At 38.3% G+C, this 72,089-nt stretch overlaps 2 protein-coding genes across 4 annotated transcripts in view; both read left to right on the forward strand.

The window, feature by feature from the left end:
• Window positions 1-2,851: 2,851 nt before the first annotated feature.
• Window positions 2,852-27,830, forward strand: tacr3a (tachykinin receptor 3a). The gene is made up of 5 exons (XM_006787168.2): window positions 2,852-3,408; window positions 6,474-6,671; window positions 7,442-7,592; window positions 22,783-22,979; window positions 25,206-27,830. The coding sequence occupies exons 1-5, from the start codon at window positions 3,041-3,043 to the stop codon at window positions 25,537-25,539; spliced, it is 1,248 nt and encodes a 415-aa protein (XP_006787231.2). The 5' UTR covers window positions 2,852-3,040; the 3' UTR covers window positions 25,540-27,830.
• Window positions 27,831-68,862: 41,032 nt separating this feature from the next.
• The window catches only part of bdh2 (3-hydroxybutyrate dehydrogenase 2), an 8,920-nt gene continuing 5,693 nt past the window's right edge, over window positions 68,863-72,089 (forward strand). The window contains exon 1 of one of the 3 annotated variants that reach the window (XM_006787169.3): window positions 68,863-69,028. The gene's annotated coding sequence lies outside the window, so the exon portion shown is untranslated. Of the gene's footprint in view, window positions 69,029-71,631 lie in introns of those variants that run through there. The other 2 variants (XM_035906246.2, XM_087841754.1) reach the window with 2 other exon arrangements.

The raw sequence follows: 72,089 nt of genomic DNA on the forward strand, positions 1-72,089 counted from the left end.
TTCATTAGCAAATAAATTGCTGTCCATGGTTACATTTTGAACTGATCAAACCAAATAGCCCCGAGCTCTAACCCCAGTTTGAAACACCACAGCACCAGCAGTGAAAAGAGCTACACATCAGCTGTCCTGGCATGTTTGTAAAAGGTACTGTTATCTAAATAGCTAAACAAATGACACGTTAAGTCAGAAAATGGAGCTTCCCAATGACAATCAAGCCTATCAAGCTTTACAACAACAACACAGCAAAGAAGCAGTGGCCAAACAATAAGTCCATGGTGGCTCATTACACAGCTGTTCTCAACGCGATCCAAGGGGAAAACAGACAGGAGTCAACTTCAAGTTGGTATGCGTCACATACAAAAGAAGTTGTTGTTTTTTTCCAACATTGATGTTGCTGTTAAGAAACTATGTTTGCTGACAGATATGAATGGAAATCTTATCCTGCTTTAATAATATGTATACACACAGTATACATTATGCTGATATAATATACAATAAGGGTTCTGATATTCATTTTAACCGACATTAATATGCAGGATTGCAAAGCAGAACAAAATACTTATGTAAATCCTTCCATATACATAACATTTCTTGTCTTATCGACTACATCATCAATCATTTGAACACTTTGCAAATGTATTGACTTTTTTTTAAAATTACTGGTAATTTAGGTTTTGTTCCTGCACCACAAAACCATTTATTTACTTCTGCACAGTTTCTTACTCTATAGCCATTACAATGTATTATGCTAACAGTGAGAATAAAACCATTATGCTTCAGATTGCAGGGTAACAATAGGTGACAGGTGTAGTGCTTGTTTGTAACTATTTGCATCTTTTTATGCACCTGCATCTCTTGGTAAACAGTATAATTAAGATGAATTTCAGAAGCTGCAAACAATGTCTTTGTGTCAGGAAACATTGTCTTAGTTTGATATGACACAGCCCAGGAGATGCAGGCTGCAGTCACTGCAGTGTAATTGTGCCTAGCAGTGTGAAAATGTCTAATAAACGTCCTCTCACATTTAAATGCAGCATTAAATGTTCTGCTGAGTCAGAATTCAAAACAAAGCTTTTTTTTTTCTTTTGTTTGAATGCACATATTGAACTGAGTTAAAAGTTTTAGTTTGAGGAAGACCTACTAGACTGTGGAACCATACCTGGGGATGTATTGTTTCAATGAGGAAAAATGACACTGAGCAGCTGTCACAGTACAGTGGGATACACTCACCAGCTACTTTATTCATCAACTGCTCACTGATGCAAATATCTAGTCAGCAAATCACATGGCAGTAACTCACATATACTTAGGCATGGTCAAGACAACCTACCAATGTTCGAATCAGAATTAAGAAAAAAGGTGATTTAAGAGACTTTGAAAGTGGCGTGAGCGTTGGTGCCAGTGCAGTGTGTCTGAGTATCTCAGAAACTACAGATCTGCTGGGATTTTCTCACACAGCTATCTCTAGGGTTTGCAGGGAATAGTCTGAAAAACAGAAAACACCCGGTGAGTGGCAGTTGCCTGGGAGAAAATACCTTGTTGATGGCTGATGTCAGAGGAGAATAGCAAGACTGCTTTAAGCTTAGAGGAAGGCAACACTAACTCAAATCATCACTTTGTACAGCCAAGGTATGGAGAAGAGCATCTTTCAATGTGTTAAACATTGAAAACGATGGACTGCAGCAGCAGAAGACCACACTGGGTGTCACTCCTGTCAGCTAAGAACAGGAAAATGAGGCTGCAATTATAACAGGCTCACCAAAACTGAACAATCAAACACTGGAAATATGTTTCCTGGTCTAAGGAGGGCTGTTTTCTGCTGCGAACTACAGATAGTATGGTCAAAATTTGGCATAAACATCCTGAGCGCATGGTTCCATCCTGCCTTCTATCACTGGTTCAAGCTGCTGGTGTAATAGTGTGGGGATATTTTCTTGGCACACTTTCACATCCAAGCATTGTTTAACACCACAATTGTTGTTGATGATTGTTGCTGTTGCCATTACATAAGGGATTTTTTTCAGACTGACACTGTGCCCATCTTCTGATGGCAGCTTCCAGCATGAAAACATGTCACAAAGCTCAAACCATGTCAAACAAGTTGTACTGGTGAGTGCATGTTATTGTCTGTCAGAAAGCTTCGCTGAACTCAATTGGATTTTATTAGCTGTATAAAACATGTAAATGCAGCCTTGATAGAGGTTTGTATAGCACTGTATGGGGAAAAAAGTGATGTGAGCTGTTGGATGTCTGGAGGGAACTTCAGCCTGTCAGTTGTAAATGCTGCATGGGTCTGACAGGAAAAGGAGAAATGAGAAAAATCACAGCTATACCAAAAGTAAAGGTGACACAGGACACTGCACACTTTCACTTTCTCTCCAGTACAACTTAATAATAATAATAATAATAATAATAATAATAAGCAGCAGCACAAAATTTAATATATCTGGAGAACCCAACAGCAGGAAATGGCACTGATGAATTCATTGACATAGTTGGAACAACAAGTGTTAGAGAGAAAGACTGAATGAATGAAATGTAATATCCTGTTTGTGGCTTCGTTGGAAATACTGCAAACAACATCATCTGACGGGTCAGTGTAGATAAAGGTGCTAAACACGGACTGATTCTACACCGCAGAGAGAGAGAGGGGGGGAGAGAGAGAGAGAGAGAGAGCGAGAGAGAGCATTATTCATGAAGTGTAAAACAGCCGCCACTAGAATCAATCAATCTTTTTTCACTTTGTGCCATTTGTGAGTCACTGAGCGCGCACGGCGTCCTGCTGCTGGAGGAGAGGCTGCGCATTCATAGGCACAATCAAACACTGGGATTTACTTGTTCCACACACAGTTTCACTGCGTATTAGTTGTGTGCAGAGACGTGCATGTCGGATCAAAGAAACGGGGATCTTTTTAGAGGTGTTTAAGTTGCGCGCTATGGCGCATGTAAGCAAATCCTTCTTGCCAATCCAGCTGTGCGCCTAGAACATATTGGCGAAACAACTGAAACCTTTACAACATCAGGGGAAAAGGAGAAGAGGATGGCGGCTTCATATAACGGATCCAACATAACGACGAACCACACCAACCAGTTCGTCCAGCCGCCATGGCGCATCGCTCTCTGGTCTGTTGCCTACAGCTTCGTGCTGGCGGTGGCGGTGTTTGGAAACCTAATTGTGATATGGATCATTCTTGCGCACAAGCGCATGAGGACAGTGACAAACTACTTTCTGCTAAACCTGGCGTTTTCGGATGCGTCAATGGCTGCTTTCAATACTTCAATAAACTTTATCTATGCCGCTCACGGGGAGTGGTACTTCGGCGAAGCCTACTGCAAATTCCACAATTTCTTTCCAGTCACATCTGTATTTGCAAGCATCTACTCAATGACGGCAATAGCTGTGGACAGGTGGGTTTTATAAAATGCAGTAAAAAAAAAAAAAGTTAAACAGATAATGTTCTGTTGCTCCACATGCACCTCATACACCAATTCGTTTTTTAGTGGTCACCAGGTAAATTGATTAAGGTCTTATTTTAGGTTTAACAACAGCCTTTAATCAGTTTATTTCATTTTTTTTTTCAATATTGGAATAAATAATCACTCAGTGTGAGGATGTTATACAAACACTAGAGATCAGACCCTTCATTCAGCAATGGGAATATATCCCACTTATGTGCACAGTCTTAAAGGCAACTAATAATCAGAAAAATAGAATATTAGAAGACACACCAGAGTACTTTCATAGATAACCTTGACATTTTAATCTGGATCATTTTATTTCAACCCTGGGTTCAAGCAGCACTTGTGGGAATGTGAATTAAAATCAGTGTAATATCTTGCTTCAAGTCAAACTGCGTTTGGCAAGACAAATTAATGTATTAACTTGTTCCCTTACAGAAACTCATTTGGAGTCCTCACCAGTTTAGTCTGATGCCTCTGTTATCAACTTCGTCTTTGTCCTTTTTTGTTCCCACTCTCTGTCCCTGCTGTTACATGTTTTTTTTTTGTTTGTTTTTTCCCCAATTCCCAATGGAGTAGTCAGGTCGTGATTTGCATAATTGTATTGGAAAGGCAGTTCCTCAGGAGGGTGACTGCCATCTCATACACCTTGGGCCTGTTTCATAGATTTAGTTTTACATTTCAATGCAAGTGAATCAGACTAAAACAGTTGTTTTGGACAGAGTCTGTGCTGCAGTGAATGACGCTGTGTATGCCAACACCCTAGAAAAGATCGCCCTTTCCTCCTACACGCTCTGGCTCTCTTGCTTTCTGTCACATGCACATCTTTTCCTTTTTTTCCTTTTTTTTTCTCCGTTGCTTCGTTTTCAGTCTTTCTCTTTGACAACCCTTGTGCTTTCCATTAATGTGAGGATGCAGTCAACACTATCACCAGGGCTTTGAAACGGATCAGTGGACCATCATACATCATAATGTTTGAATAAAGGGATTAAACTGATGAAAGAAGTAGCCACAGGCTGAACATAATGAAAAGACAAAATCATGTGAAAGCTGCAAGCAAGTGCAGTGTGTGTCTACAGCCAGCGTTCACATGTCACAGTGCGTTGTGTTATTGTTTGAGGTGTTTTCTTCCTCCAGTGCTTCTTCTTGTCGCTCAAATGGAACAATGTAATTCCTCAGGCCGTGCTCATTTTGGCTTCTCTCTACAGCAACTTACATGCCTTTGTATTTTTGGTCCACAATGTCCATTCAATTTTTCATCTGTGTACAGAGAAAGAGAACATCGGCATGACCTAGATGATGTAGATGTAACCTCCGGTCATGCTTTTCGTAACCCCAGTATGGTGCTGTCTCCGCTCTGATGTCTTGAAATGGCATGAGGCCACAGTTCGTGATCATCTGTGAATTTGTCCTTCCTGCTGAGTCTCTCAGCTGCCAAGTGTGTTTCCTTAGCAGTGGAAAGAAAAAAAAAACAGGTTTCTGTGTGAAAGGTAACACCACTGAAGATTTTACAATGTCCCTGTGGTCATTTTTTTAAACAATTTTTTATACCTCATATAATTATTTAATTATATTTTGGAGGTCAATATTGTAACAGAAATTAATTTCTTAAAAGCTTATGTACAATTAAATTTTCTTTGCTTAAATAGCTTTAATTGGGAACACTTAACATAGCTTTTACTAAAGAAAATGCAATGCTGTTCAAATGATAACAATATAAAGAAAAGAATGAATAGAAAACCATGGCTAGTAAGCATTAAGTACAAATAACAATTAATGATTCCTTTATGATACTCTAAAGTGAGGTTTGCAGACTGATTAAACATTTTTCTTTCCCTTGAGGACTTTTGAGAGAGCACTTGCAATCTACCTTTGTACATTATTTTTGGTCTGGACGCTTCATCTGAGGTAATCTCTGCTAGTTAAGCACATGCTGGTGATTGAGTGAATGTTTACTTGGTAATAAAACACCGTTGTGACATAGCTTCAAAACAATATGCTTTCCAAAAGCTGTCCTGTGTAGCTTCAGGCATGACAGGCTTCCTAGTCACACCCAGTTCTGTTGTCTCCCTAAATGTTCTTCGATAGATATCAAAAAGGTGTACACTTGTGTTATTTTATTTAGGTTTTTCATGTTTGCTCAGTGCCTGCAAGTCCATTCCATCAGCTGACATTGTGCTCTGGCACATACCTGATTCCACATTTAACAAGGTCCAGTGAGAAGCAATAAGTTCCAAACAATTACTGGTGAATTTGCTGTTATCCCCGAGAGGGTTGTGGTCACTGGGGTGAAAGGACAAGGCCTATTTTTTATTTTTTTACCATCCTATGAAGATTGAACTAGCAGCTCTAAGCCCCTGTGATCGCCTATTGAAAATCATGTAACATCCTGAGTTCATGAAGATGGTAATCTCCTGTCAGTGTTTCACTGTGTCAGTCAAACAAAATCTCATCACAGCTTTTTAGGAATGAATCATCCATCAGCTTCCCCGAAATTCAAACGCCCCCATGTAATTGGACTTATACAAGACTGCCTTGTAGAAAATGAGGTATATTTTTAATGTTGAAAATGTCGTTGAATCATAAGTTGAATTAATGGGCGATTCAGTCAATTCCACTTGTGCATTAGTGACATTTTCCACTTTAAAATGACACTTTATATTCTAGCAGCCTGTTAATGTTAAATGCTTAGGTAAGATATTTTGTTTCTTTATTGCATACAGCAAATAGACTTGATGCTATCTTTTAAATTTCACACTTTCTCAAATAATTACTTTTGAACTGTGAAATATTGTTTCATGTTCGCCTCTTGAGTCCTCTTAAAATCCTTGACATGAAACAACTTCAGAGTGTATAACGACCACTGATTTGAAGACAATTTTTGAGATGTTACGATCTGTAAAAAGTAACTGCAATAAAGAAAAAATAATAACATTAAGGGTGTGTTAACTCTGACATGTACGTCAGCAATTGAATAGAAACACAGAATTCTCTTTTTAACCTCTTTGCTGTAGGTACATGGCCATCATCCATCCTCTTAAGCCTCGACTGTCAGCGAAGGTCACCACAGGGGTTATTGTTTGTATCTGGAGTCTAGCTATAGTTTTGGCTTTCCCCCTCTGCTACTTCTCAACCATCCAAACCATCCGAAGCACACCCCAAAGGACTGTCTGCTATGTGGCCTGGCCCAACAGGAAGGATGACTCCTTCATGTGAGAAAGATTTATCAGTTTTTTCTGCTATGTCTGATGTTTGAATGCGTTGGATGTACTTATACAAATAATACAAGCAAGATGAAATAAAGTAATAAATCCCATCCTTCATTTTAAACATCACTCAGTACATTTAAACAAAGTAGAGCAGAGCAGTATTGTTGGAAACACTACAGGGTAGTGTTCCCATTTGAGCATTATGTGTGCTAAGCTCAGCAAAAAATAGCGATTTTACAACATAATGATTGAATTTTTGTAAGTATATAGTTGCACAGTGGTAGTTTTGTTTAAAAGGTAAAGACATTGCAAGTATTTGGAAAACATAAACCCTATGACTACATCTGGTGAAAACTTGTGCTATTGTCATCAGAAAAATGGCAAAATATGAAATATTGCAGTGTTTACTGTCGTATTCATTAGCATTATGAGAGTAAAAAATAGCATTCCAGAGAAACTATGTTTTTTTTTTCAGAGGTAAATAAGAATAGAGAAACATTCAAAAAATATAAAATATAGTAAACACACCAAAACTATTTTAATAGTTAATTTATTGTCTTTTGTTAATTTTTCTGGAAGGTAGCACCAAATGCAGTCATTTGGAATTATAGTGCAAGTGTTCCCAGAATGTTACATTTATCAGTTGCAACAGGAACTAAGAGCACAGAGGTGGACATGTTTATACAACATGAAACATATAGTATGTGTGAGTTATATATGATTATTTTCGAAATGTTCCCACTTCTTTGACAATTTTTATACTTTCTTCTTAGGTATCATATCATAGTAACAGTCCTGGTGTACTTGCTGCCCTTAGTGGTGATGGGCATTACTTACACCATAGTGGGGCTGACACTATGGGGTGGGGAGATCCCTGGAGATTCGTCTGATAACTATCATGGACAGCTCCAGGCCAAAAGGAAGGTAAGCGGGCTTACAGGGGAAATAATACACCAGCATCTGAAAAATCAAGATATGACCTATGGGAACCCAATTTACAACTGTGAATGTGATAATTGTTGAATGCTTAAAGGCAGAGAAATGGGAATAAGTATTTTCTGCCACTGAGAATCCTGAAGCTTCAGAGTACTTTCATCTTGCTTCAGTTTTATAACCTAAAGTAAGCCAGGATAAGGACAGCAAACCATGCTGCATATATTTGTCTTTACTTTGCTCAAGCTAGAAACCATTTCAGCATGCACCAAGGCAGAGGAATTATGCAGCAGTGCACATACATTTAGGATTTGCATTTAAACTTTTGTTTTTTTAATGATATAGTCAATGTGGATGAAACGTTTATTGTTGAATGAGGGGAAGACTCTCAGACTGCCACCAAACTTAATTATTTTCTCTCTATATATATTTTTTTGTGTACTTCTGGACATGCCGTGGTTAGTGTAGCGTTGCCTTGGAATAAACATCCAGTGGAAGTGGATGACAAATAATTTTAACCTTGTAGTCTCCATTAGAAGATTTAAAGTTGTGACAATGCAGCTGTTGTTAAAACACACCATATTTCAAAGGTAGCTTGTTCTGCTGCCTGCTGTCAAAAATAATGGGTTACTGCTGTAAGGCTATTGATGTAGCACTTTTCTTCTAATGACTGTAGCTCCAGTGACTGTCCAACCAACCAGTGGGTATTAATTTTGAAAACATCATTCACTTCAAATGCCTAAAATACTGAAAAAAAAGCACACAAAATGAAAAGAGAGAGAGAGATAAAATAACACAAAGCAGATCTTCAAACTGCTGTAGAGGTGATTTTGATAAATTAGGTGTGTCATAATATTTTTAAAGTACAGATTACAGCCAGGTTAGAAGGACCCACATAGACCCATATTTGTATATCAAATGCGTGTATCCATATGGATATATTCAGTTATTTATAAAATAAATATTACTGGAAATTGTACCTTAATGTAATTTAAACTTGGACTACGTATACGTTTCATAGTTCTATGGCAGGGGTCGGCAACCTGCGGCTCTTTAGTCGTTATAGTGCGGCTCCTCGTGGTTTGGGAAAATAAATTAGAAGTATTTAGCTGAAGTGTATTTTATTTATGTTAGTTCTTTTTTTTTTTAAACTTGTACTTCTAAATTGGAAGATTATTGTGATATTGAAATATAAAAATAAAATTATATTTTATTATTTTTTCATCGCTCAAAATAAGCGTCACACTCGCGGAAGCCGGTGTACCCGCCGAAACGAAACGTCGTGCATTTATCGAGACTTTCAACCCCAGGTAGGCCAATTATGGATCTTCGGATCCACATTATGTCAGCAGCTATTCTCCTCCGTGAACTATGTTACAAACACCGCTCACGCCTCACAGATGACAGCTTACAGTCCTGCGTAAAGATGAAAGTGACTTTGTACAGCCCTGATTTGCAGACGCTGTGCGCAGAGGTTCAGGAGCAGAAGTCCCATTGTAAACATACCACAGCAGACCCGACGCATGTTGCATGTTGCATGTTGCATGTTTGCATGAACATGCTTTTCAGCATCTCTTTATTGACCACTTTTCACACACGGTTGCTGTATGCATACAGCCGGCTGTAGCTTTTCAGCTCACAGCCTGACACATACCAACAACAGCATACATAGCACAGACATAAAGGCGGCGAGGTGCGTCCGCCTCCCCTGCATTAACACTGCAGACCACGCCCCGCCACACACATTAACCTGGTAAAATACATATTTAGACAGAATTTTGCAAATATCTATTTTACTTCACTTTACTTTTTTTTTTTTTTTTTTAGCAGCACAGTGCTTTTTTTCCAATAATTTTTCAGGTCAAGGCTCCAAAAGCCCAAAGGCGATATATGGGTGGCGGCTCACAACAGTTTTTGTTTGCTACATGGATCATTTTAGTTCAGCTGGGTGTCTTTCCTTTTGTTATTTTTCTTTAAGAGTTCAAAATGTGTTAATTACATAAATAAAATGTAATTTTCTCTGTAGCACTTCATGGATTTCATAAGCAACACACCTTAGTTGTTTACACAAAGCATAAAGGTAAAAAACAATATATACAGTGTTATCTTGATTTTAGATGTCAAAAAGTATTTGCAGCTCCCAGTGTTTTCTTTTGCGTGAAACCAGGTCCAAATGGCTCTTTCGGTGTTAAAGGTTGCTGACCCCTGTTCTATGGGTTTTTTTGTTTTTTTTAAATATCTGCTAGTCTGCCCTAGTCCCACTTCAATAAGTTTGAATTGGCTGTACTTTGAGGGGGTGCAGCGGTGGCCCTGGAGCTGGGCCGGGGGACACACATGTGGCAATTCAGGACAGCGCAGCAGTCGTTGCTGTGAGGCCTGGCAACTCGGCAGGCAGCCGGCACGCAGGACCACACAAACATGCTGTTTGATCCGGCCTCTTCCATCAGAGGCCTGATCAAAAAGCATGCCAACCTTGGGCTTGGCAGGACTCCCGCACACTTTGACCTCGGTCTCCAGCTTGGCATGTCCTGCAGGCGCAACAGACTCCAGTGAGGACGCTGCTGTACTGGGTGGCACCGCTGTACCGGGTGGCACCGCTGTAACCGGTGGCACCGCTGTAACCGGTGGCACTGCTGTACACGGCCAGTCCCTTCGCCACCCGGACCTCTGGGCTCAGGCCGAGCTGGTCCCCCGTTCGCCTCATCCTCCACCTCCGGCTGGTGAGGTCGCTTGCGTGCCTCATCCTCCACCTCCAGCTCTGGCTGCACAGGTTGAGGACACAATGGTTCCTCTGCGGCACTCCTCCAGGGAGCTGGGGCGGGTGCAGGCACCCCCAAGGCTCCAGGTGCTCCCACCCGAGAAGTTGGTACGGGCGCAGAGGCAGGCTGCGTCCTGGCTGGCCCCACTCTGCTGGCCCCCTCTCCTACACTGTTGGGGAATGTCGGTGGGGGTGGCGGCAGTGTCGATGTCCAGGCGCCAGCCAAACACCAACAACAACAATTTAACGACAGGACCCAGTTTCCATTTTATGCGACAATTGGGGATGTCCCTCAGGTGCGTCCGCCTTCCCTGCAGCGGCACCGCAGACCACGCCCCACTACAAAGGCATTTTAAAAAAGCAACCATTGTTGGCTCACCCACAACTATTATCTAGCTAATGCTGCTGCACACTGATTATGCTTTGGTTTAGCTTTGGACCTTTTTCTAATTTCGTCAAAAATATTTAATTCTTCTTCAAATAAAATGTCTATTTGCTAACAGGCATGATCTGTTATCAATGCCTTTCACGGTGTCTTCATGGTGCCAGCAAAATTATATCTATGAAAGAACAAAATATATTTACCTTTCTCAGACAACACTAAGAAAGGTAAATATATTGGATAGATTGGAAATCACTGGAGGAGATGTAAGGTCCATATATATATATATATATATATGGAGAGAGAGAGAGAGAGAGAGAGATGTCATATATGTCTGTTTGGGGTTTTGTGCATAGACATATTCAGATTTGACCCAAGACATATATTTTGTTCACTTGTTTTAGAGCAGAATTGTTTAAATCTTAATTTTACCATTCAATTTTTTTAGTTTTTTGTAATTGATGAAGCACTGTTCTGTTCCCATTGCTGGCTTACATGGTACAGTGTGTTTATCTGAGCACATGAATGTCATGCAGGTTGAGAGTACAGTGCTCTGAGTCTCTGGTCAGAATAGGTTACACAAAGGAGAGAACAGCCCCAGGCTTACAAGCTAATGTTTTTATGGTACTCCAGGCAAAACATACTAAATAAATAAATATATATATTCAGCTCAGTGAGCCGAATCAATTTGAAAACTCATAAAAAAGAAATCAGCTTGGTGACTGGCACAGAAATGTAAATGAATCTGATGGAAATATTGTTGTGTCTACAGCAAAATAGACACTATAACTATAACTCATTTGAGTAAGTAAATGCAGATGGTGTCAGGGTTCCTGTTCCTAAAATGACTTCATGTTTTTTTCATGTTTTAAAGGATTGTGTCTCCTTTATGAAAGTGTTATAAACAATGTGCATAGAAGATGTCAAACTGTGCATTGTGAGCCCATTTGAAAGGAAACTAAACCCCAAGTTGACCTTAAATTGCTTTCAGCTCTTCATGGTATTAGTGAACAAAGCTATGGTTCATTAGCTGTGTCCCAGTTTAGTTTTACTTATTAATTCTGAGCAAATTAAATTTAATGGGTTCACAGTGGAAAGGCTTGTCAGTACGCATTGTCTATGAGTTTAACTTTTTTTAAGCATGCTGACCATGAGCTTTGCAGTCAGTTCACTGCACAATAAACATGATTAGCTCTGTAAATGTGCTAAAAAATTTAAGCAAATACAAAAACATCAGGTAGAATCAGTTCAATATTTTCTGGAATCACTTTCTTAACTTTCTTTTTCTGATTGATGCCCTCTGCGTCGTCTGCCACATGGCCGTCGTGCTGGACCAAAGCTAGTGTTAAAATAATCAACTGTGCCGTCACTGTGAGAAAGAAACTGGGATTGTTTTATGTGTAAGGAAACATCAAGCACAACTTAGCTCGACTTAAGCTTGTGTAATAAATATGTAATAAATAGAGACATCCAAGAATACAATTTTACTTAATTGTTGGAATTTAAAAATGAAATAATAAATGAAAACAGACCCAGGATGAATACAGTGTAAAAAATGAACTTATGTTATTTGCACTGCTCTTATTTCAGATCAAAGTCATTAGTCTGCAAACTGCTGTCTGTACAGTTACAGTTGTGTAAGTGGAGACTGAGGTTAAATAATATGTAACTGATTCGACATAACAAGTTATGTTATGATAAGTAAAATAAAATAAAAGCTTTTTTCTAAATGTTACACCAAATAAATGTCCCTTTAACTTCTTAGATGAACGAGCAAGTGAAAACATCCTGTTGTCAGAGCTTTTCAGTCATATCAGCTCACTTTGACCACAGTGAAACATGCAAATTGAAGCTGTTGATGTAGCAGTGTGACATACAGTAGTGTGAGAAATTGTTGATTTCTCTTTTTTTTTTTGCATATTTGTCACATTTAAGTGTGTCAGAATTCTAACTATAGTCAAAGATAACTAGAGTAAATATAAAATCGATTTTTAATAAATGATAATTTCATTTGTTAAAACCTTCCTGTATGAAAAAGTATTTGCCCCTTAAACCTTATAAATGACTGTGCAAAGCTTGGCAGCTTATTGCATTTAGCCTATTTCACTTTGTTAGACTGCATCTAATTAAGTGATTTCTTAAATCAACAGGTCTGGCCTGAGCCTGGCTAGTGAAAGTGAACTCAACTTTCCAAAATAATGTTGTTAATCACAGTTAATTCATGATTTAATAACAGAGGTCAATTAATTTCGTCACATACTTTTTTTTCTTACTTTTTTCCTTAGTAAGAAAAAATAAATCATCATTTACAAAGTACCTTTTGCATTTTCTTGGGTTAACTTAACGTCTGTAATACCAAATTTTATTTGGTGATCTGAAACATGTAGGTGTGACAAATATGAAAAAAAAGAAAAGAAAAAAAGAAATAAATCATGAAGGGGGAAATACAAATTTAAAACGTTATTTTCAGACAGGCCAGGGAAAAAATTCAAGCCAATTTACAGCCCTTAATATTTTTGTAATTTAGAGTGAAAAAAGTATGTGTCAGGGCTGGTCTACTGTGCGACTGGGAAGTTGCAAGCCTGTAACCACGTTTCTGTCATTTTGCTCATAAACCAACAACACAGATTGAATTTATTTAGTTTGTTTGTTATACAGTCTGCAGATTTAATGTAATCTTACAATTAATCAGGCTTAATCTGAGAGAATGTTTCAGTGCAAAAAGAAATTATAGTGACATCTTACTACAAAGATCATAACGTATGCATTTATGTCTTTTCCCTGTTTTGTCCGAGACGTTTCACTGAATCTGGATGAAACTGATTAAGTAAACTACCACAGGAACTATGTGTAGTAGCTTATCTCAGAAAATAAAAAAAAAACCACTTTATTTTCCTTGTTGTTATTGGTAACACTTTCCTCCTTACTCAGAAAAAAAAATCTTATTACTTACATATATTACTTGTAAATTTATATTCATTGACATAAAAAAGTGTGTTGGCCCTGCGACAGACTGGCGACCTGTCCAGGGTGTACCCCGCCTCTCGCCCTATGACAGCTGGGATAGGCTCCAGCGCCCCCCGCGACCCTGAAAAGGATAAGCGGAAGCGAATGGATGGATGGATGGATGACATAAAAACCCGGTAACGGTTCACATCCATGAACATAGATTCCCTTTTCATTATAATTTCACAAACAGCAGGGTGTTATAGCACCATACAGACAACAACGCAGCTGCTGCATCTTGCTCATTGCTGTCAACTCCTCAGCTTTTACAAGACTGCTCAAGTTCAAGAATAAGTTCAAGTTGGAGCAGCCTTTCAACGCCTCTCTCTGTCTCTCGCTAGCAAAGTTGACCCAGACAACAAAGTAAAGCTATTTTTACAAGTGTCTACAAGCCCGACACAGAACCCACTGTATTAGTCAGAGGTCCCTTTACTACGGTTCGGTAATAAATCACACAGCAATAGTACATTCATGTAGTTGTAAACAGCATGATAATATATTAAGTAATCCAAAGTATTCAGAATACGTTACTCTCATTGAGTAACGTAATGGAATACGTTACAAAATACATTTTGGGGCATGTATTCTGTAATCTGTAGTGGAATACATTTTAAAAGTAACCTTCCCAACACTGTCAGTACAGTAGTGTTAACCTGTATCATGTGCAAGTGTAACACTAACATCAGCAATAATGAAATGTTTTAATCCCATCTGGATTCATCCACGGCCTGAGAGAGACAGTCATACAAGCATCAGTCAGTGTGGAGGGTTATGCTACAAAAGCTTTATTAAAGGTCATTAATAATACCATATAACTTTGCTGCTTTGTTTTTTTATTTCTTTTTTGAGTGCATGCTGACCTTAAGGTGTGTCACACTCTTTCTTCTCGCCAGTGACTGATCAAAACAGCAATTAAATATCTGCCTCACACCTTGACAAGGACTCCAGCTGAAGCCCTCACTGCAGGCACAAATCATGGGTAGATTTCTACTTAGACCCTGTGGTATCTTGAGTCTCCCTTTCTTTTATCTATAATAATAATAATAATGATGGATTGCATTTATATAGCGCTTTTCGGGGTCCTCAAAGCGCTTTACAATTCCACTATTGGTGGTGGAGGCAAGCTACGGTTGTAGCCACAGCTGCCCTGGGGCAGACTGACAGAAGCAAGGCTGCCATATCGTGCCATCGGCCCCTCTGGCCATCACCAGTAGGCGGCAGGTGAAGTGTCTTGCCCAAGGACACAACAACCGAGACTGTCCGAGCCGGGGCTCGAACCGAGAAGTTTTCTCGTTCATTTTTTCATTTTATTGAATGAGTTTCTCTGTTGCTTAATCAGTTAATCAATATTGTGTTTTATTCAAACACAATATTTGGGGATATCTGTTCCACACGAAGCATAACTCATTTTAGTTTCATACTCAGTAATGTGTGGTTATTTACTAGCTTAATGAAGTCCAGTGTTAGGGCAAACCCCAAGACTGTTTTGGTGGTTTATGGTCTAACTCTAAATTATTCACATCTCACTAGCTTTATTACTTTTTGTTTTTTTCAAAAGGAACTAAGCATTAAATCAAAATGTCCCATTTTTGTTTTCACATTTCCCACTTTTCATTTTATTTAGATGTGAAATATCGTGGTGATGGAGATTTTTAAAGAAAGGTTCAGTTAGTGTGTTCACTTTGGCTTAATTTTGTTTTTGCAGTTAAATTATGTATATAACCTATATATGTGATATAAATATATATGAATTTAATGTTGATGCTGGACTATGTGCTACATTTGATTCCCACTCCTCAGGCTGATTTCCACATTGCAAGCAACATATTTTTGTGCTTTTCTTCCTCTACAAGCTTCACACCAACAGGGCACCAAGTACACCCCTGCAATACAGCATGTAATGTAATATACAGTGAGAAAGGACCACTTTCATTTAGTCCTCCTTTTTACATGTCTTGATATAAAATAGCTTAAAGGTTACACAGGCATGCTACTGTACGCCAATTTAGGCTTGACTAACACAATGTTTTTAAGATGTAATACTGAATACAAACACTTGAGATTCTACTCTTAGACAAACACATGTTTGGTCAGAAGGCTTTAGTGTCATATTTGAACACACTGGGTTCCTTTTACATCCATCCAGATATTCGTCTACTGCTGCTCATCTGCGTGTGCCTTGCAACAACCTACTCTGGTGTTCCTGGGAAATCTGAGATATTCCCAAACCAACCAACAGATATAACCACTCCATGCCCACTCATGTCTGCCCCAGGGCCTCCTTCAGTTAGACTAAAGCACATTGCCTAGGAGGCATCCGAGGTAAATGTTGAAACCACCTCAGTGGATTCATTTCAATATAGAGGAGTACTACTCTGCACTCTTAGTGTGCTTGGAAATAATCTAGAATAGCATTTTACTGAGGTTAGGTTAGGTTAAGTTGGGAAAATCACTGGACAAAAAGTTTTAACTATGATTAAAAAGAAATGTATTTTTGTCCAGCGGAGGCTAGCTCCTGTTAGCAATAATTGGCAGTTTTGGTTCGTTTTAGAAGAAAATGCTATTGAATCGCGTTAGTAAAAAAATCAAGATATGGGTTAAAATGCAGTCTTCCCGTTATCAAACGTGTGCAACATGCAGCTTGATTTTCTTCATTAGCACAGTGAGGGGGCTTTTGAAGCCAGCATCAAATAACCAATCATGGTTCTGATATGAGGATTTGATGACTTGAGTGTTGCACTGGCCTCTTCAGACAAAAGGGCCGTACAGGATAGTAACTGCAGGTGTCAGACAGTCTTTTGTAGCTGTCTCAAAAGTATTTAGTATCTTTTCTCAAGATAAACCAGAGAAAATATGTTGAATCCAAATTTTAGACACTGATTAAATTATATTATAATTTTCCTTAGATTTTTCTTGTGTTTTGTCATCTGCCTATATATATATATATATATATATATATATATATATATATATATATATATACATATATATATATATATAATACATATATATGCTGATGTCCAGAGGAGTTCAAGTATTTAGGAGCCTTGATCACAAGTGGGGAAAGTGTTGAGCAGGTCATGGACAACATGCACCTCAGTGACTTGTTTGTCACGGTGACCGAAGAGTAGAGCATGAAGGCAAAGCTGTCAATTTACTGGCTGATGTGCAGCCATAAGCTGTGGATAGTGATATAAAGAATGAAATCACAGATACAAGTGGCGGAAATGAGATTCCTTCCAAGAGTGTCTGTTCTCACCCTGAGAGATAAGGTGAGGCTCAGTCACTAAGGAGCAGAGAAGAGCAGCCGCTCTTCCGGATCAAAAGTAGTCATTTCAGGTGGTTTAGGCATCTGTATAGAATGACCCATTCAGGCATTTCCAAGACACCATCTGTGATAAATGTCAATGTGCAGAAGCTGATCTGCTTCACAGTTTTGTAATGTGTACCAAATTACAAAGTTTTTGGGCTTCAGTTTTTTCTTTTTTTTTCCAAACTTTTTGATGTGCACTGACCCCATTTTGATTCTTATTGGACTATCGGGACAATCTAAAAAACTTAAGAGCACACAGATTCCCCTCCTGTCCTATAGCCTGATGTGTGCAAAGAGACTGATTCTCCTCCTATGGAAGGGAAAAGAAGTGCCCTCCTTGAAAGCCTCGATTTCAGTATTGACAGATACTCTTCATCTGGAAAGGATCCGCTACATTATAAATGACAAACTGGAGGACTTCGATCAGATTTGGAGGCCGCTCATTGAGCACCTGGAAATTATGAACAAATGTTATTATGTAGACTTCACCATTGCTTAAAATAAGCTGATAGCACTCTGGGATAGTAGGGAGGAGGGGTTTTTTTCTTTGTTTGTTTGTTTTGTTGTTGTTCGCTTTGTTTCCCCCCCCCCCCCCCCCCCCCCTTTCTTTTATGTCAAAACTGTAAAAAGGAAGCAATGTTAGTCTATGGGACAATTTGTGATTGTTATTTGTGCTTCACAATAAAAATATTTAAAGAGAGATCATGTCTCTCAGGTGGCTTGGGCACGCCTCAGTGTTGAGCCAGGACAGCAAAAAGCAGAGGCTGGGGGGACAAAAATTTAAGGTTACTTATACTACTATTTAATGATCTGAGAGCGAGTAAAGAATAAATACAAAGACAGAATTCAAAGGCTTAGTCTACCTGCGATACACAGTCCACAAGTACAAATAGATGAATGTCACTGCTTGTACAGTAAAATAACAAAACTGTATTTTTTTCTTTCTTTCTTTTTTTTGTAGGGTTAAAAAATATCTTTAATCTGGAACTTAACCTGTTCCACGCATAAATTACATATCCATGTACATGGTGAGGAATCCCAAATCCCAAAGTCACCTGGATAAGATGAAATGCTGCTTCGTAGTGTAGGCCTCCAATGCAGATGGATTTGTGTCTCCTCCTGGGATCAAACCAGGCACGTAAAACACAATAATATGGAACTACTGCCTCTAATTTCTCATAATCCTAAGTGTGTTTGTTTGTTTTTTGTTGTTGTTTATGGTGTGTGTGTGTGTGTGTGTGTGTGTGTGTGTGTGTGTGTGTGTGTGTTTTAGATGACTTTTTTTTAATACTGGTATTAGACTGAAATCCTTTTTTCTTTAGGAAAATGTGTCTTGTCTTCCTCCCCTCACCCCAAATGCTCCTCCCTGATCCTGGTTCTGCCAGAAGTTCCTTTCAGTTAAAAGGGAGTTTTTCCTTCCCACTCTTGCCAAATCACTTGCTTGAATATTAGACTGAATACTTCCTCTTTACTCTTGCAGTTGCTGCCTTCATAAGTAGCCTGGTGCTAAACTACTGCCAATACTGTGAGCTCGGTTTTAAATAATTGTTGTTACATCTTACTTATTGTTTTCGCTGGGTTTCACTTAAATTTAACATGACTGTTACAAAGCATATGATTTTAGGTATGAGCCCCTGTTTGTCCTCAATTTTTCATTCTAATATTGTCTGATGTCACTTTGAATTCAAAGCTCATTTGAGTACACTGCTAGACAGAATAAGCCCTTTGTCCCCATATATTCTCTTTCCTTTCAATAACCTCCAAAACACCCAAGGTAGAGTATGTAGAAATAAACCTTTTGCACTCTAGCCATTATTTGTTTCAGTCTCTTGTGCATCACAGAATATCATTTTTAATATTGTTTATGGACCATAGTTGCATAAGGAAGGGACTGTGGGTTATTTTTACTGCACACAAAATGTTGACCACTGTGGACTACATTTTACTGTAAAAGCTTGAAAAACAAACTCTGTCCTATACTCATTTACCAAAAAGGTGCTTTTTTGTACTTTTGTTTGTTGCCCAATGTAAATACAGATACATAATCTTCAAAGAAATGCTTTATATTCTGTTCCCCCTTTAATATTATGTTTGTTAACATAATAGTTCATTATTATATGTAAAGCATACTTCTTAAAGTAAATATTTAAGTTCGTGTGATTATGTTTTCTGGCCGTCCAAATATGGACCATTTAAACAAAATCCTAAGAGAATTTAGCAAATGTGTCTGTCGTTCTGTTAAGTTATGAACATGTTTAGCCTGAAGAGGAAGTACCTGTTTGGCTTTGCCTTCCAAGGTATATTTGCAAGAAATCAAAAAGTGCAACAAGATTTTTAACAGCTGGTCCTGTAGTGTTCACTGAAAGCATTTCAATTCAGCTCAATTGAGTTCAAGTGAATTACTTCATATATATAATTAATGTTTTATATTGTAAAGTAAAGATCCTAAAATGATACAGGGAAAACCTCAACGATCACATGACCTCCTGTGAGCAAGAAGTTGGAGACAGTGACAAAACTTCCTTTTAACAGGAAGAAATCTCTGACAAAATCAGGCTCAGGAAGGGGCACCCATCTGCCAACTCAAACCAGTTCGAGATGAGGGGCAGAAGACATGCTGGTAAACACAGAGAGATTGACAATGATTCTAAAAGACTGTATGTTTTAAAGATCTTTAAAGGAAGAAAATAGGTTTGAAAACTGGCTCCATACGCAATGCGAGAAAGTCAAAAACAACTAAAAGATGGACAAGCACATGAATAATAAATAAATAACAGCATAGACCATAAGATATAAATGGCAGTAGTTACCATCAGTTAACACCTTCAAAATCAAAATGGATACAAGCAATGGTTGCCACTGTGTCTCACTCTTTTATCTTCTGTCATCCTTTCAAGGCTCTGTGGCACACAAACAAAATGTCCAGCCTTTTATAAATGTAGAGAGGTCCTACAAATAATCTAGTTTAAAATAAACTTTGGAGTCAAAACCTTCCCCCCAGCTTTTCCCCATAAATTACACCGCTGGAGGATTCTTTCGCTCCAGATCATTTTACATGAAATGGAAACATTTATATTTACACACATAAGGCGTTCCTTGACTTGTTTAAGTTGTATTATATCTTTTGGGTATCATCCTTCATTTAATGTAGACACTGTCATTAAACAAAACAGCAACTAAGTGTTTCAACCCTGTTCAGCAGCCATCTAGTGAAGTTTACCGCATAGCTTGTATTATGCCATAAACTTCTTTTTAAAACATATACTCAAAACAAAGGGTTCCAAGACTTTGTTTAGATTTCAGGGCGACGACTCAGGCATGTCTGTTTTGTATCTGCAAAGCTTTCTGCTCATGGTGCCTCTCTAACCTCTCTCTGAAAAAACATAAAGTATTGGAGATTTTGTTCCTGGTAACCACCCAGATACAATCCACTGCAGTTCAGAATTGCCTGAACTGCCATCAGTCAGGCAAAAAAGTAGGTTTTCTTCTGACGTGATTTTTATTAACCTTTATTTTTCAATAAATGTAGCGTGTTTAAAATTGGCATATTGATATGGTTTGATTCAATTCTTAAATTGTTCCAAATGCAGAATGTCGCAAAAGTGGAAAGGCATGCAGTTAACAAAGGGAATTTAATAAACTTACAAAAGATAAAACAGTGCATTCATATCCAAGCTGTAGGCAAAATGAAAAAACAAAACAAAAACAATAGCTCAATGATCTGAAGTTATCTGGAAAAAAGACAGGACAAACACACAAAGAAGCGCAATTACCAAAATAAAACAGGAAGCAGAAACAAGGAAGGCAAGGGAAGTAACACATCAACAAAACAGAGATGGATAAAAGAGAAAAGAAAAACTGGAATGCTGGGGGAAATATAAACATGGTAAAACACTTGACTGATACAGAATCCTAGATGCTCAGTGGTCCTGGGTATTCTTTCTCATTTGTTTAAATTTTTGTGATGCTCCAAATGTTTTCAGTTTGTGAAAGAACTGAACTGCAGGCAAGGCAGTTCAGCACCTGGACTGTTCTTCTATGAAGTTGTGCTGTTATAGATGTACTATATGGATTTGAAAGGTCTTTTTTGCCAATTTCTTCCCTAGAAAAAAGCACATGTTATTCTGAAACCTATAAATACCTCTCAGCAGAGATACGCGTTACTGTAATCCGATTACTTTTTTCAAGTAACGAGTAAAGTAAGGGATTACTATTGCAAAAACGGTAATTAGATTACCGTTACTTTCCCGTAGGAACGCTGCGTTACTGTGTTACTAAAACCGTGATTTTCTTGCGAGAATGTCTTATGACAGTGACGTAAGCGAGTGTGATGTTCGTGACAACAGCTGTGTGCAGATCAACAATGGATAATATATCGAGTGCGGAGAGAGTATGAGCGTGCAGCGTTTAAAGCGTGGAAGTACTGACCTTACTTTGAGTTTGATTCCGTAAAAAGTGACAAAAACATTAGTGTCCGCTGTGCGTGGGAAGAAAACTTCTTTTTACAGCGAAAAAAAACCCCTAAACTTCCAAGCAAGCACCGAGTAGCTACGACATAATGAGAAACTCACAGAGAAACTGCGGTATCCTTCCACTGACCGCTGCGGCACACCTGTACCAGGATAAACCTCCGCCTACTCTACTCCTGCTTTACAAGTGAAAATAGAGCAAAAGGACCGCTAGTCTTTGACTTTATTTATTTTCTGCTGTGTTTTATTTGCATCTGAAAGAGTGAGTGTAAACACAAATATATATATATATATATATATATATATATATATATATATATATATTATGTGCTGAATTGTGCAGAACATAGGTTTAAATGTTAAACTAATTTCTTCCAGTCAGAGAATGGTGCATGTAATTAAAATTTTGCTTCATGCATAAAGTTAAAAGATTAAAACTAACAAAACAAGTTTTAAAAAGAGACTTTTCCATTTTATTACATTTTGTATGGTGGATTATGTAGAAAAAGTAGAATTGGGCTGAAAGATCTATCGCTTTATCACCTATTCAGGTTGTAAATCATGTTTTTAAAAAGTAACTAAGTAACTAAGTAACTAAGTAATTAATTACTTTTTTGGGGAAGTAATCAGTAATTAATTACTGATTACTTTTTTCAAGTAACTTGACCAACACTGCCTCTCAGCATTGATGGTGCCTATTAAGCCGTCAATCCCATTACAACTTTTGAACTGAATGGTCATAACGAGTCTCTTGTTTTTAGTCTGGAGGATGCAGAGTCTATTTTCCAAAAAAGAAGAAGAAGAAAATTATGATTTCTTTGACCACAGAACAGTTTCTATTTTCCCTTAGTCCATTTTCAATGAGCTTTGGTCCAGAGAAGATGACAGCATTTCTGAATCATGTTCATGTATGGCTAATCTGTGAACTGTGCTCACAGACAGTGTTCCTGAGTCCATGTAATGATCTTCATGACAGATTTCTCCAGATTTTCTTCAGATGTCATTAAATTCAAAATGATTTTATAAAATGTTTCAGTTGAAAAAATTCTGAATTACATTACATTATTCAGATGTGGAATTGATATCAAATCAGTAAAACTGGAACATGCTATCCTGCTTTCCTATTACAGCATTACAGTAATAAAAGTATAATTTACCTGCTTTTGGACTGGAAGCTATGTGCACCGTATTCTTCTTTCAAATGATTGTCATTCATCTATGCTTTTCATCATTTTGCACTCTCTCTGTTTCAGGTGGTTAAGATGATGATTGTTGTAGTGGTGACGTTTGCCCTCTGCTGGCTGCCATACCATGTTTACTTCATTGCAACAGGTCTCAACAAGTTTCTGAGCAAATGGAAGTACATCCAGCAGGTATACCTGTCGATCATGTGGCTTGCAATGAGTTCCACCATGTACAACCCCATCATCTACTGCTGCCTCAACAGCAGGTGGGTAACAACAGTGTTGCTAATTTAGCATTGCTACTTAACGAGACAACAAGTGTGCAACTAATTTTGCAAAGGCACCTGATGCATGAGGGAATTCACTGAAGGGCTTTTACACCTGTGTTACATAATGATTTGATTTTTCAATATATTTTTTGGCATTTTAACTTTATTGGCTTTATTGGATAGACACAGCGAAGACTGACACGAAAGCGGAGGGAAAGACAGAGGGGAAGGCATGCAGCAAGAGGCCACGGGTCAGACTCAAACTCGGGGTGGCCGCTTTAAGGCACGCGGCATATGGTCACCTGCTCATCCGACTGAGCTAAACCAGCGCCCATAATGATTGTTGTTTATATTGAGATGAAAGCAGTTAAGGGATTGTCATTCCCTGCATTTGTATGATGACTAGGAAGTCCTACAGTGTTATCTAATGTTAGCTATGCAATGTAAGCTTCTCTATCCAAGAAGTATCAGAAGCTACTTATCATAAATAAGTTAGCTAATGCTTAACTGTTAGCTAACTCAAGTAGCTGTGTTTCAGTAGTAATATATCAGTTGCAATACTATTGCCAGTAGTTGCCTGGGGGAATGCTACCTCCAAAATAACATTTGCTATCCTAGCCACACCTGGTCAACAATGCAGAACAGACAACTACATTGCAGCTTCACATCTAGCATCCCTACTAATAATGACAGACACCACTTCACTTCCCACTAAAGGCAAAGGTGAAAATGAAGACATGACCCTGTGTCAATAAGATACAGAGCGTGATATGTGTCTTGAAACTCATCAGAATTGCCCTTGAATCTTAAGCCAACTGCAGACACTGTCCTAAGGTGCTTCAACACTGACTGGCCTCTCAGACAACCTTGTCCTGCATTTACCCAGTGTGAGCCTTGGCATTCTAGACACATAACTTGGGGCAAGCAACTCATCAGTGTAGATTGGTGGGTGATGATGTGTTTGTCGGATCTTCTCATCACTGATGACCATGATCCACTTGTGGCCACATTGAGTCGTGGCCACAGGCCTCAAGAGTAGCTTCGGCAAGTGATAGGTCATTAGGTACCTGAGGGTTGGGCTAGAGGATGTTTGTGTTACCACCACTCAGTCCAGGCTTGGGACAGTTATAGTTCTCAGGTACAAATTCAGTGGCCTCATTACTCTCTTCACCAAGGAGAAAAATCACCTTCTTGGCAGTTTTCTCAGAGGCTCTTTGGAGCAGCTGTCTCCACAATCCCTACCACTCAAATGACAGGGTATTTAAATCTGCACAGCACATATACTGATGCTGATACTAGTTTCTCCCAGTCGAAAGTGGAGATACTTTCCAGTGCCAGAAACAGAAACAGTTGTCTCAACGGTGCCACCACTCTGCCAAAGATGAATTCAAAAATGAAAAATAGACCAAAAAGGCATTTCTATTAAAGGTTTTGGTGACTTAGTCTTCAGAGAGTGATAGCATTCTCCAGATGGATGGATGAGTGGATGATACAGAGCCAGCTGTTCTGCACCTCACTATGCAGAAAAACAATTTCCTTCATGCATTACAGACCAGCCTGCCACCACTGAGAATAGAACATTCAAAACACAGAGACACAAATTGGCTTATGAGAACAACAATAACCAAGTGATACAGAAAGCAGTTTGCTATATGCCTTCCTCACCTCATAGGGTGGTTCATTTACAAGCCAAGGAGGGGACCACTTGCTTCTTATGAGAGGAAATTTCCTCTGTTAGAGAAAAGAGCCATTAGCTTAGTCCCTCATAAACAAGAGCTAGCTACACAGTAGCTAGTTGTCAGAATATATCCTAATGCCAAAGAAAGGCGGGCGATGGATTTTTGCTTTTCTAGACCTCAGAAAATGCACATTCAGAAATCTGACATACTGCTCCTGGTGTGTTTATAAATGTAGAAGTGGATGCCATCCTATGAAATCAGTCAAGCAACTGAAGTTTGGTTTATTGCAGATTTCAGAAAACTATGCACTACCAAAATCTCAGACACAGTCTTTTTTTTGCTTACCTCCTAAATAATATTGCATTTCCACACACACTAACCCACTAACTGCACATTTAGATCAAAGTTACTGGTTGTCTATATAAAGGTTTCAGGTTCACTTTTTCAATTAGAAGAAATTATGCAAGATTTAACAGAAATAAAGGGCAATTAAATGACAAATGAACTCATTTTTTTGTCATGTGTTTTTCTCTCACTACAACAGGTTTCGAGCAGGCTTCAAGCAAGCATTTCGGTGGTGCCCTTTTATTAAGGTGTCCAGCTACGACGAGCTGGAACTACGCTCTACGCGGCTAACCCAAACACGCCAGAGCAGTATGTACACACTGACACGGATGGATAACACCATGGTGGTAGTTTATGACCCTGCTGAAGGTGATGGCAGCGCTGTAGGTGGCACCGGAAGGAAGCATTCCCTGCCTGGTAGGAAGAGAAGCTACGTCACTTCTCGGCACACAGAGATTGCTGGTTGCAGCGACACCGCTGTGAAAACGCATAATGGAAGCGCTCCCAGCGCTCAGCCTGAAGAATTCCCTTGAACATGAGCATTTCCAGATGTGTGTGTACCACAAAACATTTCCATGTGTAAAGCTTTATACGCATGCATTATTACACCGCAGGTGTACAAAAAAGTGTGCACGGTGCTTGGTTAGCTTAGAAATAGAAATACTGAGAGCAAAAAGTTTAACTCTTGTTCATTCAAGTTCACCCTTTGATACAAAAACACTGTAAGAAGCATTTAAACAGCCATCTGTCCTACAGCTCATTCAGTTGATGATAAAATTATTCAGTTCTGATGGAGATCAGATCAAAAGCCTGTTTTTTATTTCAGCCCATAACAGCTGTGAACTTCATGTGACACAAATGATGAGTGGCTGCAGACAGTCACCAGCAGAACAGCTGCTGATTGAATTCTTTCTAGCACTACATGGCTCTGTGTGTAACTCTTGGTTATGCAACTGTTTCCTGGTGACCTACAATAAGCCAGAAGAGAAATCCAGTTCATTTCCACCATGTCAATAAACAGGCAGCTCAATGAGCTTACTGAATGCAAACTAGCCATCTAGGAGCTAGGGCGTCATTGTTTTATTTATATTTTTCACTCAAGTGAAAGGAAAACAATACAGGAAGTTGCATGGTGACGTGCAATATATAAGGATAGCATTGTTCCGCTACCGGTGCCACTGCTGTTTTAACGCTGTTTCCCTGTGTTGCATGGAAATTGTTGCTTGTGTGAACATCAAGGCAGTACGACAACCTCTGGTTTGTTGCATTTACAGTTTACAGTGGAAGCATACTGTGGCAGATCCTCACTGACTCAGCATTCATCAAGTCTCAGACATGAAAATTTAATATTTTTGGTCTATTCATAGATTTTGCTGTTAAGAGATTAGATTTGTCACTTGTTTTGGTAATCAAGCATAATCATAGTTTTGGTTTCCTATTGAACATACCGAGCTTTGGAATAAAAAAAACGATTTTGTGATTAAAGCTAAATACAGTTTTGGTATTTTGTCATTTATATCCCGTGTTGATTAACACATAGCCAACAGACATTTAGCTGTCACATAGTATAGAAAAGAAAAAAAAAAACTTATTTTTTTGTAAATCAACCATAAGGTACAGCCATACAAACACAACACAAATGTCCTTAATTATCCTAAAGAGATTTGAATGTTAATAGACTCATGAAAGTATTTTCAAAGAATGTGAAAACATATATGCTGTGCATTTTAGTGTTTTGCATTTTTAAGTTGTCCAAACATTTTTATTGAGGTTGGTTAAATATTTGGACGTATTAATCAAAGCATTTTGCTGTTTCTATGTGTAAATAATGTGTTTGTTTGAATGTACAGCACAGTGTGTGCCTCTCTCTGTTCAGCGGTGACTAAATTGTTTGTTGTGTCTTTAAAGTTTCTTTCAGCATGGGTCTCTTTCTTTCTTCTTGGTGTAAAAGCAGTATACTATACTTTAAACACTTAATTATTATTCCTGGTAAATGTCAAGTAATTTGTTAATATGAGAATGAATAACTTTCTAATTCGATATCACATTTCTTATATAAAGGTCTCCAAAAGATTTCTCATTGCTCTGCAGTGGTGAGTACTAATATATTTGCTTGTAGCTTTATTGTATATTGGTCTTCTTCGTTGCATTATGAGTGTTTACAAGTGACAGAATATGCTTATGATGAAATGTAGCTGTGACTTATTGCAATTTTTAAAAAGAAGTGTGTTAAATGTAAAAAAAAAACAATACAAAAGATAGCCAGAAATCTTTTCAGTATTACTGTTCATTTATACAAAAGATTATTACTGTGCTGCATCCAAGAATAATGTTTTGTGCAGTTTGCTTTGCCACATACAGTACATTGCAACATTTGATTTTGCAGTTACAAGATTGTTTGCGCTTTATTACTCATCTTGCGTAATCTTTTCATTATTGTGATGAATTTCTGTGTCGACGTAAGTCCGAGTGTTTCAATAATTTATACATGTCCTTTTGTAAAAAAAATTAGCTTACTCAATTTTGAGAAGTGAGCTACCACCTTAGCACAAAAAAATGAACGAGAAACAATGTACTTGCTGGCAATCAGAGATTTAAAAAACACGTCAAACTATATTTGATGAATGCATGTGTAATGCTAAACATTACTCTCTGCAGACATAATCGCTGCACAGCACAGACCTTAATTCTGCTCTCTGTCATTATGTCAGTTTTGGTGCCTGCAGCTACTAAACAATAATTCACATCTATTTTGTGGTTTAGCAGCTTCTGTCTGATGGTGAAATCCAGTGCAAAGATCAGTCACTATGAAAGGAAAAATTGACAGCACAATGTTACAGATTTTAACATTAAATTAAACTTTAATAAAAAGCAAGTGTGTGTTGTGTCCTTTGTCTTGTTATATAGAAGTGTTTTATAAACCAGACAAATTTATTACAGTGGGGGAAAAGGGGGTTCAGTGCCAGGTACTCATCTGCCTTCTATCTCTCAAGGGGACCATTCAAAGCTGTTGATGCAATTTTTCAAAATGATATAAACCTATAAATGGGTCTGCAAACTGCCTTCATGACAGATATCACAGGGGAGTAAATGTGATAGGCCTTGTGGGCGTAGTAAAGTCTGTATGAGTTTGGCTAAAGGGGAAAAAAATAACAGTATTAAGGCAACTTGAAGGTGACAAAAAACAGCTTTGAGGTAGCTTATTGAGTTTTCACAGTTTAGCTGTTTTGAGAATGAGTAAATGAAATTCTATCTGCTGCTGTCTCAATCCCCTAAAATTTTCAGTTACAAGCTGTGCCACTTGGATATCTTTCATCTCTCTGCCGCCTCAAAGCATCATTACCGCATGGCTTGTCTAATCTAAAAATGCTTTGAAATTTATGTGCTTAGCAGGAGCTTTTAGCTTCTGGTTGTTTTGTCATCAAAGCAGAACATTTGAGATAACTTTCCTTGATTACTTCTTTCTTGTTACTTAGTCATCAATATTTCGGCTGCAGCATTTGATGCGATGATCAGCAGTCAAGTAAAAAGAAAAACCTGTCTACATTAAAAGTGAGTTAAACTCATCAGACAGCTGATACTTTTTTTGTCTGTGGTGGTATCTCTCTGTTGATCGGATCATAATCTCACAGTTTAAAAACAGGAGGCAGGGAGTGCAAACAAACGATCATCTGGAGCTGAAGCAGATTACAAAGGCTGAAAGAGACAGTGGGTACAACAAGACTTTAATGACTGATAGTAGTACAACATGTAAATATCTGGGGGTGTAGTTTGTCCTTTTCAGAGGATAGCATGATAATTAGGACCAGCAGGGAAACATCCTCACAGTGTTCATGCAAATCAGCAGTAAATCTAATGCTCCTTAAAAATACAATCTATCACATTTAACTCCATCAAGGAATGATTTTTAGACCCAAATCTTTCAATTTACAACCTAAAAATTAGCATCGGTGTCAGAACACAGAGCTGAAACATGAAATACTGCAAAGCACTGAATCTTGAGTCAATAAATATTGTGATACAGCAGGTACAAGCATGGATCTGCACCACTAAATAAGGAAATTGCTGTGCAGTAGTCCATGTCTAGTGCATTCGGTTTAGGAGTGCTGGTCTGCTGGTCTGTGTCAGATCGTTTGGCAGGTCATTCCTGTTTTTTGCAGTGTAGCGTCTTACCCACCAGTGTGGTATAAAGCTTCCTATCAAAGTGGACATTTAATGCATGCTAACTTATTTGCCTTCCTGTGTTGAAGAAAATAAAATTTTTAATTGCTCTGGAAACTGATTTTAATGTTGCTAAAACACTGAATGGTTCTGTTTTGGTGACTGCAATTAATGTTGCTTTTATGGCAGCAGAGAACACTCAAACCCTTTTTGCCCCACCTTGCAAGAAGGCTCGCAAATGATGTGTGAAAAATGCAGTCCTATTTCTCCACACTGTTGTGCTTATCAGCGCTAATATCTTGCTGCCCACAAAGAATCCAATGCTTCTCAAGATGAAAGAGAGTCATAAAAAAACAATTGCACATATCCGTTGGGCAGTTCAAAACATTTTTCTTATACTCCCAGTCTGAAGGAATAAACCTACATTGTTGGGCCCACAATGTAACTCAGACGAAATGTGCTAAAAACAATGCACACTTCTTACAATCTATTTTTAAATACTTGCAAATATTTTAATATTTGCTTAAATATTCTGACTTGTGACTGCAGAACAAAATAATTTACACTCAATATCCTTATCATGGCATGCTGCAGCCATTTTCTTTATTTGACAAATGTGTGGAAAAAGTTTTTCAGCACTTTCTTAATTAGCCTGATTGAAAACAGCTGGGGGTGACAGGCTAATTTCCTTGCTGTCTGAAGATTGCCGCATTTGCCTTTTGTTACATTTTGACACTCCGCAGTAGGCAAACAGAGGCATAAACAGTGTGATGTTTAAACTCTGCAGGCATCTACCTACCTACCTTAGTTTCCTAGTTCTGTTTCACTTACACTTTAAAGGCTATGTGGCACTTTAATAATACAATTTTAAATGCTATTACGACACCCTAAAAGTGCATTAAAATTGAACGCTATCATCCCACATTAATGGATTAACAGATAACAAAGTGGTGGAGGATTTTTGGAAAAATAGTAATTTCCAGAACATTTGACTCATTTGATTCACTCTCTCCTTAAATAGCCCCAAAACACAGACGGGATGTAACGCAAATATAGATAAAACAAAATGGACAAAAATAGTTTTGACTTTAAACAGATCAAGCTTTTAATACCGGTACAATAAATAATTTATCCCATGACCGGCAAGGCTCAAAAGTCAGCCCTGTGACTTTTCATTTGTCTAGGGTTTAGAAAACTAAAAGGAGAAAAGATTTTGATCCTGATCCTGTCAGACATAATTAATAGCTGAATTAATAGATTGGGTTCTATGAAGCTAAAGGGATAAACTTAGCAAAGACTCCAACACACAGCAACCAGAAACAAACACAAACATTAGCTTGTTTTCATTTTGTAAAACCTGCATTATACTTCTTAATGGTGCCCTGTGTGGGTTTCTGGCAACTTAATCATGCAAGCTTTACCTTTTGTGCACCCTGTCCACCTTCTTTTTCTAACATAAGTTTAAATTACCTGTGTTTTAAATGATGAAAAATGGCATTTGGTAGGTGGTCATTAGGGTTATGGTTCTGTTTTGCAGATCTCTGTCAAATAGTTTACAGTTTGCTCTCATAGAAAATATATCTCACCCCATTCTGTCCTATGTAAGTGGCAGGGTTGACATACAGGCCACAGTAATATTAGCTGGCAAGAGTTAAATGCTCAGACTGATGCTAAAAAAAGCAATACAGTCCTCAAACATGGGTCCAAACCAAGAAGGGATCATTAAATTTTTAGGATGTTGTTGCTGCAGATTTGTCAGCTGTGCATTCATGATGCAAATCTGTTCCATCACATCTCAAAGGGGCTAAACTGGTGGGTGTGGAGACCATTACAGTAAAACAAACTCATTGTCATGTTCGTGAAACCAACTTTAGATGATCTGAGCTTTGTGACGTGGAACAGATGGAAAATGGGTACACTGTGCTCATAAAGAGATGGAAATGATCAGGAATGATTCTCTTGTAGGCTCAGTTGGTTCTAACGGAGCTGAGGAAATAGTTCTGACATCATTACGTCACTGCCACCATCAGCCTGAACCACCAATAGTTGGTGAGATGAATCCTTTCATCTACACCAAATTCTGACCGTACCATCTAAATGTCACAGCACAAGTCAAGACGCATCAGACCAGGCAATGGTTTTACAATCTTCTAATGTCTAATTTTGCAGAGGCCATGCAAATTGCAGCCTAGATTTCCTGCTCTCACTTGACAGTAGCAGGACCTGCTGTCATTTTCAGACCCACTGAGAACTATCACTCACTGGATATTTTCTCTTTTATGGATCATTGTCTGCAGCAGTTTCTAAAAAACTCAGTCCAGCTCATCTGACACCAAGAACAATGCTACGTTTAAAGTTACTTCAATCACCTTTCCTCCCAGTTCTGAAGCTCAGTTTGAACTTCAGCAGGTTGCCATCACCATATCTACATGTTTAAGTGCAATGAGTCACTACCATTATGCGTGACTATATCAGGTCAAGCCAAAAGGTGGACCAAAAAAACTAGACTCAAAAGAACAATGTTTGAGTTAATGTGACCTTTATTTACAGAGACAGTGCTAAATAACCAAACAGGAAAGGCTTTCACTGTGAAATCTGAAACAGACCAAAGGAGCTGCAATTTCAGACTGAGACACAATTGGAAGGAGAGGTGAGTCGGTGGAAACAGACGCTGGAGAAAGGTTAAATGAATGCAAGGAATACAGACAGTAAGTATCGCACAGAGGCCAGTAAGTGTTACCACATAGGTAGTAAAATAATCTGTCACCCAGCTCCATCCCAGACACACCTGCTCGCAAATCCCCCGCCCCCAAAAAACATGAAACAAGATACAACACAAAACCAGAGCTAGTCTACCCATACCCTAACAGGCTGTCCATTAGTATTTGTGTTAACAAGCAGGTGTAAGTAATCAAGTGGTTATTGAGTGTCTCATAGGTCGCTCACTCTGAGCTAGAAAAGATTCCAGTGATCTGCCTCATTCTCAAGAATCAGTTTAAAATTTAGTCTTTGCGCCATAGTCTAGTTGTTGAAGTTAAAAAATATCAGTAAAAATGAGTACTTAAAGTTTACATTTTCTGACACACTGACTTTCAAATACCCCCAGAGACTAACCTTATTCAGAAAAGCTTACACAGCTGCACTAGAGAAATGTCAGACAACAGGCAAGGTTTGAGATAGGCACCAGGTTGTGAACTTGCCAGGCCTGAATTAGGAGTTATGTGACAAATTATGAGCCTGGAGGCCTAGCATCGCCTGACTGGAACTCTGGCCAGTGAAAAAGTTAACTTGATAAATCTGTGAGTGTTCTCCTGTGGTTTGATCTAAGATGTTTACAATAACAGAATGTTCCGTGCAAAATCATATTGTGTGGCAGCGCAAGGAGTATTGTGAGATATTTTGAGTTGTCAAACAAAGCTATGACTAATAGGTTAAATAATGGCTTCATTCCATTCCATGTGCCCCTGCAGTCACAAGAACTAATGGATAAAACACTGTGGAAATTTTAAGTTTGTTTATCTGTATAGAGACAGTCAAAAATTCAAGTGATTCTCTGGATACCGTTGGAAAAAGTGCTTGGCTCTACTGATTGACTCTTAAGCAATGTTTAGCTTAAGTTGTATTCTCTTGAGGAGCCTCTTAAACACTTAATTAGAGCCTAGGAATGTGAAAAAAAGACTTCTTTGTGAGTTAAGTCTTGCGTGAGATGAGGAAACTCAACAGTGTAATAAAGTTCAATCGGTAATGTAGTCACTGTTGCGGAGAGTACATGTTAAGATTTGCAGTTATGTAAAGACGTAAAAGTTAGCTGTTTTATTGTGAACCAAGAAATATAACCAAAAATAAAAAATAAAAGAATGGGCTAATTTGTGGTTGTTATTTCTTATAAACACAGTTAAATGTTATCTTTTTCCTAATCCTCTGTCAATTATCTACCATGCAAGACATATATACGTATTTATATATCTGTTATTCATGACCCAATTTTAACTATTTATTTCAACAGAAGAGACACAATAGACAGAATGCCATACATTCGTGAATAAAATTATCTTGTGGTTTTTCTGGCAGAAACAAAAGAGCAAATTCAGAGAGCAGTTCTTTCACATATACAGATTAGGTAGTGTTTATTTATGCTCCTCTTTATTTTGAAAGTAGATACAAGCTGCAAGGTTTCAATGTGATGGCGTATCATGCCATTTAATGGAACGCTACCATCATTCTTTCCTACTGTGATTTTTTTAGGTTTATCTGCATGCGATACAATGAGGACAGTAAATGTTTGGACTGTGACATAATTTTCATAATTTTTCATGCAATTAAAGTTCAGGTTCTCCTATGAACTCATTAATTCATTCAATAGCAACTGCATCCATGTTTTTTAGGTTCTCTTTTAGAGAGCTCAAATATAATTGGACAAATAAAAATAATCAAATAACATTAACTTTCAATAATTTTCTAAAAATCCTATAGGCAATAGTGATTGAGATAAAAATTCATTACATTTTAATCTCAATCACAATTTTGGCTTCCCACTAATCAGCATGATCGAGCAAGATTTCATTTTACATACAATTCCATTATGTAAAAAGCAAAGAAAAAGCAAATCAAGCACCTGACGTACCTGCACGAACCCATCAGAGCTGTGAGCTACACCATGCAGCTCGAAGTTTCCTGGACTAGTCTGGATGAATAACGCTACGTTAAAACACAGATATACAATGAAAATCAAATGTCTGGCACGATGAAGAGCATGTTCCTAGAAGTGGATCGTCATTTGTTGTTTGTAAATTCTTTGGGTTTACCGCAACTGATGTTAACCAAGAACAAATCAAATGTGAAGAGTGTTGCAGAGTTGTGTCTGCATTGCAAGGCAACACAAATAATTTATTCAACCGCTTGAAAAGACATGACAAACTCCAGGATAATTAATGAATGAAGGCCGGGAAAAACAATGCAATGGTAGCTAGCATGAACTGTCCTAACATCATCTCAGATGCCCATAAAAGGCGAGCCTGTACAGCGCATCATCATATTTCATTTGGCCAATGGTATGTGGCTATTAAACACAGCAAGTAACAAATGTTTTGGAGAATAGTCAAAATATATATGAATATTAAAAAAAATCCCACGTGCCACGTGGTCTTTATCCTTTGAGCTCGGGTCCTCTACCAAAGGCCTGAGAGCTTTAAGGTTCTGTGTAGTATTTTTGTTGTTCCATGAACTGCGCTCTTCTGAACAGCTTCTGCTGGATCCACTCACCCAGTTTGAGGGTCACCGACCCAAGTGCTACAATTCACACAGAAACCATCGTTGCCTTAACCCCGCTCATTTTCTCTAGCTCCTCTCTCAACCCTTTGTTTTCTCAAGCTTCTCTTGTTTCTTCTTCCTCATGTGGTTGTACAGCTCCATCTATCACTGTAGCCTTATATGTACAGAGGTTAGCAGTTGGATATCGTGCAAAAGAAATGGTATTTATGTACAGTATGGAGTGCATAATGTCGAAGTTCCAGTAAGTGAAGGTGAGATGTCTATGAAGTGTTCAGCAGTCTGATGGCCTGATGAAAAAAGCTGTCTCTCAGTCTGCTGGTTTGGGACCGGACACTGCAGTATCTCCTGCCTGATGAAAGTAGTTTGAACAGTTTATTGTAGTATAGTAATTTGAACAGTTTATGTCTGGGGTGACTGGAGTCTTTGATGATCCTTATTTTATAATTTTATTGATTCTAATCTTGACCATAATCATGCAGCCCTATCTGGAACTCATGTACATACTGTTTGTTTGTTGACTTCATGGAGTGTAAAAGGCTGAGGACCCAAAATGTAGATACAGGGTGCCAGTAGGATTTCTGCTGGCCTCCCTTCTGTGTCCAGAAAGCAAAACATGAGGTCCACAGGGTGAAGTGAAACTAAATCCATGGGACAGGTTTAGAGGAACTGAATAAAACACTTAGGGAAGACAGCACTATTTATATACAAGAGTAAAGTGGAGGGTAAAGAGCAACAGCTGAGGATGTTCAAGGCAATGAGACACAAGTGAGGGGAAGTAAGACTAAAAGCAAGACATAGGATACAAATTACTACCAAAATAAAACAGGAAGTAAGAACTACCATGGGATATGTAGACACATAAATAAACAGACCATAAGGAAATTGATACAGAAGAATGAGACAGCAAACACTGATGGAATTCAACTCTATAACTGTGTTAAATTATACAAACTGCTTAAAAAATACTCAAGAATAAATGTAGATCAAAATCCAATCAATAACAGAATTAAGAACAACTAAGATAAAATATAAAATAGAGTAAGAATAAATGCATACCAACACAAAAAACCTAGGATCATGACAATATTTAAATTTTTATTTTTTTTATTCCTGTCATGCTGTTACAAGTTAGTTTTAAGACAAAGCCTAATATAGCCTGCCTTTTTTGAAGCAGGCGAATGATTTGCACAGTGAGCTGTGGTGGGCCCTCTCTATTTACTCTTGTGAATTCCTCTCTTTATGGTAGGATAATAATATGCCTACTTCATGGAAAGTGTTCTGTACTTTACTGCAAGGTCTGAAGATGTTTTTCCTTTCCATAAGGATCCCGCAATCATCCACCAATTTTGTCTTCTCATTATTGCTGTGCAGGCCTTTTTACATTTCAGCATTTTCTTTGTGTGTGCGTGTGTGTGTGTGTGTGTGTGTGTGTGTGTCTGCAGCACTTTTAATTGGACCAGTAGTGAGCCTTTCTATTTTGATTTTCTCTTTATTAGCTCTGAAAAGCATATTCTACTCTTTTCTGTCCAGTCTTCTCTATTATTTCAGAGCGCTACCACAGGTTATTCTTACCAGCAGCTGTCAGACTCTATAATGCAGCTTAACATTCTTTTGGTCATGTTACTCACCAGCTTGTTTGTTTGCTCTACATTTTATACATAGCTCTGTAGATTTGATACATATCTGTGTACAATTTTTCAATTTTTCTATACATATTCTGTACATTGTTACCTGTATATACCTGTATATATGAATTTCGGTTGCTTATAGGACCACCTTGTGGCTTCCTTTTATATGGTATTTTCCCTTGCTGTAAGAGCTCTGTAACACCAAAATTTCTCATCCGTGGGATAATAAAGGTTTATTCTATTCTAACATTCCAGGAATTTGCTAATGTTTCCTTTGGCGTTGACCGTTTAGTAAGCTTCACAGGCCTAGTAACAGTAACCATAGGGAGTGGGACTTAACAGAGCAAGCTGGACAAGGGTAACCTAGCAGTCCCGCTCTCTTGTGATGAAGTGAAAATGTCAGTGCGAGACTACACTGAGAATTTACTTTATAATGCACCAACTGCTAGTGCTGGGTTTATGATTCAAAAAAGTAACATATTACACATTGTTGCTTTTCCTAAAAGTAATCCGATACGTTACCTAATTTCTCTACAAAGAAAGCAACGCATTACAATGCTCGGTGCATTACTTCCGCATTGCCAGTTGGCAGCAGCTGGTGGATGGCCTCCACTTTCTCTAGGTCTCTCCTTTGCTCTCCTCCTCACATCTGAATGGTTGTTCACATGACCACGGAGATGTAGCTCGCTCTGCCTGAAGAAGCATTTCTCCTGGTTGAGCTCCAGTGCGCCTTATGTATGAGAACAGGTCTGTTTCCATACATATTATGGATGGATTATCTCAGTTGTTTTCCTGACTAAACCAGCATCCTGCCATGCGACTGCATCTGTCCCTAACCATCAGAACCCCCCCAGTAACAAGTGGAAAAAAGTTAGCGTTCATCCTCCAGCTTCACTGTGTTTGTTATGCTAACATAGCTGTGTCGCTAGTGATCACGTAGCACATATACCAGCTAGTCCAACTTTAGTAAACATCACTGCTGTTTAGTTTTCTCTCTTCATTTATGTTGGAAGTGATAGCAGAGCTTTATGTTTTAATTTTTTCAGAAATCTCTCAGTCAGAACATGCTATATCATGTTTAGGTGGAAACTAGTGAGCTAACTTCCTGCTAACTTCTAACTACGTTCAATTTAATAAACTCTGTTTTCATGGATGCCTGGATGTTAAACTTAATTGTTACACCTCGTAAAGCAACAACGCTGATCATTTCATTAAAGATGAAAGAACTTAGACAGTTTTTACCTCTCAGTGACCTCTCAGTGACGAACAAACGCAGTGTTCGTTTGACTTTGGGACCGGACAGAGTTTTGGACCCAGAGTACTCCACGAGGCTCCTGACTACGGTACCCGTAATGATCCGACAATCGATCAAGCGGTGCGGCTTCGTAGCTTACCAAAGTCGTACTACAACATTTGAGCGCGGTGTACCACATAAAATCCATTTGAGGTCTGTAAGCACAACCAGAATTCATACATAAAGTGCACCGGATTATAAGGTGCACTGTCGATTTTTGAGAAAATTAAAGGATTTTAAGTGTGCCTTATAGTGCGGAAAATACGGTATATTGTTGTGCCACTAAGGTTCTTTAATCAGAGGTAGGCAGGATGTAGCGCAGTTTTTTTTTAACCATTCAGTAGGTTATATCACCACCTCAATGACATGATTGATCTCCATCCTTTGTAGTTCCTCTTCTACTTTCAGCAGCATGGAATAAGGCACCAGGTGGGCAGTGTCGGGCTGCTAATATACACTTGTCTTGATATACACCTCACACGCCTCATCAGATTCATCTTAACTGACAGGAAATGGCTGAATAGGTTGTTGACTTTGTGTTCATGGACTAGAAAGACTTTAAAAGGATAGTCTTTGCCCCTGTATCGTATTGTGACAACAAAAGAGCTGAGAAACAACAGCTCCCCTCCTGATGGAGGTCAGATGGTTTTAATTGCCCTTCTCAAAGAGACATGAGTCCATTCTCCTGTTGGCAACTTTATTACCCTCTTTTGAGTTTTGGAGTTTAATGAAGCACACATTGGTGCACATATTGGATCTGATAATTAAAAACCCTAAGCATTACATTTTGAAGAGAAAGTAATTTTAAAAAAAAAAAAAGATACAATGGGTTCAATTTACAGCTTAATAAAGCCACTATTGAAAGGAATAAAACACATATAATAATATTCAGAAAATCCAAAATGTAATTTCCCTAATGAAGAAACAGGGTCTCGGGAAGATGGAGAAGAGAGTGACTTCTTTTTACTGGACTCTTTTTATTATGAAGGTAAGTTTTGTATTTTCAACATGGGAGTCTCTAAGGATTGGCTTGACAGCCTCAAGCTGTCATTTGAGCCATTACAGTTTTTGATACTTCATCCCCCAAAGGTTCCCAAACGGTCAGCACTGCTGCTTTGTACACCAGCCAGCTGTACGTGAATCCTCTCCAACAACATTCATAATTACATTACTGTATAGTACTATTTTCAGTGGAGGACCCAGTTGGTTTGATGTATTTTTTATTTCAGCTGCATGACAGTTTGATGTTGTGCTGACTGCACAGCTCCGTTAATCTCGTTTTCTTCTTTCACTGTTGGTGAAACTGCATTTTCTTTTCCTTTAATCCTCCATAGCTGCCTCAAATCAAAAATGACAAATTGGCAAGACAGCATATGTTGCTTTTCAACATGTGTTTTCTCATGAGTAGCAGTTCAAATCACCCATTAAAAAGAACTGATGGTGCAAAAGAGCCCCTGGAGCTCTAAAAAAGACTCCATCTTTCTTAGTTTTACTGCAATTCCAGTGTAATTCTTTGTGTCTTACTCTTCTTTTAAACTAGAAATGTTAAAAGTACAATAGAGCTGTCAAGCTTTGGAGCTGTGGAGCTTGATCTTAATCCAGATGACCCTGCTGGTTTGACGGGTCTGATGTGTGGAGGTCTACAAATTCATATTGCCACTTGATTTTGACTGACGTCCACAGACAACCTCACATGTGTATGAGTTGCACAAAGACACTGTATGAAAGAAACACAATAGAGCCATATGATGCACATGTCTACTCCACATAGAATGATTCAAAATATTTTTTCCACTTAACCCCACCCAAGTGCTCACCTCTTCAGAAATTTTTTTGAAATTTAACTTGTATTTCACTCTGATGTGCATCAAATCTTTCATTTTTACCCTTGTAATATGCATGTACTGTAGCATGATAATGATATTTATACATCCATTGTCTTTTGTTTGTCCTTATCAGGGTTGGGGTATGGGGGGTGGGGTGCAGTGTTGGTCAAGTTACTTGAAAAAAGTAATCAGTAACTAATTACTGATTACTTATTTTCAAAAGTAATTAATTACTTAGTTACTTAGTTACTTTTTTTTAACCCACATCCTGGGCCATCTGACCTCAGGAATTCGCATGATAAGGTGGGACCAGGTTTCACAATGAGCTCACCCGAAACTCTGGCTGATTGGGACCCACACCCAGTTTCACACCTTGGCTCAGGCGTAGGGATGCACCGATACCACTTTTTTGGAAACAAGTATGAGTATGAGTACTTGCATTTCAGTACTCGCCGATACCGATACCGAGTACTTAATAAAAACATGATTTAAATTTACAGGTAACAGCTTTAGTCCTTTAATTTAACAAAAAACAAAAACAAGGGACTGGTTTGGAATTAAGAACATTTATTTAAAATAAAAAGCATGTTGTATGCAACATATTACAGAATAAATAATTATGAAAAAAAATGTAAACAGTGACAGTGCAACTCAAGTATTGTTTTCAGTTTATTGTAAACTCTGCCACTTTGGACAACACAAGGGGCATTAATAAACATCTTTGCTATTTAGTGCACAATATTTGAATAAACTAACAACATCCACCAACATAGAACTGTGGCAGTCAGTGCAACTGAGGTAGGTATTAACATCAAGTCTAAGATGACTCACTTAATGGAGAGAAAAAGTGAGTGGCAGGGTTTTTTTTTAAGAAAAGTAGCTTTTCTGCATTATCAGCAGTCAGACTGTTTCTGTTTTCATCTATAATGTGTGACACTGAGCTAAAAAGCCTTTCACTTTCCACACTGGGGCTGAGAGGTATTTACTCGTCTGTTTCTCTGTTTAGAAGTCTCACAAGCACAGTCACAGCTGGGATGACATCAGAGGTTAGTGCGTCATAGCTGCTCACTTTTTTAGTTAGTTCCTCAAAGGGGGCGAGGATGGCAACAGTCGTCTCCATAAGAGCCCATTGGTGAGCGGTGAGATAGTCAGGGAGTTCGTGCTCAGACACATACACGCCCAGCACTCGCTTTTGCTCAATGAGGGACTGGAGCATGTTGTTCCAGCGCGTCTGTGTGTCCTGCTGCAGTCTCTTTATTGGCTGGTTGAGCTGTCCCTGAATGTCCTCGAGGCGGGATGTTTAAAATGCCCAACTATTTTCCGTCCCACTGCTATAGCATCAGCTATGCTCCTCTGTGCTAATAAGCATGGGTAAATAAGCGTGGGTAAACTCTTTGTACTCGTTGTCGTGTTGGGATTTTGGTGCTTGATTAAATTACTTGTGTTAAATGTGCTACCTTTTGAGCCTCGTCTGGACAATTTCGCTGAGCACAATTTGCAGTCCGCCTTTGTTTTCGCGTCTTCGTTCACTTTGAAATAGTTCCACACGGCTGACTTGTCTCGCCTGCCCTTCTCTCAGCTCTGAGCTGCAGCCAGGGCCTGGGGGTGGGCACTCGGGGCCTGGGGGCGGGCACTCGGCTCCTGTGATTAACCCCTTATATGCCGCTCAAACATAGACAGGTCTCAGACCGTGGTATCGGTCCCTGGTATCGGGGGACTTTTAACGAGTACGAGTACTTTAGAAAATGTGGTATCGAGGCTGATACCCTATACCAGTATCGGTATCGGTGCATCCCTACTCAGGCGGTTAGAGGATCATCAGGGGGTCCTTTTGTCCCTCTGTGGGGGGATACTCCCACTAGGTTTATATCTGGGACTCTCCACCATTTGACCTTAGAACTGAAGAAGCTTCTCGGATGAGAGGTGAAACGTCTTCAAGTAACTTAAAGAAGTCCAGACGCTTTTCTTTGCAAGCTCCTTTGACAGACATTGATTGCGTTATTTAATGCATTTATTTTCAGGCTAAATTCAGAATCATGGGGGTGCTGGAGCTCATGCCAGTACATGTTCAATATCCAATATGTTAAGAAGATAAAAGGTATTCTGTTTTCTCACCTGCAATAGATATATTATATTCTAAAAGAAACACTGTTTCTCCTCTTTCTCTTGTTATTTTCATGCACAGGCTACAACACGATTTGTCTGTTTGACACTTTTAATTTATGTCAGTGAGTCATCCAGTTGCATGCCTTTTGTATTATTAAAATGAAGCTTATCCGTAAGTTCAGTATGAAAGATCAGAAATCACTAATTTGCCTGCTTTCCCAGGTTTTAGCTCCTTGTCTGTTCTTTAACCCATTACCATTTTCCCACGCTGTCAATCTCAATATTGACATCATTACTCTTGTTCAATCATCTTCTTTGAGCCAGTCAGCTTCCACTCTATAAAACTGTGCTCTCAGGCCACGGTTGTGGGCAAAAGACCTGCAACTGACAAATAAAGGCTATCTCATCATCTCATCATCATTCTCCCTTCCAGACTCTCATTTGTCTCGTCCCCATCTCCACCTCACCCAAGTCACTCAGAGCTGCATCCAAGCTTCAGTCTTTATCTTCACCACCACCAGCATCTAATTTCTGGGGTGTACTTATCCTAAATACTATCACCACTGGGATTCTGTTCTGCCATGATAGGTCATCAGTGTCTAATCTAATACATTAATCAATTTCTCTATTGTTATACATCGTGCTAAATTGTTCCAAATGGTCTCTCCTTACTGAAATATATCATACATATTAGTACTGATCTCAGAAACGACTGGTCATCTTTATTTAACAGTAACTGTAAGTAGGCAGAGCAATGGCATCACGACTAGATTCATATGTGGCATTCTTCTGAATTCATTAGAATGACTTGAGCTCACAGGTAGTATTTAAGTTACTTGTTTGCATAATATACTTGTTTATAATATAGCCTAGCTGAATAAATTTACTCTTAAGTTGTGATTTTATTTTACACAGTATTAAAACCGCTGAAATCAGAAACATTGATTATTTAGTTACAAGGCAGTGTTCAGCTGGGAAGGCTCAAGCCTTGAAATTCATGCAGATGTTTTGCTGGCCCTTACCATCCACCTAAACACTGTTGCAGATCAAACACACTCCTCATGGCAAAACTAATCCTGGATAGCAGCAAAGTCCACCAGGAGGACAATTTGTCCATCCATTCTGGAAACACTTAGGAAGAACAGCATATGAATAATGCCGCAGCCCACAGAGACCCAACTTGGAAACCAGTCCTAAACACCCCCAGAGGTCCAATCTATGCCCTGATAGGTCAGAGTTGTTTTCATGTCTCAAGGTGTGAAATACTTAATTCAGCTGCAGTTCAGTGCATCTATGATTCACACCTATGACTCTTTCCCATAGTAGAAGATTTAATACATTTTTGTTTGTTTTGCTTTGTTTAAACTCAAAGCCTTTTCGATGTTATTATTTTGAACCACAGGGTTGCTGGTTTAAAGAGTTCTGTGAAGAAAAGCCAACTATGTAAATTCCACTGAAGCCCCAGTGGAATATTGTTTATCTAACACAGCACACACTGATGTGATAATAATGTGGAAAATGTAACCAACAACTTCTCTAGGGACATGGTTCTTCTTCTTTTTTAAAGGTATGATAGTAACTGAGAAGAATAATGGCAACTGGCAGAACTGAAATACAGTTGTGTGTTGCTACACATAAAAATAATTCTGTGAAGTTGGTTTAATTTCACTTTAGAGAAGAAATGAAATTGAAAATAATAAATAGCGATGTGCACAGATATGTTATCTTTTACATGACTGGTTCCAGATTAGAATAAGATAAGAAAAGTAATTAATGCTTTCATGTGCTGCAGAAGTTTATTCAAAAACTTCTAATTTATCACATTATTTTTAAATTATTCATTTAATTATTTTTAATTTATTTAATTTATTCTATGTCTTCAGGATAAAAGTTTATCACTGAAAACTATGAACAGCTTATGATTAATTGTCTTCAAGTGAAAGTCTGGAGTTTTTTTCACTTATCTATTTAATTTTTATTGTGGTGTACAGGTTGCATTACTGGGGGCATTGTGAATACTTAGATTCACTGTGCTGGACCTCTTACCTGAATTTGTGGTATTGAGGCTTTCTGGAGCTAATACAATTTGATGTATTGACAAATAAAGTGGGTTTTTGTGGAATTAATTGTACTAACAGCACATCCAACAAGTTCATACTATTTTTTTTTAAATTATTTTAAAATTATTTAATTCCTACACAATTAATACAAGTTGAAAAATGTTGCACCTCTATAACAACTTGTGTTTGGTAGGTTTCCTGTAAAATCAACTGTAGTTGTGTACAAAAAAAAATGTCATTGTCCAAATAGTTGAACCTCACTTTACATGTATATACTGGGAAATGTATTGATTTTTTTCTTTAAAGCCTGTTGCCAGTTATTAATTAATGGTTAAAAATGTCACAAACAAGACACTTTAAGTGTGTATGAATAATTTAAAAGTATCAAAGTAAACTATTAACATCACTATTTTAATTATTCTTATCATGCTACTGTTAATGTATTGTCCCTGTTATTTTTAAATAGATTTTAAGTCTCCTAAAATATATAATTACAGACTATTTGGGGCAGATTTTTACCACCATCGAATTATATTATTCAGACAATGGCATTAATTACTTGATTTGAAAATTGATTATTTATGGACACTGACTGCAGCCAGAAAGTAAGATTAAGAAAATCAGTGGTGTGTGGTGCCTTTTACAGAAGGCCAAACAGAAAATTAAGAAACAGAGTCATGTGTTATATGAATAAGTATTGGCATAAAATTTAAAAGACACATACATCTGAATTAAAATACTTGATTGATATATGACATGGTTAAAAAAACAGTGGTGTATTATTATTAGTGGTGTAAACAGCTGATTAAACTTAGCATATTCAGCCAATTTCGTATACATAATATTCTGGAAATGTTGGTTGAGGCCCTGTTCAACTTGTCGGTTTTATTAAACCAGAGGAACTAATATCTGGGCTCCATCAAGGTTTTCTTTGCGAACATGCTAAAGGAGGTAAACTTCTTCACATGTGCAAAACAATCAGAAAAAGCTGCTGGATTGGTTGCTTGAGCTTGTCAAGCAACTGACAAGCTCAAGCCATTGCTAACAGATTGTGGACATGTCCTCAAAATGCTGGCTCCCTATGGAGTTCAGTGCAATCATAGCTGAGTTAAATCTGCTTCCAGAGACAATAGCCAACTGTGAAGGGCAGCAATGTGAAGGCACTTTATAACACTGAGATGATCGAGGTCACGTTCACTATGGTACAGTTTGATGTCTACTTTTGGATGTCATTAGACTTTTTGTTTTGCTTGCTTTGATGGAACAACACTGCAGTAAATATTGACTTGTGTCTTAAGTGTTTTATATTTGAATTGTATGAGGATATTTCTGCAATATAATCCAGAGTCAGCACAATATTTTCATGGTCTGTAGCTAGATGAATGGGACTTTAATAAAACATGAAGAGCTGTTTATTGTTCCCGTTTCTTATTTAATTTTCTTTTTTTTATATATATATATAATTTTATAAACAACATTATAAAAGTAAGCTGGGCTTGCCTCAGCTGCTTCTGGTTTGCTCTGATAAAACCTCCTTCTGAAAGCAACTTGATCTGCACTTACATCTACAGTGTTGCTAGTCACGGAGAGTTGACCTTGTTGACCCAAGGAGTGTTGTCTTCCCAGGCAAAGTGAGCTATTCTCTCCTTCTATCATTTTCATTATTAGCAGGGCCCATGGTGTAAATTGTGCTTTGCATAGCCGATGAAGGTCAGGCAGAATGTGAATGATGTTGATCAGCCCAGGGGTGAGCTGCAGCAAAACACAGAGGAAAGGGAGATGGCGATTACTTGGATGAGGTTTCTGGCACAAAGAGTCTTTAAAATTAATTGTCAAATAAATTGGGCCTGTGGTTAATCTTATACTTTTTTAATCTAAAAAGTTGTAAAAGAAGGAAATCAGTGTAAGAAATCAAATCCACGATGTGGTTATCAATGAGCTAAGGAAGGGAATTTATATTAAAAACTTTATTATAAAACAATTATAATAATTATAAAACAGCATAGCAGAGTAGCATATAAGGACCCTTAAAGTACTTACTTCATTCAACCCGTACTGACACCAGCCTCGGTTTGACTTCTCTTTTGATAGATATGCTCCTCTATAGCAGTGCAAAGGAGCTGAGAGCAAGGGGAAGATCAAACAGTCTTTGCCAGAAATAAAGACAGTTTTGAATGTTAGATTTCAAGGGTTATCTCGGGGGATGGGGGTGTCATAAAATCTAAAAGTCTCGTTTTAGATTTCACTAGAAATAAGTTAGGTGCTTTAGTCTTTAATGCTCCAATTCTCCAAGGTCATTGGAGCAGTGACTAGTAGAAAAGGATACACTTATTTCTTAGGGCTACAATATAATCAAAACCAAAAGCTGTAAATGACTTTATTTCGTATACATTTTCTCTTTTGTAGGAGCAATCGTCTATAAAGAAATGGGCTATATCCATGTTGTTACAATTAAACAATTACATATTTTTTTTAAAAAAGAAAAAAAAAGCATTATTTCATTCTTAGTTCCATGCATAGCTCTGGAGTCAGCAGGTTCACAATTACTTTCTTCCACAAGATTCTCTCTTTCAGGAAATACACTCAGAAGGGAGCAAACTTCACTAATAGAGTTAGATCGACTGAACATCTTCCACCATCTTAAGCAACAGCAGCAGGAAGATAAGATGATTGCAAACAGGTGAGCTCATTACCTCCAGGCGTGCAAAGTCAAAGGGCAGGAACCCAGGAGAAGACCCTGCTGCTAAAAGTGCTGTCAACTTTCACGGTTCATTCATTCATTCTTCTTTAAATATTTCAGAATGACCCCTATTGCTCTGAGTTTCTTTAAAAATTTAACATCTAAAAAAAATGTGTGAAACTGGTCTTCTAATAAGAAGAAAAGTGTCTGCTAAAACACTGTAAAGCTGTTTTCAAGTATGAAATGCATGAAAAAGTTCAAGATGGATTACCATGGCAATTTAAGATTTTAATCCCAGAGACTAGTTTATTTCATAAGGAAAGCAGGTGCAACTATAGCACTGTCCATTCACAAAATGAATTTATCTTCCAGACTTGCGAAGCCGCCATCCAGTAAAGTCCTAAAAGTGAAACGCTTGGATTCTGTAAAGATTCTGAGCAACTGTACGAGTGCAGCTTGTCAGAATATAAATTACTTTAATCATTAAAGATTAGAAACGATGCTTAAGATGCCTGAGAGGTTATTGTTTTTTTAACTTTCACATTCCTCAAAGCCCTCTTCAGACATAACAGTGGGTTCTGACTGTCATTGTTTCTTACATAGTGTAGATATCACAGGTACTTCTGGGATGAGATGTACTTCACATTACAGATGTGTCACGTCTTCCATGATATTACTTCATCGTCCTTTACATTATCGTCTCTGAAAAGGACATCATGTTCCTAGGCTTTGCTTGTTTTGAAATTGGTATCATTATCCAAAATTTGTAAACCTGAGTTGTGATTCTGTGTGTAAATACCTGAAGATTTATGAATTTAAGTGACTTGGCTTTGTTAATAATAAATAAATAAAGACTTTGAGCTGCCCATGCACGTCTTTTCAAAGTATTCAACCGTGTCATCATCCTTCTATATTATTCTGTAGAGGAATACATGATACTCTCACCCCAACCGGTCGCAGCAGATGGCCGCCCCTCCCTGAGCCTGGTTCTGCCGGAGGTTTCTTCCTGTTAAAAGGGAGTTTTTCCTTCCCACTGTCGCCAAAGTGCTTGCTCATAGGGGGTCATATGATTGTTGGGTTTTTCTCTGTATCTATGAAGCGCCTTGAGGCGACTTTTGTTGTGATTTGGCGCTATATAAATAAAATTGAATTGAATTGAATTGAATGATGTTCCCAGTCTCCTGCAAACACATTTCTTTCCATTTCTCTCTCTTTTGAAGATAACTGTGCATGTTAGTGGTGTGGTCAGTTGCACTGAAAAGGAAATAACTAGGATGTTACCACAATTTGGAACAACATATCGTCTGTACAAAGTAATCACTCTGCTTCACTGACTTATCAGTCATTGCTTTTCCTTGCAATACACTCATTGTAATAATTTCTTACTGATCTTCAAAAAAAATTACTGTAATAGACAGATTCAAGTTGTGGAATCAAATGAGGAAACAATATAAATAATGTTGCCAAAATCCAGAATACTTAAGAACGTAGACAGCATTTTTCTAACTGTTATGCCAAGATAAAAACCTATTTGAGCTAGAAGCACACATGCATGGTGTGACTATAGTTATTCCTCATCACACAGTTCAAAATGGGAACAGTTAGTGTGAAATATAATGTCCTGAAGGACACTGGAATATATTTCATACCTTCTTTGGTCAGTTGCAACTTGTTGTCTTTAAATATATTATTTCTACACAGTGGACCAGCTTGTCTATTACATGCTTTGCCATGGTACTGGGTTGAGTTGAAAGTCAATGTTTGTTATGACGACCTTATAGCCTGAAAGTTTTAGGCAAGATTTCTTGTAATTTCTTCAAATAGTTTTGGGGAATTGTTTTCAAAGTCTGAAGAACATTCAAAAGGATGTTTTTTTTTTAAATTATTTTTATTTTATCTAATCTTTATTCACCCAGGTTAGTCCCTTTGAGATCAAAGATCTCTTTTACAAGAGAAACCTGACCAAAACGGTGGCAAGATGCATAGAAACAAACATCAGATTCATTTAACAGCATTAAAACTTAATCATACATCATTGCTCACTGTAATGATGTTAGCTGCCTTTTGTTCTATTCTCTGTCAAAATAATCCCACACTGCCTCAATAATGCTGAGTTTTGGGCTCTGAGGAGGCCAATCCATGATTGATAGTGTGTCATTGTGCTTTTTTCTACTTAGGAAAGCTTTTACTGCATTTGCAGTGTGTTTGGGATCATTGTCATGCTGGAAAATAAAGCTGCAGCCAAGGAGACACTTTCCAAATAGATTAAAATCTGATGGTACTTTTCTGTGTCTATAAATCATTCAATTTTGACGATCATCACTTAACAACTGGCTGAAATGTAGACTAAAGAAATGGAAACAAATTCTGTGTTTCTTGTGATAGGCTGCTAGCAACAAAGCCTAAAGATACAGCTTTAAAATTGCTTGGTTAAGTGCTTTCTTATACTTAAAGGTCAGTAGTAGTAGTCAGTGTCAAATGGAATAACAAGCAAAAACATTCTTCTGAAAATGGTCGGCTACAAGGTCTGGATTAAAAATGAGTGAAAAAGTAGCCAGTGTTCGAAAAGAAAAGGACGTCTAGCTCCTTGGAAGTAAAATATAAACTGACGAGAGGTAGCTCAAGACTATTGCACAGTACATTATACCTAGACATTTATAACTTCATGACAGACATTTTCCACACTTTGCAACAAACCTGTTTCTTAAGGCAGTTGAATTGGGCTTGAGGTGAAGACTTACTACGGCTAATTCAGTGAGAGGTAACAGGAGAGGTCCCTTCCCTGATCCTCAAGTAGTTCATGCATTATTCTGAAACACTTTTTCTGAGTACACAAGAAAATGCTGTTGAGCAGTCACATATTCAGTGAAGCTATTCTTTGTTGTTGGTTTTGCCAGCGTGCAGCTATCTGACAAGCTATTCTGTTTCAGATCTTTCATCTTAGAGATCTCATACTGACAGAAAAAAAGCACAAACTGTCTGCCTGTTATCACACAGGAAGGTTCCAAACACGGACTTCACTTCCTCCTTGGATGTTGCCTTGAAAGGGTGAATGTCGTGAATTTTTACTAACTAGTGGATTAATGTTGTACATTAATGTTGCGATTTACATGTAAATCACACCACAGGATATTATTCACAAGATGTGCATATGTCTCAAAAAGGACTAACCACAAAACCTCAGCACTAAATGGGATTAATTAGTAATGTTCTTGATTGTGGGATGTAGTTTTAGAATCAGAATTTGGGTGAGATATGTATTTCTGCTGCTAACAGGCACAGTAATGAAAACTGCTTTAGCTTTATTGCTATAACTGCCTATACATACAGGCTGCTTCACAAAATGTATGTGTTCTACAATAGGTTGATTTGATTATATTTAACTTGAGCAGTCCAGCATTACAAAATGACCACGTATAACTACTGCACTTTTGGCATGAAATATGCTTTAGTGTTTCTTTAGTGTCTCTCAGAGAGACCATTACATATTTATAGGATTTGGCTTGACAGCAGGGTGTGCGGGCATTTGCAGAATGCAGCAGACACTAAAGATAACTTTTCAAGATAAAACTAAGACATTGCAGCACAAGTAAGACTCATCTCAGGATATACTGTGAACCCCTGCTGTACATGACTCCTCACAGCGCAGAAGTACAAACCTTCTTTGACTTGAACCCCACACTATAAGTTCCTACAGTGTGCTCCCTACACCATAGTGCAGAAAGGTAGCAAACAGTTTATTTTATTACATATTTTATTCTCAATCAAAATGTGCACTGATATCAGTCTAATCTTTATATGTTTAAATAGATTTCCTCTACATGCCTGTAAGTCGGGTTTAATAATTTCATTCAGTTACAGAAAAAAGACACCCTGCCTTCCTCCAAAACACTCTGCTTGGATCAAAGGTCTTCTCAGGTTTTCATCCTGTCAGCTATTTGTCCCCAAGCTTTACAGAAAATGACAAGAAGAGTCCATTCAGTGACAATAAAAACATGTTTTCCCCTCAAGATGCCATGAAATTGGCCCCATGTCAAAAAAAAATTGCTGTTTGAATATTAAAATCTTGTTGTAAAAATATTGAATCACTTGCATGGTGAATGACAAATGAAATGACAAATATATATATATTTTTCATTTCTAAATAAAAAAATATTTGATGAAATTTTAAGTGTCCCAATGTACCTACAGCCGGTTGAGTTTCAGAAGCCAATAGAAGTTAACAGGATGTGTGGAGAGAAGCTATGAATTGCTTATTGGTGGATAAAGCTGGATAACGACACAGTTAAAAAGAGATGCTTAAAGGTAATCCTATTTTGAAAGTCCAGAACATTCACATGCTGTAAATTGAGCCAACAAGACTAAGATAAGATAAGATAACCTTTAATAGTCCCACACGTGGGAAATTTGTTTTGCGGACAGTGCAAAAGTTATATAGCAAAAATTAGAATACAATACGAATAATATACTGTACACAACTGTACAGAATAGAACAGAATAAAATAAAATACTGTATACAGTAGAATAAAATAGAACAAAATATACAATAGGATAGAAATAGAATACAAATTCTATATAGAGTATTGCACTTAGTGTTATTGCACATGTGTGGGTTTGTGTGTGTTTGATCAGCTGCAAAAGTCTTTGTTGCACAGTCTGACAGCAGTGGGGAGGAAAGACCTGCGAAATCTCGTCCCACTGTCCCACATCGTGGGTGCCGCAGCCACTGAAGGAGCTGCTCAGTGCTGTCAGCACTGCAGTAAAAAGTAGTAAAAAAAGCAAAATGTTTTAATCACTGCAAAATCGTCAAAATAAAGGGGAACACTGACATTTTAGCACATTTTTTTGTGCATTACTTATTCTAAAAATTCATACAATTCATTGTATTGTTATAACTCTGATACAAGATCATTTATTGTTCTTTGGGTGGAACAGTCCATTATGCTTTTCTTTTCTTTTCTTTTATTATGCTACCTTTAGATGACCTGCTGAGTTCCTTTTATGATGCAGCATAAATCATGCTCTTGCATTTTAATCTCAAAGTAATTCTTCTTTTCGGAAAATTAAACTTTTTGCACATTTTTACACTTGTTAGAACACTTTTCTTTAAACCTTGCACCCACTGAAAATTCTAAACACAAGACTCAATTTTAAAACTACCATCAAAAAAACCCTGACTTTTGTTACAAACCCTTTATCTGTGCTCAAAAGCACACAGTGTTGTCTGACTAAGCACATAACCTGCTGTCCTACTTCCCTCCTCCATACAAGAAAAAGACACAAGGGTAGCTGGAGATCAGACAGCCAAGAAGTAATTTCCTGTTAAAAGGGAATTTAGACTTTTGTGTTTAATTCACGCTGTAGGTACATCATAATAGCAAACCTGTGAAACCCTGCGCTGTAATCTAGCTGTAACCTGACATGTGAAAAGGAAATGTACAAAGAAATGGAGGGACAAATAGGCTTGCCTCCGAAAAAAAAAACACAGAAAAAACAAAGAACCCCTCCCCAAAAACAAATAAAAAGTGGCCAAACATACTTTTTGTATCTGTCATGGCTGACAGTGAAATCTTTTCCCTCCTTATCTTTTCTGACTGTTTTTTCAATAGTTATGCATTTGATTAGGGTCAGTGTCACTGCTGGTGAGGGAGTGCAACCTCCAGGATTGCCAGAATGTTTGCTGTGTGTCCCAGCATAGTCTGAAAAGCATGGAGGAGATTCCAGGAGACAGGTAGTTACTCTAGGAAAGTTAGACAGGGCCTTATAAGATTCTTAACCCATCAGCAGAGCTGGTATCTGCTCCTTTGTGCAAGGATGGAACAGGATGAGCACCAGAGTGTTACAAAATGACCTCCAGCTGGAGCTAGTGCAACTGTTTCCAACTAAACAAACAGAAACAGACTTAATGAGGGCCCAGCTTCCTCTAGCAGGCTTTGTGCTCCCTGCCTGGCACCATGGAGCCTAATTGGGATGTGATATATAGAATACAAGAACTGGCAGTGTTTTTCACAGGTGACGGCAGGTTCACCCTAAGCACATGTGACAGAGGTACAAGGGTCTAGAGAAGCCATGTAGAACTTGATGCTCCCTGTAACATCATTCATCATGGTCAATTTAGTGGCAGGTCAGTGAAGGTCTGGGGAAGCATGCCCATGGAGGGGCGCACAAACCTCTACAGACTAGGCAACAGCACCCTGACTACCATTTCGTATCAGCATGAAATCCTTGAACCCGTTATGAGACCCTGCGCTAGTGCAGTGGGTCCTGTGTTCCTGTTGCACGACAATGCCTGGCCTCGTGTTGTGAGAGTTTGCAAGCAGTTCCTGCATGATCTGGTAAATGATACCATTAACTGGCCCCCATGCTCATCTAACCTAAATTCAGTAAAACACATTATCTTTTCATCCATTCGACACTGCCAGGTTGCACCTCAGACTGTCCAGGAGCTCAGTGATCCCCTGGTCCACATTTGCCAAGAGCATGCCTCAACATTGTCAGTTTGATGATCTGTAAGACATGATCATAAATGTAAATATACAATACAATTGCTGTGTGTTTTGCTACTTCGAAGGAATCGGCTTTGAGAAGGGAGAGCACATGGATCTCTGTCTAAACATTTGAGAAAGACTGTAGTTACAATTTTAAAAAAACACAAATCTGTACTTCATCTCTTCATCTAACTGGCTCTGGCCACAAGACTCCGTCAGTGCCTCAAGCTTGATTCTCATCTACAACACAACATGAAAAGAATGGAAAGATGTCAGAATCCATCCTTGTATAGATGCTGCACCAGTTTGATCACAGGCCTTCTCTGTGCCTTTAATGAGGGGTATCTGAGTCACAAATAAAATAAAGTAAAACGTAGAAGTAATAGAAATAAATTAAAGTGATGTTGTCTTCACTGAGATGAAAAGTGAGCTTTACAAAATTGACATTGGAAAGAAGGCAGCAGATGTTATAACAAATGAACATAAATGCACAAATTCAGATGTCCTTTATGAAAACAACGTCCAGAACTCAGATTCTATGAAGGCAAAATCCCCTCATATCAGGAAGCCATATATGTCTTTAAATTCAAAGTTAGAAATGTAAAAACAAAAAATACACTTGGATAATTTAACTGTTACCTGAACTCTTTATACAAAACCTTATTAGACTCTCATTTTGTATCTGATTAGAAATAATAAAGGAACCTTGAGCTTCTGGTTCTATATTCAAGGTCAATGTGGCCTTACGGCATTATTTCTACCAAACCATAACAAATGTTTTTTTTTATTCTGTTTTCTTTTCTTCAAGATAATCAAGAAGAGGTATCAGAGGGACACGTAAAATACAATTGTGCAGGCTTGTGTCTAATATCTAAATTTCCTGTTGGTCATTTATTCCCTCAGCTTCCATGGCAAAGAGTGTTCAACATTCTCATAGGGCACTAATTTTGTGTTGCACATTTGGTTTTAGTAATGCATCTTTATATCTTATCTCTTTTGGGGAATTTAATTTAATAGGTTATTTTCAATTTGTCTTTTGCTTTCATTTCTCTGGCAGATAATGACTTTTTGCTGTAGTGCGATGGATCCATGTGCCACTAACTTGCGACGCACGCTTGAGACTTCTGACAGCAATTCAATTAGAAGTTGGCGATTATTATTAGTGGAACTTTGTAGCTTAAAGGCCCTTTCAAAGTGGAAATATATTGCTAATAAAATATAATTATCGTTTATGCTGTTTTTTTCCTGTATTGTATGAAAGGTACGAGAACTACACATGCGAGTAAAGCACATTGATTATTTTGGAAGGGTTCCTTGGAGACAGCAGAAAGGGAATTCTTGTTTGCCGAGCCTGTGAGGAAAACATTCATAAGGGGAAAAAGTCACTATGCTGTTATGAGGGTTTTCCATTTGCTATATTTTTGTGAGGGTAAACACATCCCTCAGCAAGAGGCAAAAACTACTTTATTCGATGTCAGCTCAAATATCAATTTTTCAAGCTTAAATCATTTAAATGCTAATTTTATTATTAAACACAACACAATGCAGCCAGTATTGAACCCTCTCACTTGCTATAGCCAAATGGAGCAGAGTCTTCTATTTGGGCCACTTCCTCTGGTGTTTCTCCTAGAATCTCCTCCACAAAGAATTCTGTGGACTATGGACTTAACTGTGGGAGTCTGACAAGCTTTGAGATCTTGGTCCTTATCAAAGTCTCTAAGGTTTCCCTTTACCCCATCTTAGAGTGCAACAATACTACAAGTTAATCAAAACATTTATTTTATCTGTGAGTGGCCATAGTGTTTTATCTTAACAAAACACTATGGCCACTATTTCAGGGATAGGCTCGTTGAAAGCAGGTGCAGTGCAAGGGCGTAGATTTGGTTTTGGCATTGGTGGGGACGGATGATTCAACAACCGAACCCTGCCCTGTTTGTTTCTTTTTTTTTCCTTTTCGTCTTTGCTTCTTGATTAAAAAAAAGGAGAAATATACTTGCCTACATATGCTATTCTACATGCTTTTAAGGCACTATTGCCCCTATCAAGTCAGTGAGCTGGTATGTTTTACTCTAAACATGAACTACTGTTACAGCAACAGACATGGACTACTGGTGTCCCACACAACAACTCAATGTCCACTATGTGAAGGGGCCACACACATGCCTTCTCCTCTCGTTAACTGAGATGAACTGCTGGCATATTTGTTTTACATCTATACTGTCCAGTCTCTCCTGGTGGACATGGTAACACGTTATTCATGGTTACATACAATTTTAGACTGATGTGGGCCAAAGCCTAAAACGATGTGCCGGGAGTTTGCTGTTCTCCCCGATTCCGATATTTGAAGTTTGCACAGCTACATTCTCGCCTGAAAATTTTTAAAAGTTTATTTTGCAACCCAGAAAGAGTAATAAGAGGGGCACTGAAATTCGGGATTGTCCGAGAAAAAACGGGAGGGTTGGCATGTATTACCTTGCATAGCCTGTAAGGTTATTATGATGGACAGATTTTATGAGTGAACTTGACTTTAAGTGACTTACAGGTTTCTTTGAAAAATATTTTCTTATATCCAGGTTCTTTTTGCTGCTATCCTCCTCTCCCGGCAGCGCAGGATTGCCGCTGCTAAAACTAAACAGCGCTCCCTGAAAGGCACAGCCAATCACATTGGCCATATTTGTCACATGACGTAGGACTCCAGTAGAGAACGTAATTTAACTCTTTCTGCACCACTGGGTGAATGAGACGTTGACAGATCGTTTTTTTTTTTTTTTTTTTTAATTTCTATCGGTTTTGTTTTTCTTTACTCGAAGAGATCAAATTATTGGTGGGGACAATTCAATAATCGCTGGATATTGGTGGGGACATGTCCCTTCCGTCCATGCCAAATCTACACCCTTGTTGCAGTGGGATGGAAAAACAATAGCATTAGAAATGGAAGCCTACCACACAAATGCTTATTTTTTGATCAGATTATATCAAAATTAGAACCAGAATCAAAAATTCTCATGCTCCACTTTCCACACCCACTGCTTCAACTAAATCTACATTGTAAACTGAGGCCGTGTGCCATTTGTTTGGCAATGCTACTGCCAGAAAAGAAATACAAGCAAACTTTACTCAGTGCTCTCATTCTGCAGCAGTGATAGGATCCAACGTTGGTAGAGCGGAAATTGTTGTGATATTTTCCAGCAAATCCATGGCAAACAGTTTCTGCACTCAGACCAAAGCTGTTACTATGTTTCCAGATAAGACACTGAGTTGCCATCCGTATTGCTTCTTATATAACCTGCTTTTTTCTATAAAACCTTTTAAAAGTTGAGATCATCTAAAAACTAAAGTTTCACACTTTTATACATGGAACAAACAAAAACAAACCTCCAAAGAAATAGTGAGGTTCTGCAGTTCTGCAGTCATAATTGTCATTGCAACATAATTGAGCTAATTATTAACATTAAAACATGAATGCTAGGAAGATTTTAAAGTATGAAGGCAATGTAGATGTGCACTCAGTTTCTCTGTGTCTATATTTGGACTTCATTTGCTTCTCGATATCTTAAAGCTTTGTTTTTTTTTAAATATTCCTCATTGTGTTGCTTAAAGAATGCTGTCTGTGACTTTCAGATAAGAAAGCTGGAAAATGTTATGCTGACTACATTGCAAGGCTATTTTTATATGTACCCTCCCGAAATATTACACCAGCAAAAATAAGCATGCAGCAGACAGAACCATGAAATCAACTGAAAACTGTTTCTGAGTATCTATGAGTTATCTGGGTACCCCTTTGTGTCTGCGGCTTTTATTTATTTCCTTTCTGAAATCATTATTGCCTTTACATATGAGCTATGAAAGTAAGGCTGGAAAGATAAGAGAAATGAGAGCTTAGTGACATTCAGCAGGAGTCTGGCCACTCAAGAATCAAGTGGGATTCATGCCCAGGTGGAATGCTGTCTCATCAGCCTGCACATTTTGAGTTTATTTGGAAGACGATAGTTTCCCACAGTCAAAATTAATACTGTGCCATGGTAGGAATTTGCTTTTTTTGAATGGTTTGTTTATTACTATCTACAGTGTCCATGTACCCTTCCAAATCCAAACTCATTTCCCTATTCACTGTGCAACTGCTTTGTTTGCAAGAAAATCTATTTTCAGACAGTTACAATACGGATGGAAATATTTATGTTTTAGCATCTGCAGTCCAGTACTTGAGCCATGACAAATGTTACCTATCATTACTTGAGCTCTGGTCTATTATCAGACAGGGGACCTGAGACAGCTTATCAGTCCCCAGTCTCCAGTGAGGTGAGTTGCTATACAACCCTACACCCACAGCTGACTACTTGTCTTATGGTGGTATTGCACTGGACTTATACACTGAAAAAAAGGGATTGGCCAACTCTTGGATTTACGTAAGCATCTTGCGTGTATTTAACATAAGTGCCTCATGCTTTAAAGTTAAGTGTAACTATATAGTGTAGAAACTACATGATATGCAGAGAGGCTAGATTAAATTGTTCATATCATGTTCGACTGAAGTAAGTCAATAACTTACTGCGACACCGCACGGGATTTCAGTCTCACACGCTTTGGATCGTGGTTTCAGGAAGGCATCCATCTCAGTCAAATCGAGCAGCATGGTGGCATGGTGGTTAGTGCTGTTGCTTCACGTTAAGAAGGTCCTGGGTTCAAATCCACAATCTGGCTAGTTTGCACTGGGTTCTCTCTGGGTATTCTGGTTTCTTCCCACAGTTAAAAGTCAAGCAGTTGTTAGAGTTAGGTTAATTGGTGATTCTAAATTACCCGTGAATGTAAGTGCAAATGGTGGTTTGTGATAGACTTGTGAGTTGTCCTGCCTTGTAACCTATCACTTCAGGGTTATTTCCCAGCCCCCCTGCAGCAGAATAAGGTTAGGAGGATGGTAGCTATTGTAGATCCATTCAATCTTTAAGGTAACCAGACTCTAGACTTTGTTGAACATTATGTAATATGAAGACAACATGTAGTATTTAAGTGACCAAGTAGTACTGGGATAAAAGTTATTGAATAGTGTTGAACTAAAATGACAAAATTGTGAAGGATTAAAATATTCCAAGAGCTCAACATACTTCATCTAAACATGTTTCAATCGTGTTTTAAGAACACAAAATGCACAGGTTTACTGAATATGATAATGTTGTGTTGATTTAACTCAATTGTTTAAGTTTCTGCCAAAGCAAAACATTTGTGTGCAACCAATGTCCACTATTGAATCAAGTAAATCCAACATGGCCTTTTTTTCAGTGTAGTATACTGATAATATTATAATAAACTATTACACTGTTAAAATTTATCATATTTAATTAATATGTTAAAAATGTTAAAAAATGTGTTAAAAATGTACAATTAACACAAAATGTGAACATTGTAGTCATCAGAAAGGTTGTACTGGATTACATAGATGTATCACTAGAGGTAACTGGTATGGCAGACTATTTCTACTCCGGCTAGTTTGCACAACTGATAAGAAAGGGAAGTATCAACAGGTAGTCAGATTTCCAAAATCTCATGAAATACCAGGCAAATATCATTACAGCTGCTATTTTATTGTGTGTAGCTATAAGGTATTCATACCGACACTATTTTAACTCATACATTTAGGTTTCTATAATGCAAAATTTACAGAATAATCACACAAAAATGACATCTATTTTATTTTCCCTTGCTGCAGTTTCAGAAAAAAGTGGTTCACTAAAATATGGGTTAAGCGTCACTCTGTTGTTTGGCTGTATCAACTGATGATCTCTCTTGAGATACAGACTGTTAAGCACTTTTGCTGTTGTGTAAAGGCTGAACAGGTATTGCTTATTTAGTTTAAACAACTAATGTAAATCTTACATAAGGTTTTGATAGGTTGGCTTGGATTAAATGGATAGTAGCTTTAAGGAGGAAAGTGCTATTAATTACTGATTTGAATCAATAAGTAATTAAAGGTTCGCAACAAGTCACATTTAATTTAGATTCTGTGCGTGTGCATTGATTCTTATAGGAATACACCAGCTATTTAGTCCTTCTTCACATAAGAGTCACAAACATTGATTTCAATCAGCTCAATGAAGGATGAGATATCCTGATTCTAGTCCCTATGGTTCCAGCTCCAGGAATCCAAGATCCTACATCTTCCAGTGTCTGTCAATAGACTTTTGTTCCTCAGTAAAAACCCTGGTTCTCAAAAGAGTACTAAATCAGTATTCCTCACTCAAGGTGCATGCAGTACCTTCAAAGAGCATCTGAAATCCTCTCTCACCAAACCTCTGGAAAAAAAAAAACTTTCTGAAACCAACAAACTGAAAAAAGTGTCCAAACATATCATTAGTGTGCACAACTGAACTCACATGCTGGGTTATCATTCGTCTCACAAACGTCCTCCAGAGAAGACAGGTTACACCTGTTCTGAAAGCAGATCAAGCACTTCCATGCCTTCTAAACCAGCCTGTAGCTGTGAAATAAAGGGATAACTTTCAACAGCACAAATGGCATGAACTTTAAGAAAATAACAACAGCAATAAAAAGCAAAAACTGCTGTATTTAGTTCCCAGTACTCATATAATGCAAAATATTAATATCAAATATGCCATTTAAAAGTAATAAAAGTGATACAAATAAAATAGCAATAAAAACATGACAATAATAAAACAAGAAGCTCATTTCAAAGCTAAGCAATAATATAGAAAATTCAGTTCAATTCAGTTTTACGTATACAGCTCCAAATCACAATAGTTGCCTCAAGGCGCTTTATATTGAGAGGTAAAGACCCTTACAGGGAAGACAGAGTGAAACCCCCCCAAATCAGATAACCTTCTATAAGCAAGCGCTTTGATGACAGTGGGAAGGAAAAAAACTCCCTTTTCACAGGAAGAAATCTCCAGCACAGCCTGGGGAGGGGCAGCCGGTTGAAGCTAAGGGGAGCAAGACAGGACAAAGACGCTGTGGAAGAGAGCCCGAGAATCTTTACCTTTAATCTTTGACTTTGGAACAACATCTCAAACTAGCACATATGTCTCATGAAAGTAATCAGTAAAATCTTAAATCAGCTGGAAGAGAAGCCTGGATTAATGTGATATGGTGGCATGTGCTAAACTCAGTAACCAGTAAGAACCATACTCTGAATTTTATAACTGTCACTGTCCACTCAACTGCCTCCTTTACTATCACTGGTCATCTGAGGCCTGCCAGGGTAGCTTGTTTTGAAGAAAGGTGTGAGATTTTCATATCTTGAAGACTTTGTCACCTCTGTCAGAGAGAAAGAGAGAGAGGGAGAGATGGTCTCTGAACTCTAAATGTCACTGAAAATCATCGTAGACATGCTCTGAATGGTGGATACTGTAGACTATGCTTTGTGGCTCAACATTAAGTGTAAGAAGAAAGTCCACAAATATCTAATGAATAATATGGCTTCAGTTATTTTAAAAAATGATGATAGTATTGCATAAAATGTGCAGATTTGGCACTGATTTTACACCAAATGCAACACTTCCATTTATCCAGGCTTGGGACCAGCACTATAGGAGTCACCTAGCTGGTGACCTGAGATCTTGTCTCAAACTGGGGATCTTTCACACTTACATGTGTTAACAACCACACCACAGTGGCAAAACAAACAAACAAACACAAAACAACAACAATGTTTATTAGAGTTTGTAATATATTACAATAAACTAGAAATCAGGTAACACAAGCTAGGTATATGGTATAATTTCCCACATCTATGAGTAACCAGGGGCAGTTGTTATCATCTTGGAGCTGGCCCATTACTTAATCAATCTTTTCAAATTATCAATATGTTATTGATTAGTGTTTCTAAACAGTTTGGGCATTTCTATTATTGGAAATGATGAATCATAACTGTCTTCTGTTTATCAAAATTACAACAGACAGTCTTAAATGAAAATAATGAGATGGAATACTAGTTTCAAATTAAACATTCAATCAATGAACCACTAAATTATAAATGTTATGCAGGAAAACGTATAAAGCAGTTTGATAAAACATTAAAAAGAAATATGATGATGGAAAACAATGACAATATGTTTTCATATTCAGCTGAGAGCCCAGAACTCAAAATGCAATATGTGTAACAGTGTGGTATCTTGAAAGAGCAAGAATGAACCAATAAAAATGAAAATTAGATTTGATTTAATAAATAATATGCTTCACTTGAGCATAAAATAAAAATTTATTTATGACCCTGGAAATAGCAGCTGAGAAATCCGCCTCATCTTGAGGGTAGCGGTTATGTTCTTTGAGGTTTGAGTTATGCATGGTCTTTGTCACCAGATGGACTTGCCACACTTCTGATGCCTTAATTACTAGAAATACTGACTTGAAAATTTGTGCTTTTAATATGTATGAAAGCTACGTTTTATAAAAATAATATGAATAAAATGGTCTGGTAAATGGTCTGTATTTGTATAGCGCTTTACTTGGTCCTAAGGACCCCAAGGCGCTTTACACTATACACAATCATCCACCCATTCACACACTGGTGATGGCAAGCTACATTGTAGTCACAGCCACCCTGGGGCACACTGACAGAGGCCGGACACCTCTGACCACCACCAGTAGGCAACGGGTGAAGTGTCTTGCCCAAGGACACAACGACCGAGACTGTCGGAGCCGGGGCTCGAACCGGCAGTCTTCCGATTACAAGACGAACGCCCAACTCTTGAGCCACGATCGCCCCTTGTGAATGTCTGCATGAGGTTATTCTTTGTTTGGTCACATGTGAAAGTGCCTTCAAAACCTTATTATAACGTGAAAACCAACTTCTGTTTCAGGCAAATAGAAGATTTATTTGTTTATTTTCTTATTTTACAAGAATAAATGTTTTTTCCCCAAATGTCTCATTTGAATTACAATCTTGACATTCTTAAAATGCCAACAGATTTATCCTACTTTTAAGCTCTTTAACCATTAACAATGAACACTGAAAAGACCTGACAAAGGAGGGGCAAAGGTCATTTTCCTTCCAAAGTCCTTCCAATTACAATTCAAGATGATTTACAAAGACAGCGAAATTTTCCAACTCATAAGGATGTTATATAATAACAATAACAGAGTAGAAGGGCTAGATTAAGAAAAAAGACAGTTTAGAGTGATCTTTTTTTATTATTGTTGTTCACTTTGACAATAAACTTGAAATACTATTTTAAGATTAAACTCAAAATATAATTTCACCTTAAGGAGTATGTGAGTCATGTGCATTATGCATTACATACTATTTATTTCAACTTTTGTTGTGAAATTTCATATTTACTCTCAAAATGAATAATTAAAAAAATCTTTCTTATATTGTTTTTTTCTTGGTCCTTACAAATAAAATATTTGTATCTAATGTACATTCTTATACAAAGCTCGACTAAGTAAGGCTATATTAAATATTAGTAGCCCGAAGGACACTCAAAAGAGAGCTTATTTTAACAATTTAAAAAGTTCGTACCAGGGGCGATTCTAGAATCAGAGCTTTGGGGGTGCTGAACACCCAGAGAGCTGCCCAGCCAGGCAAGATAAACCTGTCTCTGTCAGTCCCTGCATCCTTAAATGTTGTCCCGAGTTCTCTCTGACTGTCACGTCCTCCCTGTCCTCATCGTCTGTTGTATTCATCTCCATTATCAGTCATCAGAATTTTACCATCTCTGTGTAAGTCTGCAAATCTCTTTATTAAATCATAAGATTCTTAAATTCATCGAGTCTCTCTGTGCCTGGGTCCTCGTCACAAAACATGACATCACTGTTTTGTACATTTTAATACAATTTAATCCCACATTTGTGAAAGAAAAGCAAAACACTTTTTTGAAAAGTCTGTAACAAAACCATCAAATCTGATCAAGGTTATTTAAATGCTGCTAAAGAAGAATGGATTGGAATAAAAAAAATACATATCCTAACCTTAATTATTGGGGGAGAATAATGAATGATGCTCACAGTGAGTAAGAAGTAAACTGAGTGCATTTTGTGGACAGAGATTCACTTTTAATGTGTGTGTTTAATATAATACTGATACATAAAAAAACACTCCCAAAACAGAATAAATTGTTACAAATAAATTATTACAAGATATTAATAAAAACTATAAAAATGGAGGCAACTTTGCCTGTGGTAGAATGTATACAATGTATGCAGATACTGATTTTGCTAATTTAATAATAATAATTTTGTGTTGTAAGATTTATGAGTTTCATGCTTTCATAGTGGTCCTTAGGAGAGCTTGACATTTTATCAGGTAGTCCACACTTTCTGATAGTGTGCAAATGTGATGCACGTACTGCAGCAGTCACACAGACAACTGAACGGTCCAAAAGTTGGCCGACCTGTTACTGGCTGAGGTTTTAGTAGAGTTGTGGCTGAACCACATAAAAATATATCATTAATTTTAATCTCCCCGATCAATGATAATGTTATGTTGGGATGTTGTTAAAGAGGCTCAAAATGTTTCAACCCAGTTTGTTTAGCAGATTCTGTACAGCAGCTTTAATATAGGGAGGACACAACTTCCAGATTGTGTGAGTAAAATCAAAAAAAAAATGAAAAATTACATTAATGTGAAAAAATACTATTAAGATCACTAACAAAAAGTCCACTCTCAGTTTACTTTCAACCAAAAGGCAAATAACCAAACCACATGAACATCTAATAAAAGATATAAATATTGAAACACTGATCCAACATTATTCCTGATTGACGGATCATTTGATTTTACACTTTTACCTGAATGTGGCTCCTTTTTTTGAAAAAATTTCCTCATACCCATTATGAACCTGGCTGTCTCTCTGTACACAAACACACACATACACACACACACACACACACACACAACAGGAGTTATAAGGTTAATGGGCATTCAGTCAGTTAGCTAGTTAGTATCCATTTCAAACAGGACAGTGGTAACAATTTAAAGTTTTAGATTTTTAAACAGTCTGTATACATTTCAATGTTAGCAACAGGACGGTGACATGTCGTCGATTTTACTAAAGAGCAGGACGGATTGTAGAGTAGCAAACATCGTGGGAAAACACGTTTTCAACACTGCAGGTTACCTGGTGTAATGTTTTCAGCTAAAAAGAAACATGTTCTGACTCCTACCAAGTATATAAAGAGTAACTGAAGGTTAAAGGCAGCTAGTATGTCCTGTTTTAAGCCAGGCACTTACACCTCGGCTCCGCTGTGTCTCAGCCACCATCGCTCTGGCAGAAAGAGCGCTAGAGCCAGAGCAGGGGAGAGCTGGAACAAACCATTTTGGGAGGGGGGGTTACCTATACTTTTGTTGTTAAAATGTTACGTCTCAAACAAGTACAGTACTGTATGCTTTTTATATTTTTAGTAGTGTGTCACACAAACAGCAAATATTGTCAAAAAAAAGTAAGAAATCTTTGGGGGTGCTTTGATTCATTTTGGGGGTGCTGAAGCACCCCCAAAAATGGGCTAAAATCGCCCCTGGTTCGTACAAAGCTTAATGTCTTTAATTTTTTAAAGGGTGAAAAAAAAAAAAACGTCTGAAAGTAGAAAGCCTTGTTGGTGTGCTCCATTGACTGTAGAAAACATGGACGACGCGACCCCGCCTCCTACCATTGTGCAAAAATGAAGCCAAAATACCCCGCTTGATCCATACAATTCTTTTGTAAGTACAACACCATTATTGTGGTACTGTTTAATTCCATTTTGTATTGTACTGATGTTTAAATAAAGGTTTATTAAAAAAAAAAAAAAAAAATACCCCGCTTGTGGAGGCTGCCATCTTGCACATTTGGAGCCAGAGTCTGCGCAATAGTGACTTGAGGTGGAGCGACTGTGTAACGCTCCCGCCCACACACCCGCTGGACTTGACCGCAAACACGCCCCCCTACACTTTTTTACGTAGCCCGGCTGCTCGAGTTTTTTGCTGGTTTACCGCGACTGACGACTCGTTTAATTAAGGTAAATACAACCATGTCACTGTTATAAAAAAGACACACAGCTTATCATCTTATAGAATCACTCTGTTGTTAATTCGTTAGTTAGATTAGCCGCTAGCATACGCACTGTGTTGGAGGCTTGTTGCTAGCTAGTTAGCGATGCTACACACCTGCTACTCTTAATAGTCTTCAACACTTATGGTTTTTTTTTAATCCATTTTCAGACAGCGATGAGATCAGCTACACACTCTACAGAGGCCCAGAGTTACTGTTAATATCAAAAATATAATGCTGTCCTTTGAGATTTTAACATAAGACTGTGAGTGTAATGGATCTAAAACTGTTTAAATCTTCATAGCCCTCTACAGCCTGGTAACATGGAGACTTTAAAAACATCAGCAGAACGTTTCCGTAGTGTAGTCTAATTTGTTATTTTCATTTAATAATAGAGTCCATATTATTTCAACAGCTACATTCACCCTGGAGAGAAACTAGTGAGGGAGACCATCAGGACCAAGCTGGGTTTCCTGGGTCCAGAGGTTTGGAGAAACTTCTTCCCTTTCTTTCATCACAGCTGTCCTGTGCCATAAGTTCTGTTGACCGGCTGTAAGAGGCATCATCAGAAACACCAGGAAGACTGAAGCTCATGGCATTGATCAAGCAGGACTCACGATCTTCACCAGCAGCTCCCTCACAGGGAAATCTTCAGCACTCCTCCGTAGGCCCGCCCCAGGAGATGGATAAACCCAGCATTTCATCAACACTGTGATGAGACCTTTGGTTTGTGTAATGTAAAAAATACTCAGATACTCCCCAAAGGCTCCGGACTTTTACATAAAGATATTATATTCAGTCCTGTAGAAAGTTATATATTTAAAAATATGTGATCCTCTCTGGTTACTCTGGTATGAATAACTCTGAATCACTTTAAGGTAAATAACACACTATGTGTAAAAAAAACTGTGAAAAAATTCCCGATGACAAGTTTGTAGTTCAACATACAAGTGACGACCTTTGACCTCCATCAGGTTTTATTTAATTGTGTTAAGAGAAAATCTCATATGCTCTTCATGCAACTGAGTACATCAAGTGTTTAAAACTGAAGCTGTGCAGGTCTGAGATAAGCAGCTTTGTGAAACACAAAACTGAGGTCCTGTTAATGCTGATATATAGTGACACAGTTACATGAGTGATTAATTCTTTTGTTTTTTGTCTTTAACTTTATCAATAAAACAGCTGCAGCTTTCACTACAGCACATGTGGTACTCTAGCCTTTGTACTGTTTTCATCAGTTCATTTTGCAGTTAACATGTGAACATGTTGGATGATCTGTCTGCTGTCACTCGATGGGGCTGAGGTCTGAATCTGAGGGCAGCTCCTGTAATCACAAAGACAACAGAACCATCAAACTCAGATATAAATTTTATCCCTCAATATTGAAATAAAGCTGATTCTTCTGTCCTCACACACTCAGGATCTGAAGTTCTTCTCTTACATTTTTTTCAGTATTACAGTACACTACAGTACTTTAATCCATAGTTCCTGATTAATGAGGAGTTACTGAAGTACAAGCTTTTAAAAAAAATTGTTACTGTCTTAACAGATGTGGCAAGAGACTGAAAATATGCTGTTGTTTGCAGATATTTAATATTCAGCTCTGCACAGGAGCTGAAGCAGGGTGCAGCCTGTTGCTTTTACAGTATAATACTTGTAATAAAAGTACAGTAAACGTAATTAGTGACTGAGCAGCCCGGGGCGTTTCTCTTGATTTCTTTAGTAAATTCATTCACCTGCACAGCTAAACGAACCCTGACAGCCGAGTGCTCATTTTAGCTAGCTAGGTCTCAGGAGCTAGCTAAGGACGGTAGTTACGGATTAGCTTACAAACACGTTTAACTTACCGAAAAAGTGCAGCGGGGCCTCGGGTCTTTCTGTCGGGTAGTCCAGTTTTCTGAAGAACATCTCAGGCTGTCAGGTTAAAACACTCGGTCGTGTTTTTCGTAGCGTAAACGCTGGGCGTCCTCTCAGAGCCTACGCTCTATCTGCTATTCGCGAACAGAGATACGCAAGTTTCTCCGTGACTGCAGCTGTCAGTCAAAGCTGTTATGATGACGTTTAACCCCAATTTAACTTCACCGCGGTAGGAATTAGAATCAAACTTATGGGGAAGGAGACCCCTTGAACATCAATCAGCGTGATGAGAACTATTGAAAACAAAAGAAAGAATCTTTGGAAAAAAATTATCTAAGGAGAATTTATTTATTTTAGTCTGACCCCAGTCCCATCCGCTAACATGGAGGAGGCGGGGTTTATGACCAGACACCACGGGGCGATAGAGATGTTTTGGCTTCATTTTTGGGGAGTTGTCCATGTTTTCTACAGTCATTTGCTGTGTCCCAATTCAGGGTCTGCACGCTTGAAGTACGCATTTGAAGTGCGATTACGTCACCGCCACGCGACGACGGCTGTCCCAATTCGAAGAGTATTTCAAATGCATACTCCAAATGCGCCGTCGATTTCCCCAAATATCAAGCGTGGTCCGGTGCACGCTTCGTGGTCCCATATATCCCACAATTCATAGCGCGTAGTGATGGGATTTCCGGCTCTTTTTAGAGATCCGGCTCTTTCGGCTCGGATCACTAAAAAGAGCCGGCTCTTTCGGCTCCGAACCGGCTCTTCAGGTTGTTTTGTTGCTTTAATTATGTAATCATTAACAATAATATAAAATTATGCAGAAAAGGAATTACTAATGTTAAAAAAAAGTGGTTTTATTTATATATGTTTATATATGGCCCCTAGAGACAAAGCACGTACAAACTCTAAAGCATATACAAACTCCAAAAAGCACGCACAAACTCCAAAACACATTTCTAGTGTTTACTGAACTTCCAAAACAGAGCTACCCAGATCACTTAAATTACACAATTGAAAGCATGTGTGTATTGTTTGTGTATTTATAGACAAGCACTCATATTTATTCAAATAATTAAAAAAAAAAAAGTTCATTTACCTGTTACTACCACACACCAAATCCGGTTGTTGATACTTCCTGGCTTGTGTAGCCACTAGGAAACAAAAGCTCAACACTGCGCCCTAGCATCCTGGAGCACTTTTGTACGTGATTCTGAGTTTGTACGTGCTTCTGAGTTTTTACGTGTTTTGGAGTTTGTACATGCTTTGACTCTAAGGGCCACCATAAATATACTTTATTTATTCACTCCACATAAAATGTAAAAAATAAATCATATAATACAAAAAACAACTATTTACATTTTAAATTTTTAAATTTTCAGCTTTTTCCTTTTAAACAAATTTAACGTGAAACAACACAAAACACTGCAAACCACAACACAATTAAATATAAATTAAAATATTAAAACAAAAAGAAGATGCATATTCTCTGTCATATGGGCCTGCATGAATAAACTTTCTGAATCCTTTATCATCTGCAACTGAAAATAGTGGATGATTACTATACCTTTCTAATGTGATGTTGTTGTCCCTGGCTCTCTTTCTCTCTGGCTCTGTTCCTGTGCTACTGCGAGTGTAACTAACGCCCCTCCCCCCTCTGCCCAGCGTAAAGTACAGGCCGCGCGTGCGGAGTTTAGCGGAAAAAAGGGCGAGAGAGAGGGTGAGAGAAAGAAAAAAAAAACAAAACCTCACGGCTCCCAATAAGGAGCCGGCTCGCGTCGTTCACTTCAAAGAGCCGGCTCTAAGAGCCATTTCGTTCGCGAACGACCCATCACTAATAGCGCGGTGGTTGGTGTGGATAATTTTGCCGCAAAATACGGCAGAAGGGAGCGGCCAAGAGTGAACTGTCAAAATTAAGTACTGAATATGATGTCACTTATTTATGTGCGAATGTTTAATAACAAAGAACATTAAAACATTGCTGTTGGCCACATGTCGGCAAAGTTATGTGACATTAGTGATGTTTGTACTTTCAGCCTCTACACACACACACACACACACATATATATCATAATAATCTGACAATACTATAATATTGGCCATATTATATTTACATTACCACAGGGAGATGACTTTAGTCTCATGAACAACAAGAGCTAATTGTTATTTACTCACTACTCCTGTAATGACTGTTCAGTACAGAAATAAAGCCTAACAATCATGTTTTACAGTCCTGTGGTCTCAGCCTCAGATACTCAACTCTCAACTAATCAAAGTGATGTCATGACAAAAATGAATGACCAACAAAACATTTTGTCTCCTTCATTTATGTCACACAATCTCGCGTTTCTCGCGGTTAGTATCATGGTTGCTAGGCAACCTGAACAGCGCGACGAAGGCTAGACCGTCCCATTTCACAAGCCTCTCACTTCCTCACCCTTCGTACTTATAGTACGCACCGTACGTGTGCGTACTTCAAGCGTGCAGACCCTGAATTGGGAAACAGCCAATGGTGTGCTCCCTTGCTTTCTAGTCTTCTCAAATTGCACCCTGTCCCTTCGCGTGAACTTCCTGGTCTCGAACCAACAGGAGTTCTAGCTGCGTGTCACGTGTCCAGCCTCGCTGAACTCTGACGTTGAGTGCGTCTTGTCGAAGTCGGAGCTGAGCAGAGGGGTGAGTTTCTAAAATCTTTACGTTAGCTAACAGTCCAACCTACAGAAAGCATCTGCACATGCTCATCAGTTAAAGTCGTTACTGTGTGTTTGATCGCGCTTGAGCAGCTGATGCAAGTAAAGTTTGTGTAGGTTACACACGTTTAAAAAATCTGTTATGCAACGTCCCACTTAGGCAATCAATGACATTTCTGCAGTTACAGGTTAACATGTTTGAAAAGCGATTACAGTTCAATGCTACTTTGAATTGTTACATTTTCTGGACTGTATTTAGAGGTTTTTTTTAACCATCCAAATCTACTTAGAAGACAGGAGATTATAGCAATACCACTCACCTTTGTATCTTTTTTTAATGCTATCTCAGTTTAAAATCAAATAGAATAGAATAGCTCTTAATTGTCATTGTACATGTACAACGGAATTATGGAAATTATGGATTCTAGTAATACCTGTCTGCACATCCTTAAGATACACTGCAAATTCACCATAGTTGTACTGGTGACACTTTTTCTTCTTTGTCTGAGATGGCCACAGTAACTGAAAATCTGCACTGTTTCTAAGACTAATGAACTGAGAACAGGCACAAGCAGTAAGCAGTGAAGCTTAAAATGTCATTTCTCTTTTGAGTCACATTGTGTTTCATTATCTCATGTGAGGATTTACACACGAGTTAATACTTAATGAGCAACAGCAGACTGATAGGTAGGTTAAAGTTTTACAGTTTGCTTTAAGACAATGCAGAAGTGCAAAATCTGGAAATCCTGCACTGAATGGTTGAAATCTTCATTCAAATGCTAAACTGGCCCTATGACAGGTCAGTCCATCAGTGCCCAGCAGCCCACATGGTATCGTGTGCCATTTTGTGGTTATTTAAAAGAAAAAAGATTTTTTTTTTTTTTTACTGGAGGTACCAGAGTGGTGTGAAGTGTTTTTGTTCTATAGCTTCACCAAGGCCATGGACATTTGAAAAGGTTCACACCTCATTTGCCTGTGGCAATGGTATTAGCTCAGTAATACTCCCAGTATTTTCAAAATTTTTAAACTTCTCCTGGAAAAATTGATAAAACTTAGGAGTCTCCAGAACTGTTAGGCCCCAACATCGACTGTTACCACTCGCAAGAGAAAGAGTGCCATGTCTTTATGAATTAAATATAAATGGAGAATTCTTTGGCAAGTGCTAACTAGGATTGGATCCAGCCTTGGGTGGCTGTAGCTCAGGTGGCAGAGCAGGTCAGCCACTAATCAGAAGGTCGGTGGTTCGATCCCAGGCTGCCTCCTGCGTACATGCCAAATATCCTTGGGCAAGATACTAAACCCATGTTTACTGGTGGTGGTCAGAGGGCCTGGTGGCGCCAGTGTCCGGCAGCCTCGCCTCTGTCAGTGTGCCCCAGGGCAGCTGTGGCTACAATGTAGCTTGCCATCGCCAGTGTGTGAATGGGTGAATGACTGAATGTAGAGTGAAGCGCTTTGGGGTCCTTAGGGACTAGAAAAGCGCTATACAAATGCAGGCCATTTACCATTTACCTTACAGGCACTGTAGGAACTGTTAATTAGCTCTGCGGGGCCTACAATGCTTAATCCTTGGCCACAAGACTGGTGTGCATCAATTCCCTCTTGTTGGCAGAAGCCAAATTCTGCAGCAGGCCCTGAATTATAAATCTGGAGGACAAGTGTACATGCCCAGGCTTCGGGATAGTTCGTGGCCTCCATGATTCAGGCACACAACCAGGTCTGGCTGTTTGTCAGACCAGGACTGCATAGTTGTTCTGGCAGCTTCTATAGAACCTTAAGCCTTGTTTTTGGCCAGGTTTTGGTTGTATTTTGTATGAACTGCAACATCACAAGAGCCCGTTTACCGGACTCACCAATGTCTGCTTTTGAACTATAGATGTTGCTATTGAGGATTATTTTATATTATTGTTCTCCTTTTGTTAATACAAAAGGAGAAGTCCAAACAGTAAACAAAGCTATTGCAGAGTTTTCCTCAGAACAGTTTAATATTTTCAAGTTGTTAAGCTCTGTGTAAAACCTGGGCATCTCTGAGCTCTGAACTTCTTGCAAACTTGTGTATTCAACAATGACCATCTTGTGCATGGCAGGTTACAAAAAACAAGGCCTGCATGAAAAGTTGAAACAAAAGTAAAGAGTGGAACTGGTACCAAGAGTTGTAACGTCACTTTTGGCGCACGTTGCCGTTCTTAAGGGTGACAAATACGAGTGTAGACCAGGTGTCAGTATACTAACCCCCCTCCCCTTCCAATGCCTTCGATGCTTGTTGCCTCCTGGGAACACGAGGTGGGTCTGGGCCCACGCTGGAGAGTCGGCGCAGTGGCAGGATGGCTGCTGTGTTGTCTGGGATTACTCCTCATCCCCTACCCAACCCCGTTGCTGGTCACGTGCTCTATAATGTTGTACTGTGGACATTTATGTGCTTTCTGTGCAGAGGAGTTTTTTTGTTTCCTGTTCTCATGCTGTCCTCCTATAGCCCAGCATGAGTAGAGGTCTCTTTTTTTCCTCTTGTATTTTCACAAGCCCACAATAATCTTCATAAATATATCATCTTCATGTTGGTAATATTGATGAAATGATAAGAAGAACGTTTGTGCTCTGAACTTTGTATAGACAGATGTGATTCCTGTATGTTATTCTATATCTTTAAGTCCTTGACTGAGAAACTGCCATATTGCATTATTTCTGGGCTGTGTCATGTCATATTTGGTCTAATTACTAACTTTCACTGCAAGTTCCATGGTACTGATCTTGTCCAATTTGTTGGGTGACATTATTGTAAATAAGGACCAGCACTCTGTGAACTGAATTTAAGCTGGTACCGGAAGCGGAAGACAGACTCACTGATAAAGCACATTTGTTAATAGGGCCTTTTTACCACAAGCTACAATCATTTTGAGCCAAGTAATAAAATTTACATTAATATTTATAATCCCTGACTTTGTCACTATCAGTGACTGAATGCGCTAAACCTAACACTACAGCAAGCTTCTAATGAATTCAAGTCCTCTTCGTAAGTGGTTTTGTGGGGTCACTTAAGAGTTCTCTCTTAG

Source organism: Neolamprologus brichardi, chromosome 6 (assembly GCF_056152115.1).
Source record: "Neolamprologus brichardi isolate AB-2024 chromosome 6, ASM5615211v1, whole genome shotgun sequence".
NCBI classification, from domain to species: Eukaryota; Metazoa; Chordata; class Actinopteri; order Cichliformes; family Cichlidae; genus Neolamprologus; species Neolamprologus brichardi.

What these genes read in the sequence shown, in the direction of transcription:
- tacr3a (XM_006787168.2), top strand. Translation starts at nt 3,041, where the DNA reads ATGGCGGCTTCATATAACGGATCCAACATAACGACGAACCACACCAAC. An exon ending in ACGGCAATAGCTGTGGACAG is followed by an intron (nt 3,409 to 6,473) that starts GTGGGTTTTATA and finishes TCTTTGCTGTAG; the next exon opens with GTACATGGCCATCATCCATC. An exon ending in AGCTCCAGGCCAAAAGGAAG is followed by an intron (nt 7,593 to 22,782) that starts GTAAGCGGGCTT and finishes TCTCTGTTTCAG; the next exon opens with GTGGTTAAGATGATGATTGT.